General features: G+C 47.1%; 2 protein-coding genes across 2 annotated transcripts in view; both read right to left on the bottom strand.

Moving 5' to 3' along the window:
- Positions 1-20,473: 20,473 nt before the first annotated feature.
- On the bottom strand, positions 20,474-31,013 carry LOC542759 (pyruvate, orthophosphate dikinase 1). Its single transcript, NM_001112268.2, has 19 exons — positions 30,588-31,013; positions 25,708-25,764; positions 25,226-25,597; positions 24,284-24,446; positions 23,945-24,180; positions 23,714-23,842; positions 23,386-23,565; positions 23,157-23,294; positions 22,904-23,068; positions 22,664-22,825; positions 22,476-22,565; positions 22,211-22,349; positions 21,953-22,130; positions 21,729-21,858; positions 21,459-21,587; positions 21,193-21,330; positions 21,011-21,088; positions 20,833-20,924; positions 20,474-20,726 (listed from the first exon to the last, which is right to left on the bottom strand). The coding sequence occupies exons 1-19, from the start codon at positions 30,810-30,812 to the stop codon at positions 20,684-20,686; spliced, it is 2,844 nt and encodes a 947-aa protein (NP_001105738.2). The 5' UTR covers positions 30,813-31,013; the 3' UTR covers positions 20,474-20,683.
- A 35,735-nt stretch (positions 31,014-66,748) lies between these two features.
- LOC100501929 (resistance to phytophthora 1) overlaps positions 66,749-71,807 on the bottom strand; it is a 13,756-nt gene continuing 8,697 nt past the window's right edge. The window contains exons 6-9 of the mRNA XM_035959820.1: positions 71,413-71,807; positions 71,228-71,298; positions 70,969-71,119; positions 66,749-67,064 (exon numbers count right to left, since the gene is read on the bottom strand). The exon at positions 71,413-71,807 is cut by the window's right edge and continues 2,120 nt beyond it. Coding sequence (XP_035815713.1) covers positions 66,913-67,064; positions 70,969-71,119; positions 71,228-71,298; positions 71,413-71,807 — 769 coding nt within the window. The 3' untranslated portion in view covers positions 66,749-66,912. The remainder of the gene's footprint in view (positions 67,065-70,968; positions 71,120-71,227; positions 71,299-71,412) is intronic.

Raw genomic sequence — 71,807 nt, 5'->3', positions numbered from 1 at the left:
GAGAGGCTCTCTAGGTCGGCGATGAGGGCCTCGGATTCGACGAGGGCCTCAGCGTACTCCATGCACTCCACGTCGCATTCGTACGCGTGTCGGTACGTGGGGCCGACGGTGATGACCCCGTTGGGGCCCGACATCTTGAGCTTGAGGTAGGTGTAGTTGGGGACGGCCATGAACTTGGCGTAGCATGGCCTCCCCAACACTGCATGGTAGGTTCCTCGGAACCCGACCACCTCGAACGTGAGGGTTTCCCTTCGGAAGTTGGAGGGAGTCCCGAAGCAGACGGGTAGATCGAGTCGTTTAAGGGCTGGACGCGTTTCCCGGGGATGATCCCGTGGAAAGGCGCCGCGCCAGCCCGGACCGAGGACAGATCGATCCGCAGGAGCCCGAGGGTCTCGGCGTAGATAATGTTGAGGCTGCTGCCTCTGTCCATGAGGACCTTGGTGAGCCTGACGTTGCCGATGACGGGGTCAACAACGAGCGGGTACTTCCCTAGGCTCGGCACGCGGTCGGGGTGGTCGCCCTGGTCGAAGGTGATGGGCTTGTTAGACCAGTCTAGGTAGACTGGTGCCGCCACCTTTACCGGGCAGACCTCCCGACGCTCTTGCTTGCGGTGCCGAGCCGAGGCGTTCGCCACTTGCCCACCATAGATCATGAAGCAGTCGTGGACCTCGGGGAACTCTCCTGCCTTGTGATCCTCCTTCTTATCGTCGTCGCGGGCCCTGCCACCCTCCGCAGGTGGCCCGGCCTTGTGAAAGTGGCGCCGAAGCATGGCGCACTCCTCAAGGGTGTGCTTGACGGGCCCCTGATGATAGGGGCATGGCTCCTTGAGCATCTTGTCGAAGAGATTGGCGCCTCCGGGAGGTTTCCGAGGGTTCTTGTACTCAGCGGCGGCGACAAGGTCCGCGTCGGCGGCGTCGCGTTTTGCATGCGACTTCTTCTTGCCTTTCTTCTTGGTGCCACGCTGAGTGGACGCCTCGGGGACATCTTCCGGCTGGCGGCCCTGGGGCTGCTTGTCCTTCCGGCAGATGGCCTCAACTGCCTCCTGGCCAGAGGCGAACTTGGTGGCGATGTCCATCAGCTCGCTCGCCCTGGTGGAGGTCTTGCGACCCAGCTTGCTCACTAGGTCGCGGCAGGTGGTGCCGGCGAGGAACGCGCCGATGACATCCGAGTCGGTGACGTTGGGCAGCTCGGTGCGCTGCTTCGAGAATCGCCGGTTGTAGTCCCGGAGAGACTCTCCCGGCTGCTGGCGGCAGCTTCGGAGATCCCAAGAGTTCCCAGGGTGCACGTACGTGCCCTGGAAGTTGCCGGCGAAGGCTTGGACCAGGTCGTCCCAGTTGGAGATCTGCCCCGGAGGCAAATGCTCCAGCCAGGCTCGAGCGGTGTCGGAGAGGAACAGGGGGAGGTTGCGGATGATGAGGTTGTCATCGTCCGTTCCACCCAGGTGGCAGGCCAACCGGTAGTCCGCGAGCCACAGTTCCGGCCTCGTCTCCCCCGAGTACTTTGCGATAGTAGTCGGGGTTCGGAACCGGGTCAGGAACGGCGCCCGTCGTATGGCCCGGCTGAAAGCCTGCGGACCGGGTGGTTCGGGCGAGGGACTCCGATCCTCCCCGCTGTCGTAGCGTCCCCCACGCCTGGGGTGGTAGCCTCGGCGCACCTTCTCGTCGAGGTGGGCTCGGCGGTTGCGGTGATGGTGCTCGTTGCCGAGGCGACCCGGGGCCGCAGGCGCTGTGTTGCACGTGCGCCCGGTGTGGACCGAGGCTTCCCGCATGAATCGGGAAGTCGCGGCGCGATGCTCCAAGGGGTACCCCTGCCTTCGGGAGGCAGAGCTTTCGGCCCGTCGGACCGCGACATCCTCCAGGAGATTCTTGAGCTCTCCCTGAGAGCACCTAGAGGGGGGTGAATAGGTGATCCTGTAAAACTTAAACTTATAGCCACAAAAACTTGATTAAGAGTTAGCACAATAATTGCTAAGTGGCTATAGTAGAGTCTCAACAAAACACAATAACCACAAAAGATCAATCACAGAGATGGCACAGTGGTTTATCCCGTGGTTCGGCCAAGACCAACGCTTGCCTACTCCACGTTGTGGTGTCCCAACGGACGAGGTTTGCAATCAACCCCTCTCAAGCGGTCCAAAGACCCACTTGAATACCACGGTGTTTTGCTTTGCTTTTCTTAATCCCGTTTGCGAGGAATCTCCACAACTTGGAGCCTCTCGCCCTTACACTTGAAGTTCACAAAGAAGCACGGAGCAAGGGAGGGATTAGCAACTCACACAAGACACAATGATCACAGCAAATACGCACACACAAGACCCACACTTAAGCTCAAATGACTAGCACACTAGAACGGAGCTCAAATCACTAGAATGTCGAACAAGTGCGCAAGAATGATCTGTGAGTGATCAACAATGCTCAAAGGATGCTTGGTGTTCTCCTCCATGCGCCTAGGGGACCCTTTTATAGCCCCAAGGCAGCTAGGAGCCGTTGAGAGCATTCCAGGAAGGCAATTCTTGCCTTCTGTCGTCTGGCGCACCGGACAGTCCGGTGCACACCGGACACTGTCCGGTGCCCGATTTCCTTCCTTAAATGGCAAAGCCGACCGTTGCAGATTTGGGAGCCATTGGCGCACCGGACATGTCCGGTGCACACCGGACAGTCCGGTGCCCCCTTCTAGCCGTTGGCTCGGCCACGTGTCCCGCGCAGATCGCGCGGCCGACCGTTGGCCCACTGGACAGTCCGGTGCACACCGGACAGTCCGGTGAATTATAGACGTACGTCGCCGACGAATTCCCGAGAGCGGCCAGTTCGCCCGAGCCAGCCTGGCGCACCGGACACTGTCCGGTGCACCACCGGACAGTCCGGTGCACCACCGGACAGTCCGGTGCTCCCAGACTGAGCAGAGTCTTGGCTGCTCGAGCCAAGACATTTCCAATTGGATTTTTCCTGTTTCCAGCACTTAGACACAATACATTAGTCCATAAAACAATGTACTACGTCTGAGAAACATACCTTTATCCTTGGTTTGTACTTTGTGCACCATTTTACACTTAGACACTTGTGTTGGACACTAAATCACCAAAACACTTAGAAATGGCCCAAAGGCACATTTTCCTTTCAATCTCACCCTTTTTGGTGATTTATGCCAACACAACATAAAGCAAGCAGAGCAAGTACATAATCAATTCAAATTAGAATTCAAATTTGCTTTGGATCAAATTTGGCATATATGAATCATTCTTTGCCACCACCTGGTTTGTTTTTGCAAATCAAACTCAAATTTCTATCTCTAAGTCAAACACACAAGTTGAAACATAAAGAGAGTCATTACAAGAGAAATTGATTCAAGATTTCAAAAACTCCCCCTTTTCCCATAATCAACATTTCTCCCCACAAGACAATAAAGAGTTTTGACAAACCAAAAGCTCTATTCTACATTTTCAAAATCTCTCAAGTGGTAGCTGATCCATTTATCGCTTTGGCCTGGCTTCCATCTTCGGGTCGCGGCAGTGGGAGTTCTTCATGACTTGGTCGATGACGAGCTGCGAGTCACCGCGAGCGTCGAGGCGTCGGACCCCTAGCTCGATGGTGATGCGCAACCTGTTGACCAGAGCCTCGTACTCAGCCACATTGTTGGACGCCGAGAAGTGGAGGCGTAGCACGTAGCGTAGGTGCTTCCCGAGGGGCGAGATGAAGAGCAGGCCCGCGCCTGCCCCTGTCTTCATCAGCGACCCGTCGAAAAACATGGTCCAGAGTTCTGGTTGGATCGGAGCTGTGGGAGCTGGGTATCGACCCATTCAGCCACAAAGTCCGCCAAGACTTGGGACTTGATGGCCTTCCGAGGGGCGAACGAGATTGTCTCGCCCATGATTTCCACTGCCCACTTTGCAATCCTACCCGAGGCTTCTCGGCACTGGATGATCTCCCCCAGGGGGGAAGGATGACACCACAGTTACCGGATGAGACTCGACATAGTGTCGCAACTTCCGCCGCGTCAGGATCACCGCGTACAGCAGCTTCTGAATTTGTGGGTAGCGGATCTTGGTCTCGGACAGTACCTCACTAATGAAGTAGACTGACCTCTGGATGGGCAATACATGCCCCTCTTTTCGTCTCTCAACCACGATCGCGACGCTGACCACCTGAGTGGTAGCGGCGACGTAGATCAAGAGGGCTTCTCCGGTTGCGGGGGGCACAAAGATGGGCGCGTTCGTGAGGAGCGCCTTCAGGTTCCCGAGGGCTTCCTCGGCCTCAGGGGTCCAAGTGAAGCACTCGACCTTTCTTAAGAGGCGGTACAAAGGCAGGCCTCTTTCGCCGAGGCGCGAGATGAAACGGCTCAGAGCCGCAAGGCATCCCGTGACCCTCTGTACGCCTTTCAAGTCCTTGATGGGCCCCATGTTGGTGATGGCCGCGATTTTCTCCGGGTTGGCCTCGATGCCCCGCTCGGAGACGATGAACCCCAAGAGCATGCCTCGGGGGACCCCGAAAACGCACTTCTCGGGATTGAGCTTTACGCCTTTCGCCTTGAGACACCGGAATGTCGTTTCAAGGTCGGAAAGGAGGTCGGAGGCTTTCCTCGTCTTGACTACGATGTCATCGACGTAGGCCTCGACCGTTTGACCAATGTGTTGGCCGAACATGTGGTTCATGCACCTTTGGTATGTCGCACCCGCATTCCTCAAACCAAACGGCATGGTAACGTAGCAGTACATGCCGAAAGGTGTGATGAAAGAAGTCGCGAGCTAGTCGGACTCTTTCATCCTGATTTGGTGATACCCTGAGTAGGCATCGAGGAAAGACAGGGTTTCACACCCAGCAGTGGAATCCACGATTTGATCGATGCGAGACAGAGGGTAGGGAACTTTTGGACATGCTTTGTTTAGACCAGTGTAGTCTACACACATCCGCCATTTCCCTCCTTTCTTTCTCACAAGCACAGGGTTGGCAAGCCATTCGGGATGGAATACCTCTTTGATGAACCCTGCCGCCATTAGCTGGTGGATCTCCTTGCCTATGGCTCTGCGCTTTTCTTCGTCGAATCGGCGCAGAGGCTGCTTCACGGGTCAGGCTCCAGCTTGGATATCCAGCGAGTGCTCGATGACATCCCTCGGTGTGCCAGGCATGTCCGAGGGACTCCACGTGAAAACGTCGGCATTTGCGCGGAGAAAGTCGACGAGCACTGCTTCCTATTTGGGATTGAGCTCGGAGCCGATCCGGATCTGCTTGGAGGCGTCGTTGCTGGGGTCGAGAGGGACGGACTTAACCGTCTCCGCTGGCTCGAAGTTGCCGGCATGGCGCTTCACGTCTGGTGCCTCCTTGGAGAGGCTCTCCAGGTCGGCGATGAGGGCCTCGGATTCGACGAGGGCCTCGGCGTACTCCATGCACTCCACGTCGCATTCGTACGCGTGTCGGTACGTGGGGCCGACGGTGATGACCCCGTTGGGGCCCGACATCTTGAGCTTGAGGTAGGTGTAGTTGGGGACGACCATGAACTTGGCGTAGCATGGCCTCCCCAACACTGCATGGTAGGTTCCTCGGAACCCGACCACCTCGAACGTGAGGGTTTCCCTTCGGAAGTTGGAGGGAGTCCCGAAGCAGACGGGTAGATCGAGTCGTTTAAGGGCTGGACGCGTTTCCCGGGGATGATCCCGTGGAAAGGCGCCGCGCCAGCCCGGACCGAGGACAGATCGATCCGCAGGAGCCCGAGGGTCTCGACGTAGATAATGTTGAGGCTGCTGCCTCCGTCCATGAGGACCTTGGTGAGCCTGACGTTGCCGATGACGGGGTCAACAACGAGCGGCTACTTCCCTAGGCTCGGCACGCGGTCGGGGTGGTCGCCCTGGTCGAAGGTGATGAGCTTGTTAGACCAGTCTAGGTAGACTGGTGCCGCCACCTTTACCGAGCAGACCTCCCGACGCTCTTGCTTGCGGTGCCGAGCCGAGGCGTTCGCCACTTGCCCACCATAGATCATGAAGCAGTCGTGGACCTCGGGGAACTCTCCTGCCTTGTGATCCTCCTTCTTATCGTCGTCGCGGGCCCTGCCACCCTCCGCAGGTGGCCCGGCCTTGTGAAAGTGGCGCCGAAGCATGGCGCACTCCTCAAGGGTGTGCTTGACGGGCCCCTGATGATAGGGGCATGGCTCCTTGAGCATCTTGTCGAAGAGATTGGCGCCTCCGGGAGGTTTCCGAGGGTTCTTGTACTCAGCGGCGGCGACAAGGTCCGCGTCGGCGGCGTCGCGTTTCGCATGCGACTTCTTCTTGCCTTTCTTCTTGGTGCCACGCTGAGTGGACGCCTCGGGGACATCTTCCGGCTGGCGGCCCTGGGGCTGCTTGTCCTTCCGGCAGATGGCCTCAACTGCCTCCTGGCCAGAGGCGAACTTGGTGGCGATGTCCATCAGCTCGCTCGCCCTGGTGGAGGTCTTGCGACCCAGCTTGCTCACTAGGTCGCGGCAGGTGGTGCCGGCGAGGAACGCGCCGATGACATCCGAGTCGGTGACGTTGGGCAGCTCGGTGCGCTGCTTCGAGAATCGCCGGTTGTAGTCCCGGAGAGACTCTCCCGGCTGCTGGCGGCAGCTTCGGAGATCCCAAGAGTTCCCAGGGCGCACGTACGTGCCCTGGAAGTTGCCGGCGAAGGCTTGGACCAGGTCGTCCCAGTTGGAGATCTGCCCCGGAGGCAAATGCTCCAGCCAGGCTCGAGCGGTGTCGGAGAGGAACAGGGGGAGGTTGCGGATGATGAGGTTGTCATCGTCCGTTCCACCCAGGTGGCAGGCCAACCGGTAGTCCGCGAGCCACAGTTCCGGCCTTGTCTCCCCCGAGTACTTTGCGATAGTAGTCGGGGTTCGGAACCGGGTCAGGAACGGCGCCCGTCGTATGGCCCGGCTGAAAGCCTGCGGACCGGGTGGTTCGGGCGAGGGACTCCGATCCTCCCCGATGTCGTAGCGTCCCCCACGCCTGGGGTGGTAGCCTCGGCGCACCTTCTCGTCGAGGTGGGCTCGGCGGTTGCGGTGATGGTGCTCGTTGCCGAGGCGACCCGGGGCCGCAGGCGCTGTGTTGCGCGTGCGCCCGGTGTGGACCGAGGCTTCCCGCATGAATCGGGAAGTCGCGGCGCGATACTCCAAGGGGTACCCCTGCCTTCGGGAGGCAGAGCTTTCGGCCCGTCGGACCGCGACATCCTCCAGGAGATTCTTGAGCTCTCCCTGAGAGCACCTAGAGGGGGGTGAATAGGTGATCCTGTAAAACTTAAACTTATAGCCACAAAAACTTGATTAAGAGTTAGCACAATAATTGCTAAGTGGCTATAGTAGAGTCTCAACAAAACACAATAACCACAAAAGATCAATCACAGAGATGGCACAGTGGTTTATCCCGTGGTTCGGCCAAGACCAACGCTTGCCTACTCCACGTTGTGGTGTCCCAACGGACGAGGTTTGCAATCAACCCCTCTCAAGCGGTCCAAAGACCCACTTGAATACCACGGTGTTTTGCTTTGCTTTTCTTAATCCCGTTTGCGAGGAATCTCCACAACTTGGAGCCTCTCGCCCTTACACTTGAAGTTCACAAAGAAGCACGGAGCAAGGGAGGGATTAGCAACTCACACAAGACACAATGATCACAGCAAATACGCACACACAAGACCCACACTTAAGCTCAAATGACTAGCACACTAGAACGGAGCTCAAATCACTAGAATGTCGAACAAGTGCGCAAGAATGATCTGTGAGTGATCAACAATGCTCAAAGGATGCTTGGTGTTCTCCTCCATGCGTCTAGGGGGCCCTTTTATAGCCCCAAGGCAGCTAGGAGCCGTTGAGAGCATTCCAGGAAGGCAATTCTTGCCTTCTGTCGTCTGGCGCACCGGACAGTCCGGTGCACACCGGACACTGTCCGGTGCCCGATTTCCTTCCTTAAATGGCGAAGCCGACCGTTGCAGATTTGGGAGCCATTGGCGCACCGGACATGTCCGGTGCACACCGGACAGTCCGGTGCCCCCTTCTAGCCGTTGGCTCGGCCACGTGTCCCGCGCAGATCGCGCGGCCGACCGTTGGCCCGGCCGACCGTTGGCTCACCGGACAGTCCGGTGCACACCGGACAGTCCGGTGAATTATAGTCGTACGTCGCCGACGAATTCCCGAGAGCGGCCAGTTCGCCCGAGCCAGCCTGGCGCACCGGACACTGTCCGGTGCACCACCGGACAGTCCGGTGCTCCCAGACTGAGCAGAGTCTTGGCTGCTCGAGCCAAGACATTTCCAATTGGATTTTTCCTGTTTCCAGCACTTAGACACAATACATTAGTCCATAAAACAATGTACTACGTCTGAGAAACATACCTTTATCCTTGGTTTGTACTTTGTGCACCATTTTACACTTAGACACTTGTGTTGGACACTAAATCACCAAAACACTTAGAAATGGCCCAAAGGCACATTTTCCTTTCAATCTCACCCTTTTTGGTGATTTATGCCAACACAACATAAAGCAAGCAGAGCAAGTACATAATCAATTCAAATTAGAATTCAAATTTGCTTTGGATCAAATTTGGCATATATGAATCATTCTTTGCCACCACCTGGTTTGTTTTTGCAAATCAAACTCAAATTTCTATCTCTAAGTCAAACACACATGTTGAAACATAAAGAGAGTCATTACAAGAGAAATTGATTCAAGATTTCAAAAACTCCCCCTTTTCCCATAATCAACATTTCTCCCCACAAGACAATAAAGAGTTTTGACAAACCAAAAGCTCTATTCTACATTTTCAAAATCTCTCAAGTGGTAGCTGATCCATTTATCGCTTTGGCCTTTATTTTCTCCCCCTTTGGCATCAAGCACCAAAACGGGATCAATCTTGGCCCCTTAATCCCATTGCCTCACCAAAATCTTCAACTAAGAGCATAAAGGCAATAAGAGTACAAAGATGAACTTGGAAAAGTTACTCTTTCATCGGAGTGCAGTGGAAGTCTTGCATGGTCCAAGTCCACCTTTTCCCTTTCAATTCTCCTTTGAGACTAAATCAAACAAACTCAAGCACATAGTTAGTCTCAAAGGATCAAGTTGTAACACATCTCCCCCTAAATACGTGTATCACTTGCACAAGGACTTGTGAGGTCCGAGGAGTGCTTTTACAACTTGAGCACCATACATAAGCAACAAAATGCATAAGGAACATGATCAAAGGCATAAATACATGTATGCTACAATTCAATCCAAGTTCTGCGAATCTAGGACATTTAGCTCACTACGCAGCCTGCAAAAGGTCTTCTCATCTAGAGGCTTGGTAAAGATATCGGCTAGCTGGTTCTCGGAGCTAACATGAAACACTTCGATATCTCCCTTTTGCTGGTGGTCTCTCAAAAAGTGATGCCGGATGTCAATGTGCTTTGTGCGGTTGTGCTCAACAGGATTTTCCGCCATGCGGATAGCACTCTCATTATCACATAGGAGTGGGACTTTGCTCAGATTGTAGCCAAAGTCCCTGAGGGTTTGCCTCATCCAAAGTAGTTGCGCGCAACACTGTCCTGCGGCAACATACTCGGCCTCAGCGGTGGATAGGGCAACGGAGGTTTGTTTCTTAGAGTTCCATGACACCAGGGATCTTCCTAAGAATTGGCACGTCCCCGATGTACTCTTCCTATCGACCTTACATCCAGCATAGTCGGAGTCTGAATATCCAATCAAGTCAAAGGTAGACCCCTTTGGATACCAGATCCCGAAGCAAGGCGTAGCAACTAAATATCTAAGAATTCGCTTCACCGCCACTAAGTGACATTCCTTAGGATCGGATTGAAATCTAGCACACATGCATACGCTAAGCATAATATCCGGTCTACTAGCACATAAATAAAGTAAAGACCCTATCATTGACCGGTATGTCTTTTGATCAACAGACTTACCTCATTTGTTGAGGTCGGTGTGTCCGTCGGTCCCCATCGGAGTCTTTGCGGGCTTGGCGTCCTTCATCCCAAACCGCTTTAGCAAGTCTTGCGTGTACTTCGTTTGGGAGATGAAGGTGCCGTCCTTGAGTTGCTTCACTTGGAACCCAAGGAAGTAGTTCAACTCGCCCATCATCGACATCTCGAATTTCTGCGTCATCACCCTGCTAAACTCTTCACAAGACTTTTGGTTAGTAGAACCAAATATTATGTCATCGACATAAATTTGGCACACAAACAAATCACCATCACATGTCTTAGTGAAGAGAGTTGGATCGGCTTTCCCAACCTTGAAAGCATTAGCAATTAAGAAATCTCTAAGGCATTCATACCATGCTCTTGGGGCTTGCTTAAGTCCATAGAGCGCCTTAGAGAGCTTACACACGTGTTCGGGGTACCGTTCATCCTCGAAGCCAGGGGGTTGCTCCACGTACACCTCCTCCTTGATTGGCCCGTTGAGGAAAGCGCTCTTCACATCCATTTGGAACAACCTGAAAGAATGGTGAGCGGCATATGCTAGCAAAATACGAATGGACTCTAGCCTAGCCACAGGAGCAAAAGTCTCCTCAAATTCCAAACCTGCGACTTGGGCATAACCTTTTGCCACAAGTCGAGCTTTGTTCCTTGTCACCACCCCGTGCTCGTCTTGTTTGTTGCGGAACACCCACTTGGTTCCCACAACATTTTGCTTCGGACGAGGCACCAGCGTCCAAACTTCATTCCTCTTGAAGTTGTTGAGCTCCTCTTGCATGGCCAACACCCAGTCCGGATCTAGCAAGGCCTCTTCTACCCTGAAAGGCTCAATAGAAGAAACAAAGGAGTAATGCTCACAAAAATTAACTAATCGAGATCGAGTAGTTACTCCCTTGCTAATATCACCCAGAATTTGGTCGACGGGATGATCCCTTTGAATCATCGCTCGAACTTGGGTTGGAGGTGCCGGTTGCGCTTCTTCCTCCATCACATGATCATCTTGTGCTCCCCCTTGATCACACGCCTCCTGTTGATGAACCTGTTCATCGTCTTGAGTTGGGGGATGCACCATAGTTGAGGACGAAGGTTGATCTTGCTTATTTTGTTCCTGTGGCCGCACTTCTCCAATCGCCATGGTGCGTATTGCGGCCGTTGGAACGTCTTCTTCATCTACATCATCAAGATCAACAACTTGCTCTCTTGGAGAGCCATTAGTCTCATCAAATACAACGTCGCTAGAGACTTCAACCAAACCTGATGATTTGTTGAAGACTCTATACGCCTTTGTATTTGAGTCATAACCTAACAAAAATCCTTCTACAGCTTTGGGAGCGAACTTGGAATTTCTACCCTTCTTCACTAGAATGTAGCACTTGCTCCCAAATACACGAAAGTAAGATACATTGGGTTTGTTACCGGTTAGAAGCTCATACGAAGTCTTCTTGAGGAGGCGATGAAGGTAGACCCTGTTGATGGCGTGGCAAGCCGTGTTCACGGCTTCCGACCAAAAGCACTCGGGGGTCTTGAACTCTCCTAGCATCGTCCTCGCCATATCGATGAGTGTCCTGTTCTTCCTCTCTACCACACCATTTTGTTGTGGTGTGTAGGGAGCGGAGAACTCGTGTTTGATCCCTTCCTCTTCAAGGAACTCCTCCACTTGAAGGTTCTTGAACTCGGACCCATTGTCGCTCCTTATCTTCTTCACCTTGAGCTCAAACTCATTTTGAGCTCTCCTTAGGAAGCGCTTGAGGGTCCCTTGGGTTTCAGACTTATCCTGCAGAAAGAACACCCAAGTGAAGCGGAAAAAGTCATCAACAATAACTAGACCGTACTTACTTCCTCCTATGCTTAGATAGGCGACGGGTCCGAAGAGGTCCATATGTAGCAGCTCCAGAGGTCTTGAAGTGGTCATCACATTCTTGCTGTGATGCGCTCCTCCCACTTGTTTACCTGCTTGACAAGCTGCACAAGGTCTATCTTTTTTGAATTGCACGTTAGTCAAACCTATTACGTGTTCTCCCTTTAGAAGCTTGTGAAGGTTCTTCATCCCCACATGTGCTAAGCAGCGATGCCACAGCAAGCCCATGCTAGTCTTAGCAATTAAGCATGCATCTAGACCGGCCTCTTCTTTTGCAAAATCAACTAAATAAAGTTTGTCGTCTAATACACCCTTAAAAGCTAGTGAACCATCACTTCTTCTAAAGACAGACACATCTTCATTTGTAAATAGACAATTATATCCCATATTGCATAATTGACTAACAGATAGCAAGTTATATCCAAGAGACTCAACTAAAAACACATTAGAGATAGAGTGCTCATTTGAAATAGCAATTTTCCCTAATCCTTTTACCTTGCCTTGATTCCCATCACCGAATATTATTGAATCTTGGGAATCCTTGTTTTTGACGTAGGAGGTGAACATCTTCTTCTCCCCCGTCATATGGTTTGTGCATCCGCTGTCGATAATCCAGCTTGAACCCCCGGATGCATAAACCTGCAAGGCAAATTTAGGCTTGGGACTTAGGTACCCAACTCTTGTTGGGTCCTACAAGGTTAGTCATAATTGTCTTAGGGACCCAAATGCAGGTTTTATCACCCTTGCATTTTGCCCCTAATTTACTAGCAACTATCTTCCTATCCTTTCTAAAATAGCAAAGGAAGCATTTAAAGCATGATAAATTGTAGAGGGTTCATTCATAACTCTCCTAGGAACATGAACAATATTCTTTCTAGGCACATGATGAATATTTTTCCTAGGCATATCTCTACCATGCATATAAGAAGAACTAGAAGCAAACATAGCATAAGAATCATAGGCATGTGCATCAAAAGCATTATAAGCATTACAACTCCTATGAGACTGTCTTCTATCATTGTACATAAAAGCATGGTTCTTTTTAGTACTACTTGCCATAGGGGCCTTCCCTTTCTCCTTGGCGGAGATGGGAGCCTTACGGCTTGTCAAGTTCTTGGCTTCCCTATTGAAACCAAGCCCATCCTTAATTGAGGGGTGTCTACCAACCGTGTAGGCATCCCTAGCAAATTTTAGTTTATCAAATTCACTTTTGCTAGTCTTAAGTTGGGCATTAAGACTAGCCACTTCATCATTTAATTTGGAAATTGAAACTAGGTGTTTATTACAAGCATCAATGTCAAAATCTTTACACCTATTACACGTTGCAACAATTTCTACACAAGATGTTGATTTACTAGCTACTTCTATCTTAGCATTCAAATCATCATTAATGCTCCTTAAGCTAGAAATTGTCTCATGGCAAGAAGATAATTCACAAGAAAGCATTTCATTTCTTTTAATTTCTAAAGCATGAGATTTTTGTGCTTCTACAAATTTGTCATGTTCTTCATACAACAAATCCTCTTGCTTTTCTAAAAGCCTATTCTTATCATTCAAGGCATCAATCAATTCATTAATTTTATCTACCTTGGTTCTATCTAGGCCCTTAAATAAACATGAATAATCTATTTCATCCTCATCACTAGATTCGTCCTCACTTGAAGAAGCATAAGTAGAGTTTCGAGTACATACCTTCTTCTCCCTTGCCATAAGGCATGTGTGACGCTCGTTGGGGAAGAGGGATGACTTGTTGAAGGCGGTGGCGGCGAGTCCTTCATTGTCGGAGTCGGACGAGGAGCAATCCGAATCCCATTCCTTTCCAAGATGTGCCTCGCCCTTTGCCTTCTTGTAGTTTTTCTTCTTTTCCCACTTTCCACTCTTCTTTTCCTGGTCACTATCATTGTCGGGACAATTAGCTATAAAATGACCAATCTTACCACATTTGAAGCAGGAGCGCTTCCCCTTCATCTTGTTCTTGTTGGTGTGCTCCTTGCGGCCTTTTAGCGCCGTCTTGAATCTCTTAATGATGAGGGCCATCTATTCATCATTAAGTCCGGCCGCCTCAATTTGTGCCACCTTGCTAGGTAGCGTCTCCTTGCTTCTTGTTGCCTTGAGAGCAAGGGGTTGAGGCTCATTGATTGGACCATTCAATGCGTCGTCCACGTATCTTGCTTCCTTGATCATCATTCGCCCGCTCACGAACTTTCCAAGTATCTCCTCGGGCGTCATCTTGGTGTACCTAGGATTCTCACGAATATTGTTCACAAGATGAGGATGAAGGACAGTAAAAGACCTTAACATTAGGTGGACGATGTCGTGGTCCGTCCATCGCGTGCTTCCATAGCTTCTTATCTTGTTGACAAGGGTCTTGAGCCGGTTGTACGTTTGGGTTGGCTCTTCTCCCCTTATCATCGTGAATCTCCCGAGTTCGCCCTCCACCAACTCCATCTTGGTGAGCATTGTGACGTCGTTCCCCTCATGAGAGATTTTGAGGGTGTCCCAAATTTGCTTGGCGTTATCCAAGCCGCTCACTTTGTGATATTCATCCCTGCACAATGAAGCTAGAAGAACAGTAGTAGCTTGTGCATTCTTATGAATTTGCTCATTAATGAACATGGGACTATCCGTACTATCAAAGTGCATTCCATTCTCTACAATCTCCCATATACTAGGACGGAGAGAGAGCAAGTGACTACGCATTTTGTGACTCCAAAATCCGTAGTCCTCTCCATCAAAATGGGGAGGTTTACCAAGTGGAATAGATAATAAATGAGCATTTGTACTTTGAGGAATACGAGAGTAAAGAAAAGTTCGAATTGACCGTTTTCTTTTTCTCGTAGTCGTCGTCGTCCTTTTGGGAAGAGGAAGATTCGTCGCTGTCGTAGTAGACGATCTCCTTGATGCGCCTTGTCTTCTTCTTCTTCCCGTCTCTTCTTTTGTGGCTCGAGCCCGAGTCCGTAGGCTTGTCATCTTTCGGCTCATTGAAGATAGACTCCTTCTCGTTGTTGTTGACCACCATCCCCTTTCCCTTAGAATCCATCTCTTCGGGCGATTAGTCCCTTCTTGAAGAGAACGCCTTTGATACCAATTGAGAGCACCTAGAGGGGGGGTGAATAGGTGATCCTGTAAAACTTAAACTTATAGCCACAAAAACTTGATTAAGAGTTAGCACAATAATTGCCAAGTGGCTATAGTAGAGTCTCAACAAAACACAATAACCACAAAAGATCAATCACAGAGATGGCACATTGGTTTATCCCGTGGTTCGGCCAAGACCAACGCTTGCCTACTCCACGTTGTGGTGTCCCAACGGACGAGGGTTGCAATCAACCCCTCTCAAGCGGTCCAAAGACCCACTTGAATACCATGGTGTTTTGCTTTGCTTTTCTTAATCCCGTTTGCGAGGAATCTCCACAACTTGGAACCTCTCGCCCTTACACTTGAAGTTCACAAAGAAGCACAGAGCAAGGGAGGGATTAGCAACTCACACAAGACACAATGATCACATCAAATATGCACACACAAGACCCAGACTTAAGCTCAAATGACTAGCACACTAGAACGGAGCTCAAATCACTAGAATGTCGAACAAGTGCGCAAGAATGATGTGTGAGTGATCAACAATGCTCAAAGGATGCTTGGTGTTCTCCTCCATGCGCCTAGGGGACCCTTTTATAGCCCCAAGGCAGCTAGGAGCCGTTGAGAGCATTCCCGGAAGGCAATTCTTGCCTTCTGTCGTCTGGCGCACCGGACAGTCCGGTGCACACCGGACACTGTCCGGTGCCTGATTTCCTTCCTTAAATGGCGAATCCGACCGTTGCAGATTTGGGAGCCGTTGGCGCACCGGACAGTCCGGTGCCCCCTTCTAGCCATTGGCTCGGCCACGTGTCCCGCGCAGATCGCGCGGCCGACCGTTGGCCCGGCCGACCGTTGGCTCACCTGACAGTCCGGTGAATTATAGCCGTACGTCGCCGACGAATTCCCGAGAGCGGCCAGTTCGCCCGAGCCAGCCTGGTGCACCGGACACTGTCCGGTGCACCACCAGACAGTCTGGTGCTCCCAGACTGAGCAGAGTCTTGGCTGCTCGAGCGAAGACATTTCCAATTGGATTTTTCCTGTTTCCAGCACTTAGACACAATACATTAGTCCATAAAACAATGTACTACGTCTGAGAAACATACCTTTATCCTTGGTTTGTACTTTGTCCACCATTTTACACTTAGACACTTGTGTTGGACACTAAATCACCAAAACACTTAGAAATGGCCCAAAGGCACATTTTCCTTTCACTCCCTGGATACGCCGCCCCTCGGTGGTTGATGGTTCCGGCATCGCGCGGAGAAGTATTGTCGCTGCAGCCAGGTTCTGGCCGACCCCGCTGGAAGCCGGTGGTGGCCTTGCCCTGACATCGTCGGTGATGCGGTGCTGGATGCCCTGGGGTAGATGACGCGCTTCTCCGGCCGGAGGTTGGCCTGCCCATTCCTGCCCGATGTCCCGGCGGAACGGCTCAAGTGTTCCTGCTCCCTCGTCGAGCCTGGCCTGCATCTCGCGGATTTGCTCGAGCTGTGAGTTCCAACCCCCCGCAGGGACTGGGACCACAGCTAGCTCCCGTAGGATGTCAACGCGAGGCGCAGGCCTAGGGGGATCACAGTTCTCCAGTATACCAAGATGGTTACCTTCGCCGGGACCCCCTAGATCGACGTGGAAACATTCACGACTTGGGCCGCAGTCCTCGTCGTCGAGGCTGCGGCTGCCGTCGAAACAGTCGGAAAGGCAATAGTCGCATGCGGTCATGAAGTCCCGCATAGCACTGGGGTTACCAAGTCCGGAGAAATCCCAACAAAAGTCGGGCTCGTCATCTTCCTCGGAACCCGAGGGCCCGTAGGTCGAGACGGCCGTCAGTCGGTCCCAGGGTGACCGCATACGATACCCCGGAGGGTTTGGACTCGCTTCTATGAAAGCGTCCACCAAAGCGAGGTCGCTTGGTGGGTCGAGGCTGAATCCAAAAGGCACGAGATGGGAATCGGTCGGTACCTCTTGGTCGACGGGCGGTGACGAAGTCACGTCAGGGGTAGACTGCACCGTCGTCTCAGGTACGAGGGTGACGCCCAGCAAGTCCTTTGCGAGCGCGCTGGCGTCGTCCGTCCGCTTGGAGTTGGCGTGTTGCGGGGAAACGGTGCTCGTCTTCGTCTCAGACGCGAAGTCGATGCCCGACGTGTCCCCCGTTGGGGCACCGGCGCCGTCGACTCGCTCGACAGCCGACGAGGTGCCGCCTCCTGCTTGGCCTTGGTTGCCCCGCCTCCTCCTCCGTCGGTGGGGGAGGCGACGGGACAAACCCGAATGTTGTTCTTCCGCCACGTGGGGAAGACGTCGTCGATTCCGCCGCCGGTGGGCGGGTTGTCGGCCACCATTGTCGCTGTCGCGCGGCGTGGGAAGGAGTATCATGTCGTAGCTGCCGTCGAGGGACATGAACTCAAGACTCCCGAAACGGAGCACCATCCCGGGCTGGAAAGGTTGCTGGAGACTACCCATCTGGAGCTTGACGGGAAGCTGTTCGTCAACACGCAGCAGGCCCCTACCTGGCGCGCCAACTGTCGGCGTTTCGACCCCGGGGGGTCCCTGGACCGACGAGTAAATTGTCACCGCGTGCCCCAGCCCAGATGGGTCGGCGCGAGACGGAGCGCGAAGGGGGGAAAAGTCGGAGGGAGACAGGCGTAAAAGGGGAAACCCACGGCCTTCGTGTTTGTCCCGCGCCCAGGTCGGGTGCGCTTGCAGTAGGGGGTTACAAGCGTCCGCGCGGGAGGGAGCGAGAGGCTTACGCGCGCGCCGTCCCGTCCTTCCCCGCGCGGCCCACCCTCTGTAAGAGGGCCCTGGACCTTCCTTTTATAGACGTAAGGAGAGGGTCCAGGTGTACAATGGAAGGTGTAGCAGTGTGCTGACGTGTCTAGCATAGAAGAGCTAGTGCCCTAAGTACATGCCGTCGTGGCAGCCGGAGAGGTTTTGGCACCCTGTTCGTGTGATGTCGTGGCCGTCGGAGGAGCGCTGGAGCCTTGCGGAAGGACAGCTGTCGGGGCTGTCGAGTCCTTGCTGACGTTTCCTTGCTTCCGTAAGGGGACTGAGAGCCGCCGTCGTCATGGAGCACGCGGGGCGCCATCATTATTTGTTTTACCGGCGCGAGCCAGATGAGATGCCGGTCTTGTTCCCCGTAGCCAGAGCTAGCTAGGGGTAGGGTAATGATGGCCCCTCCTGTGACGTGGTCGGTCCGAGCCCTGGGTAGGGCGAGACGGAGGCTCCTCCGAGGTCGAGGTCGAGTCCGTCTTCTGAGGTCGAGGTCGAGTCCGAGCCCTTGGGTCGGGCGAGACGGAGACCGTTGGCTGGGGCCGAGGTCGAGTCCGAGCCCTGGGGTCGGGCGAGGCGGAGTTCGTCGTCTTCCGGGGCCGAGCCCGAGTCTGAGCCCTGGGTCGGGCGAGGCGGAGTTCGTCGTCTTCCGGGGCCGAGCCCGAGTCCGAGCCCTGGGTCTGGCGAGGCGGAGTTCGTCGTCTTCCGGGGCCGAGCCCGAGTCCGAGCCCTAGGTCGGGCGAGGCGGAGTTCGTCGTCTTCCGGGGCCGAGCCCGAGTCCGAGCCCTGAGTCGGGCGAGGCGGAGCTTCCTATGGCGCCCGAGGCCGGACTTGGCCGCTGTCAGCCTCACTCTGTCGAGTGGCACTGCAGTCGGAGCGATGCGGGCGGCGCTGTCTTTTGTCAGACTGGTCAGTGGAGCGGCGAAGTGACTGCGGTCACTTCGACTCAGTCGACTGAAGGGCGTGCGTCAGGATAAGGTGTCAGGCCACCTTTGCATTAAATGCTCCTGCGATACGGTCGGTTGTCGTGGCGATCTGGTCAAAGTTGCTTCTCGTTGAAGACTGGGCCTCGGGCGAGCCGAAGGTGTGTCCGTCGCTTGAGGGGGTCCTCGGGCGAGACGTGAATCCTCCGGGGTCGGCTGCCCTTGCCCGAGGCTGGGCTCGGGCGAGGCGAGATCATGTCCCTCGAGTGGACCGAGCCTTGACTTAATCGTACTCATCAGGCCTTTGCAACTTTGTGCTGATGGGGTTACCAGCTGAGATTTAGGAGTCTTGGGCTGATGCGGTTACCAGCTGAGATTTAGGAGTCTTGGGGATACCCCTAATTATGGTCCCCGACACATATAATCTTATGTTGTCATTAATCACTAAAACCAACAAGGGACCTAGATACTTTTAGTAAGCAAGGAGGAAGAAAAAAGATAAGCAATTACTTACATAGTTGTATATAGTTAGTTTGGCCAAGTGGAGATAATGTTTGGTTACATTATTGTATAAGATAAATTAAGTAAATAAACATGACCACCAGGTTTATTATTTATAGCCATTTTATTGCTCATAATTTATCTTGTTATTTGTTAATAGTGTTTGAAATATATTAATCAATTAATAAATAAACTAATTACGGACTAACAATTTTATTGTTTGGTAATTGCTCGTATCTAGCGGCCCATCTCGAGAGCCATGCTGAAGGGCGCTTTTTGCATGAGCAGAGTCAGGCCAAGAGAGCCAATATAAGCAACCAATCATTTACCGTAGCAAGATTAATAATATACTCTTAGTTTATAGTGGGCTTTATGACATTATCATACCACATATAGACCAATAAAGTCTAGTTATATCATAACTCTCTCATGACACAAGTTATACGTTTAATATTTAATTCATCTCTTACTCTCATAAAGTGTCTTAGAGTTCGTATTTAGTTGCATACTAGTGAACAGTTTGTTTCTCTTCTCTAATTCTCCTTTTTCATATCACCATAAATTTGATGTGGCATTTTATTATACTTGCTCTTATTAGAAGTATAATAATAGACTATAGACATGCTAAATGATGATGAGTCAATCAGTGGTTTGGATTAATCACCATAAATTCATCATCGCAGTTTGGTACTACTATTACCATAAAACCATCCATTAAGGCTAAGGCTTCGTTTCACCGTCATCCCCGAAAAAAATGAGTCAATCAGTGGTTTGGATTAATCATGGCGTGGGACACTGCGCAACAAAACGGCATAACTTCTTTATCCTGACAAATGTCTATAATTTGTGTGTCGTAACTCACCGATATTGTAATAAGCTATCCTTTCCTGTACTCATGTACAGTATCACATAGTATGCCATGTGCCAGGTTGCATACTGCATACTGCAGATGGTGCTTTTCACCTGCTCCTTATTTTGATGATGTACTGTCTCTTATGTACTAGGTTCTTATCAACTGCCGGAACAAGAAGACGATGTGTGGGCCTTTGATCGGCAATGGTCCTCGAGAATGTTAGGTAGATGTGCGGGCACAGGTATGTCGAACGATCTCTTGGTTTCTGTACAGTACAGTTTCCCTGGCTTGAAAACTGCTGTGTTCCTGAACCATCTTTTAACATTTTTTTTACCTGTGTTACAGGTGCCAAAGAGTGGCCGTAAAGGCATGAATGCAAGAAGAGCCTCAGAAGCAAACCAGTCAATTGCATATTGACCAGACTCCAGAGTTCTAAAAAAATAGTACCAGCTTTTTCGAGGCTTAAAGTTTGAGGTGGTCTGTGCAGCAAGGGCCTCAACAGCGACATGCACACCTCACACACACACCAAGAAAACCAAAAAAACACATGCCAGAAAGAAAAGAAAAAAGCAAACAAAGAAAAAACCTTGCCACGTATATAATCGATAATTGATGATGTATTGAAGAACAGAGTTTTGAACCATGGAGCAGTTTGGAAGTTTTACATGACTGGAAAAAAAAGGGAGATGGGATTGTAGCTTTTATGAGCACTGCTACTAGTAATGTTCACATAGCATGGCTCTGTAATAATACTGTTGATCACCACATCCACCAGCAGCAGGCAATCCGGTTGCCAACGAGGAGGCAGCCTCAGACAAGCACCTGAGCTGCAGCTAGCCTAGCAATCGGAACCCTGCAGAAAGCATTCAAAGAAAACAGTGAACATTTTTGCTACCGTTAACATAAGAGGATACGCTTATTGGATATTCGATCACGAGTTTATCAGTGACTCAACCGACCTGAAAGGGGAGCAAGAAACGTAATCCAGCCCAGCCTTCGCGAAGAAGGCCACAGACGAAGGCTCTCCACCGTGTTCTCCACAAATGCCCACCTGTTTGCACACCAACACCAAACAACAATCAAACCGTGGTTTTCTAAGGAGTAAGGAGACGTACGAAGCAGTGTCCCAAAACCAACCTTCAAGTTAGGCCTAGCTTTGCGGCCCCTCTCTGTAGCAAACTTCACCAGCTCGCCCACTCCCCTCTGGTCCAGGACCTGGTAGGTTTACGGGCAACCAAAAGAAAGGTGATCGCGACATGAGATGCTCAGTCACATCAGATGCGACATGCGAGGGTGGCAGGCAGAGTTGCAACAGTTACCTCGAAGGGGTCATGTTGGAGGATGCCCTGAGCAAGATAGACGGGAATGAACTTTCCCACATCATCCCTGCTGTACCCAAAGGTCATCTGCGTCAGGTCGTTCGTTCCGAAGGAGAAGAATTCAGCCTGCTCCGCTATCTGCCAGGTTGACGAAACCAAAAAAACAACAACAACAGCCACAGATTTCAGACCAGCGTAGGAATGCACAGATAAACAAACTTGTTCGCAAAGTTCTGGGCGATTCTGAACTTGGTGGTTTTCCCTACCTCATCAGCCACCAGAGCTGCCCTGGGGATCTCAATCATTGTTCCAACTTTGTACCCGATAGTCTTGCCCACATTGGCGAACACTTTCTCAGCAACTTGGCGGATAAGAGTCACTTGATGCCCCAGTTCCTGGAAATACCAAACGTCAGCTATTATAATTAGCTGTTTGTTTGTGCGGTTTTGGCATCAAATGGATTTGGTCACTTTTTTTGAACTGTAGAGACAGTATGTGTACATACATTGATATATAAAAAGTAAAAAGACACATGCCTGTGGTGTTCCAACAAGAGGAACCATTATCTCTGGGAACACTTGAACACCCTGGTTGGTCATTGCTATAGCAGCTTCAAAAATGGCCCGGGCTTGCATCTCTGTCAATTCAGGGTACGATATACCAAGCCTGGAAATTTCGGCAGTTCCAAAATTAGTCAATCAGGCATCACCAGTGATTTTTTTTCTTTTTTTTGCTGTGAATATAGTAGCAGAATTCCAACCTGCACCCACGGAAGCCAAGCATCGGGTTTACTTCTGAAAGCTTTTCAATTCGCGCGAGGGCATCCTCCTGGTTGGCTCCCGTCTCAGCACATAATTCACTTACAATGTCCTCGATGTTCCCTTCTGGAAGGAACTCGTGGAGGGGAGGGTCCAGGAGTCGGATGGTCACCGGGAGTCCTGAAACGCAAGATACCAAGAGAATGTTCAGGCCATGCAGTCCTGCATGTAACATGTATGCATTGTGGTTTTTCACTTACCATCCATAGCACGGAAAATGCCTTCGAAGTCAGACCTCTGATACGGCAAGAGACGGTCGAGCGCCTGCTGCCTCAGCTCAAGCGTGGGAGCCATAATCATCTGCCTGACAGCCTTAATCCTCTCGTCTGAAGCAAAGAACTGCCCCAAGTACAGGGGGGAGAAAAAAACATGAAACTGTTTTTCTTGTCTAGGACAAAGAAACTAAAGGAAGAGTAAAATGTCCAAGTATCCCTAGCCTGCTAAACTATGTCGGATCGGACGTACCATGTGCTCTGTCCGGCATAATCCAATTCCTTGTGCCCCATTGTTTCGCGCAGTCAATGCATCATCAGGGGTATCGGCGTTAGCCAGGACCTAGAAGAACATATGCACAAATAATTATTTAGTCATTGCCGATGGAAACTTGTTTGAACTTGAAAAAAGAAAGTTTGGAATATGTCTGGGATTTTTACCTTGAGCTTTCTAACATCATCCACCCAGGCCATGAAAGTTCCCAGATCACCACTAAGGGCTGGTGGGGAAAGCGGCTGCTTCCCAAGGATCACCTCACCAGTCGACCCATTCAGCGACAGCCACTCACCTTCGCGCAGCACATGGCCTCCGATCGTCACGAGCTAATTCATATAAATAAACAGCAAGGTAAATCACGAGACATGCTGGAGCTTCCTGCGTAACAGAGGATTTAAATTCACCTTCTCCGCATCGTTTACGCGAATGCCTGAGCATCCCGAGACGCAGCATTTCCCCCACCCACGTGCGACCACAGCAGCGTGGGAAGTCATGCCACCCCTCTCTGTAAGAATCCCCACAGCAGCGTGCATGCCACCAACGTCCTCAGGGCTGGTCTCCGCCCTTACCTACATACAGTATATATATATATATTTACAAAAATGTTGTATGCAAAAGCAGTCCAAATGGAAGTGTTTAATTTGCGATGAATATTACCAGAATAGCAGCTTTCCCTTGGGAATGCCATGCTTCAGCATCCTCAGCAGTGAACACAACCTGGCCCACAGCAGCCCCAGGTGAGGCTGGCAGACCAGTGGCAATGACTTGATCCTTGTACGCCGACGGGTTCTCAAACTGTGGGTTTCCATAACGGCGGCATTAGTAGGGATTGATTTGGTAAGCCCTTAGTACGTACGTCCATGGTTCTTGATCGATAATAGATTACCTGAGGATGGAGAAGCTGGTCCAGGTGGCCTGGCTCTACCATCTTGATCGCTGAGCGGGGCTCAACAAGGCCCTCGTTAACCATGTCCACGGCGATCTTCACGGCACTTTTGCCCGTACGTTTCCCTGTCCTGCACTGCAACATCCACAGCCTGTTTTCCTGGACAGTGAACTCGATATCCTGCATGATCACACACGCCAAAGAAAAACCAAGTCTCAGCCTGAGCTCACATCATCTGGAGAAGAAACATCAGGATCCAGAGAGAGAGAGAGAGAGAGAGAGACGGTGGTGTGGTGTTTAAATTAGAAGGTGAAAATTTAAACTGTACCTGCATTTCCTTATAGTGGCTCTCCAGGATGTTGCAGTTCTCAACAAGCTCGTCGTAGGCCTGTGGCATGAGGTTCTTCATGGCGTCAAGGTCCTCTGGGGTTCTTATTCCGGCAACCACATCCTCACCCTGAGCAGGAAACGAATTGTTGCATGCATGGCGTCAAGTAACGTACGTAAGTGTATCCATGCACGAACAGGCGCGCAATGGAAGCCTGAGGCCGACTCATACCTGAGCGTTCACCAGGAACTCGCCATACAGCTTCTTCTCTCCGGTGTTGGGGTTCCTGGTGAAGAGCACGCCGGTGCCAGAAGTGTTCCCCATGTTGCCGAACACCATGCACTGCACGTTCACGGCGGTGCCCCTGAGGCCAGTGATCTGGTTGATGCTCCTGTACTTCTTGGCCCTGGGGCTCTCCCACGAGTTGAACACAGCCAGCACTGCCAGCTCCAGCTGCTTCTTGGGGTCTGCAAGGCAGGCAAGCACATGATTTCGGTGCACAGGGAAAGCTACCGCTAGCTCCATCGATCAGTAGAGCTGAGGACGATCGATCGACGGGCCGGTATGTACCTGAGGGGAATGGCTCTCCCTTGGCTGAGAGGTAGACCTCCTTGTACTGACCCACGAGCTCTTTGAGGTCAGAGGCCGTGAGGTCGGTGTCGTTCTTCAGCCCCTTGGATTCCTTCATGTGCTCAAGCTTCTCTTCGAACAGTGAGCGGGGGATGTCCATGACCTGGTAAACACAAACAATGAAACAAAATCTGAGAGCAGTTTGAGTCATCGTTCTTTCGTTTCTCGAGTCCGACAAGCCAAGTTTACATGCCGATGCCGTACGTATATGGTCTGTTTAGTTCGTAGCGTGACCTTCATCATTTTTTTTTGCACTTTTAACCCAAAGCAACGGCTGGCCTGGCAAACAGACAAAAGCTCCATCCAGCCTTGGTTGCGGCCACGGCAGCGCGGTGGAGGATGGGTCGTCGTCGACGCGACGCGATGCGCGCAAAACTAGGCACCTACTGCACCTAGCTAGTGGGACAAGCTAGCAGTAACAACAACCGGCGGACGGGAATGGAAGCGAGGAGCTGAGTCAGGGCGCGGAATCGAAGCAGCTAGCTACGGGCGGGGGTATAGATGGACAAAAAGCACGAGGCCCGTGAGCCCGGCACGAAGCCCGCTTTTTGGGTCTGGTCCGAGCCCGGCACGGTAGAATAAGCGGGCGGGCTTGGACAGGAAACTAGGCACGACGGGCTAGCCCGGCACGGCCCGTTTACCTCTAAGCCCGTTAAACCCGTTTTTTTACACTAAAACGTGCTTACCGGCCCGTTTAGCCCGCTTTTCGGCCCGTTTTTTCGTGCTAAACGGGCCGGCCCGGCCCGTTTAAGCCCGCTGCGGGCCGGGCTTGGACAGAAAATTAAGCCCGCTGGCTCAGCAGGCCCGGCCCGGTTTTGGCCGGGCTTCACCGGGCCCGGGCCGGGCCGGCCCGTTTGGCCATCTCTAGGCGGGGGTACTCACGACGTTGCCGAACATGTCGAGGAAGCGGCGGAAGGAGTCGTAGGCGAAGCGCTCCCCGCTCTTGGCCGCCAGCCCGGCGGCCACTTCGTCGTTGAGCCCCAGGTTGAGCACCGTGTCCATCATGCCGGGCATGGACACGGCGGCGCCGGAGCGGACGGAGAGCAGGAGCGGGCGCTGCGGATCGCCCAGGGTGGCGCCCATGTACTCCTCCACCCACTGCAGGCCGTCGACGATCTCGGCCCAGAGGCCCGCGGGGAGGGCGCACCCGGCGTCCTGGTACTGCTGGCACGCCTCCGTCGACACCGTGAACCCCGGCGGCACCGACAGCCCGATGCTCGCCATCTCCGCCAGGTTCGCGCCCTTGCCGCCCAGCTGCATGCGTCATCATTCATCGACAGCATCGTTATTACTTCATTAGTAGGAGTATGTATGCATGCATGCATGCAGATTAAGCGAGAATACAGAAAGAAGAAACCTCTCACCAGTTCCTTCATGGTCTTGTTGCCCTCGCTCTTGCCCTTGCCGAAGTGGAACACCCTCTGCGAACGCGCACATTGAACGGGCGCCATTAGCACAGGGAAACAGCGCTAGCTAGCTAGGCTGAACAACGATCAGTGACAAATAAATGCAGCCGTGGCTGGTGATGAATTAAGCAGGGCCTGCCCCGGGCTCTATTTATAGCAGCGGCGGCCGCGAGTGATGTGCGTGTGCAGCAGCCCGGCCGACTCTCTCTTTTTTTCTTTCTTTCTTCACAAACAGGCAGCAATAAACAGTCCGGATGAGCTTTACACGTCACGTAGTCTGGTGCTGGTTGTTTTTTTTGTTTGCAAAGTTAGAAACGGTCTCAAGCAAGTGAACACACGCATGCCCCAGCTAACTGGCCGGTAGCAGCATACATATCCGGACGCCCGCGGCCACCTCAGATCAACACGTACGGGCTTGCTTCCCTACGTGCCAACTACACACTTTGTTAGATTAATTAAACAGTAGAGCTACTACTTGTTTGATAGAGTACCTGGTAATAAAAATTGATCATCGGTAAATAGCCTGCCAACTACACTTGTGCTAGTACTCCCTCCATCTTAAATCATACAGATCCCAAATGCAATGCAAGAACGACCACCACTGGCCGTGCATGTCACACCCTCTTGTTCCATGCGTGATGCATATCCAGCCAGAAAAAAAAGAAACGCTGAAAAACTGAACTGATCGTGTTGCTAGCGTCCAAGCGCCGCTTCTGTGTGACTCACACTGCCGTGTCAGCACGCATGCAGACACGGTGCAGCTATAGCTATATAGCGCGCGCTTTCTGTTTCACAAGGACGCACTGACGAACGTACGTTGCTCGCTTTGCTTGTGTGTGCGTGCGTGTGTGTGTTTTAGGCTTTACTAGCGTTGTTGTAGTTGAGAGCATGAGACTAGCTAGTGTGTCTTGCTTGTGAGCGAGCGAGTGGCGTCCCGATCGGACGCTGGAGTTAGTTCTTCTCTCTCCTACTGACCACCGGCATTTGTGTTCGTGAGATGAACTACTGGGCAGACATTTGCACAGTGCAAAATAGCCAAGTCATGGCCATGCATGCGCGCGGATAGCGTTGTTAATTCGTCGCGTCAGCTGGATGGGTCGCCTGTTAGACGATGGGATAGATCGCAGCACGGCCGGCGACACGCACGCTTCCGCAAATCCGCGGGCGCGCGGCCGTCCGTCTCCGCCTGGTATCCCGTTCAAGCTAGCTAGTACCCGGTCACGGCGTTCCCGGGAGAGGCAGAGCACCGTCCACCGTGCGTCCATGTGGCGCGGGGCCGCGGGCGGGTGGCAGCTGCTGCAGCCTGCAGAAGCCACAAGGAGAGCGCACGGATGGCTGTCTTTTTTTGCACGCACTCCGAGCCGCTCTGCCGCAGCTTGGTGCTTATAAGGTAGGGGTGAACTACAGTGCCCATATCCATGTGTTGCAGTATTTACAATTATGGTTATAAACTTTTTGGGATTGGGATTTATCCAAGTTCTCCTATATATGTAAACACGGTGGAGCAAATTCATGCCATTTTTGTACGTACGTATGCGGCACGCCGTTGGGAGAGAGCTTCCTAGCTACAACTACAAGTGAATGAGGTGGACCGCTACGCCTACGTATGACGACGGGAAAACGGAGTGGAAGATCCGAAAACCTGATCGCTACGCAATCTTACCCAGAGAAAAACTATATGCAGAACGTGTTCCATGTTCTAACCAAATGGAGGCAAACTCATAATGAGCTTCCTAATCCTGGTTGACAAAATTGCGTTTTTAAACATTATCCGCTACCTTAGGAAGTAAAACTATATGCAGAACGTCGTTGGAAATGCATTGCCACACCATAACAAATTCTATCTTATTAATGGTGGATAAACTAGATTGTGGATATACAACCCTGAGCCTCTAGCTAGCCCGGTTTTTTCTAGTACAGGAGATAGCAAACAGACGACATCATACAATGATATATCTTTAAAATCAGTCATATCATAAATTTAGGGTCTCATGTTGTGTCTTTAAAAAGGCCACCTTTTGTGTATCTAAAGTTTGCAGAATTTAACATTCATAATGGTGTATGCCTTTGAACATGTGTCAACATTATGATAATCTACAACATCTCTAAGATCCACTCTTAAACTAACTTTCGGAACCATTGTTTTAAAAACTATTTGGATAAAAATCGCTCTATTGTCCTTTTCACAATTTAATAGATTTTTCATATCTTATGCGCACAGCACACTCTCTAGAGAGTCACTCCTACTCTCTGTCTTTGGCTAGTGAGAAATTTAAATTAGAGGATGTTAGTAGAAAGTGTTGAGGAGTAATTTTTTTATTACTAATATCTTTATTTATATTAAAATTATTAATTGAACGATATAAAGTCATAAAAGGCTCTTGTAGTGTGATCCTATATGCATATGAGGCCATGACCTTAGGATCCCCAGTTGAAACACGCAAGTCTTGGGAGACAAACACTGGACATTATTGAGACAAGACAAGCGTAGAAAATTGATACGAGCATGTCTGCCGCCTGCCACCACTGTTGCTAGTAATTAATTACTAAATGGCTGCTACTATTTGAAGCCAGCATTTTTACCCCTGATTATTGTCGGTAGAATTTGTGGGGGAAGTGACGATGCCATTGGAACCAACGGCCAAAGAAAATAAAAATGCGGCACCGTATAACATGTCCCTAGCTAGCCACTCGATTGTGTGCCAAGTGAAGCGAACCTTTTGCTGGACAAAAAGTCCCCGTGATTTCTTGGATTTAGCCGCATTGGAAAAAAGAAAAGGTACTTTCGATGCTTGTTTTCTAGCTGCGTCGGCCACTTGCCGGATGGCCGCCGAGCGATCCTACCGTAATAATCAAGTTGCTAGCTAGGTTGCCAAGGTGCACCTGACGCGCGGCCTGTCTATCCGTGCGTGGATTCCATGCTCGATTCCGTTCACATTCTCGACGTACGTGTGCGGATGTACCGAGCCACGGGAAAATCCTTTTACGTGACCAGAGCAGTTGCGTGGTTGTAGCGTGATAGGCTGGTAGCAGTAGCACTGTGCTCGACTGGTTTTTGGCGAAAACCATGGGCATGGACTGCTCTCTGCACACCAGTTTGTCTGGTTCTTAAAATCTTACATATATAGGGTAGTAGTAATTAGTATCGCTACAAAATAGACGGCGTCACTCTGTATTGATAGTCGTGCGGCAGTTTGTCTTGTTATAGTAATAAAGGTTTCAAGGCATGGAACTAACGCTTCGGCAGTTTTGATTTGATTGAAGACAAGATAATATCGATCACCGGCCAGCAGGATCAACTTTTTTTTCTTTTGAAAAAAAGGATTATATTTACATGTTCCAAAGAGATATTATGTATTGATGCAACCCTAAACCCAAGTCCACTAACGTCCACAATCAATTAATACCTCAGGTCTAACCCAATAAAAAAATATTGCAAGTGATCAGGGTATATTTGAAAATAGTCCAGAATTATTAATGCACAACCATCTTCTATTATTTAGGAGGTAGATATGAGCATGTGTCACTCGACCCAACCAACCTGACCCGATCTGACTAATACAACGGGCGGGCAAGGGCTATAGATTTTGACCCGCTATAATCCACGTGTCAGACGCGGGCCATGATTTTTATCGAAAAACCGACCCAACACATCCAACCAAGAAACACAGGTAACCTGGCCCGATACTAGACACGAATCGGGCGCGAGTCGTACCAAATAACCCAAGGTCCGATATTGATCTGATCCGATATGTCTACTTTTAGGTATTGAGGGAAGTTATTAATTCACTACTTTTTATGATAATTATTGGAGATGCTCTTGCGTCGAGAGAAAAAAACCTCACTTCACATTTGATATGATTGAGCCCTCTATTTGAACCAGGTTTGGGCTGGGCTATGCATTCATGGGATGGGCCTAATTTGTCTGATGCCCGTTTTCCTTACCCAAACACCTCCAATAGCTTGAATGGGCCTACCTTATGGGTCTTTTCGGGCCATATCAATTGCCTGCCAAGCCCGAAATGCTCTAGTCTAGTTAGTCCCACTTCCCAAGTTTGGAGTAAAAAAAGGAAGGACTTATTCTTATGAAAATTTGAATGTTTTGAACAAAAACAAGAACTTGTTTGGGAATTCTTACTTCTACTACTACTATTCTCGATGTCCTCTGCGTAAATGATTTTCATAATTAGGTTTAAATTTAAGCGAAGGTGGTCACAAGGACCACAGGTGTTGTAACGCAAACGTTGGTGGTACGGGCAGCGTCGGTCGTGGAGACACCACCTTGCTCGTCGGGTTGGAACTGTCCATATGGTGGTGAGCTCGGACATGAGCATTTCAGAAAACACTTGTTCATCTCCACGCTTGCGAGGACACCTTGACACGCCTTGGTGGGAAGACATGAGCTCGCGCTCGACGGCGGGATCAACTTATGTGTGGTGGCGTGTGTATCCTGTCCTGTGTTCTGTATTTGTGAGAACTCCTTTCGTATTTGCGGAATCATATTCATGATATACGTAATCTATACGTAATTCTGTGTACTTGTGTTATATTAATATATCTATTAATCACCAAATATTACGTATATTATAATACGTTAACGCACGACATGCGGATTAGACCGGTTTTTATGTGTATATTACTGAGTGACTTTATATATACATGTATACTTCGGGGTTTTTTTTGACTTTTTTTTGTCTTTATTTATGTGTTTCCTGTCCGTTAATTTTCATCTCAGCAGTCACAGCAACATACATGTATCCGGCCAATCAAAAAATGCTCTCTCGGCTATATTGGCTGGCTGCCTCGCGAATTCAGTTTCTAAGAGCTGCAAGGGATACCTTTTTGGTCGTCTGTATCGGCGCGGCGTCAACGACGGCCCTCAGCGGCGAGCAATGCTGGCCCCGTCCCGCGCCGGAGTCGGAGCGGATGACGCCGGCGGCTTTGGCGTGCGGGGGCCTCGGCGCTGCGACCGATCGGCGGGCGAAGGAGGTCGCTTCCCTGTCCCTGGTGCATTTTGAGCCCGGCTTCTGAACGCAGATGGCCCTGGAAACCGACGCCGCCATCCTTCCGATCCCCTCCTGCGCCGACCCAGGGAAGGCAGTCCACGCGCGTAGCTCGATGGGTTGCACGATCATATGGAGCAAGGGGAGAGGGAGCCGAGAGCTGCTTACTACGTGACCGCCCCGCGCCTGCTGCTGTCCGGAGCTCCAACGGAGCTGGAGAGGGGGTGTGTGTGGCGAGTGAGTACAGCGAAAAGGTGAGAGGCGAACGGGTGAATCCTGCACGCGGAATGCCTTTATTCTTATACCATCCGTGGGGCGCGACGGGGTTCACACGCGCCCCTATCGCAGCGGCTGCTCACCTTATCCCGGACGTCTCCACGCCTGTGGCTCCGGACGACGAGCCTCCTGCCTCCAGGCAATTCGTGAACACCCAGACCCTCATCCTTCCAGCTCCGGCCTCTTGGGCTCTTGCGGCGAGTGGCTATAGTGCCGCGACGCCTTCCACCTCCGGCCTCTTGGGCTCTAGCGCTTGGGCTGTAGCGTACGAGTGGCTACAGGCACACGCGGCACGACTCCACTAGTATTTCTACGTACTTCAGCTCGTCGTAGTTAAGCACAAAAAAAATTATATAATCGTCTCAAACTAGACATCAAAGATAGAGCACGGTTTTAAGGAAAAATAATTAAGATCAGTTTCATAATTTTTGAAGACAAAACTATATTCAACTGAATTTTTTAATACTAAACTAAATTTTATTATTTTCCATGTAAAAATATTTGGATATTTAAAAAACAGTTTATGAATTTTTGAGAGCCTGATTTATCACTCTGAGCTTTTAACTAGTTCATTTTACCTCTATCTAACATGGCGCCACATTAGCAAAATCACCATTAAAATTATCTAGTCTAGGGTAAAGAAAGAGACAATTTGAAAAGTTAAGGAGTGTTTAAAAAACCAGTTGTATAAACGAGAGAGGTAAATCAGATGACTACAAAAGAAAGACAATGAAAGCTAAGAGCATCTTCTCTATCTACGTCAGGCCTTCCACCTCCATGTCTTTAGATTGCTTTCAGTACTTTAGCCAACGCCTCCATGGGGTTCAACTCATCTTCCAAGAACTTTACAACACCCACTCTCAATCTTAAAGTTGAAGATTTTGTAGAAAATTGGATGACTTTGGGAACTTCTTTTCTATCCATATTTTATTCGGAACATTCTAAATTCTCCTAAAGAATAATGGCGAAGATGAAAATTTTGACATGATATTTACTATTGTTTATAGGTAGACACTCTTCAAAAAGATCTTGCAAACTTTATGGCATTCTTAGGCCTCCTTAAAAGAGTCCCAAATGGTTCTTCCCATGATGCACCCAAAGAAAATGTGATCTTCATTTTCCAATTCCTCGCAAAGACACTTCACATTTCCCTACTACTTCCTTTTTAGATCAACACCTGTTTGCAACTTGCCCTATGACTAACCACATAAAAACCTAAATTTTCATTGGAGCTTTGTTCTTTTAGAGTTTACTCATCCTCTTGTTCACAATACCCCTAAAAGTTTACCTGTAGTACGTGGATCTTGTTGTATACTGTCTAGATTTCTCTAACGACGAAGATAACATATATTCTCGTTTAGTAATTATCACTCCTTCCAAAATGTCCAGCAACCTTTCCCACTCTTTCATGTCCTCCACCCCAGGGAAAATCTAAATTTAACTTTCTATCCACCTCCTTCCTAACAACCACTGACCAAACAATGATTATTTTGACAAACAACAAAAAATGGGAATTCTAATATTAGTGGCATGTCCAAAACCCATACCTCCTCCCAAAATAGTACATTTTCTCATTGTTAATCGTTGTTGATAATCCCCATTTACCAAGTTCCTTGCATATAGTATTCCCTTCCAAAATTGAGAGCAAAATTTACCTTTAGTATTATACTTAACCTTGATTAAAGCAAAGCATGGATCATCCTCTCGGACTTTCAAAATATTCTGAACCCATTTACCTGGTAAGTCTTCATTCATAACCCTTGCGACCATAACCCCAAAATCTCCACAATCCTTAGGTATACAAACGTTCTCCCACTTCATCATATGATATTTAGAATTTTCGCTAGAGCCTTGCCAAAATAAATTTGCCCTGACTAAGTCTAACTACTGATGAATCCCATCTTTCAATTTATACATTCTATCATTATGTAACAACACCAATGTACCAAGGGTACTAGAAAGAGAGAGAGAGAGAGAGTTCAGGTTGGTGGTCATGTTAGACCTAGGCATGACTGGAAGCTACCATGCAAATAGTTGGACAGTTCTCTATGTTGCAGTTTGGTATATTCAATCGACACTGGATTGAGTATTACTATGGTACGCAGTTTTAGTCTTCCCGTGGGGCTGTGTTGAAGTCTAAGATCAAAGTCCCGGTGTTGTTCTCAGGAGAGAATTTTTAGAGGCTCCCATTCACCCCTCTAGTCGCCTCACTAATCCTTCAATTGGTATTAGAGCCGACTAAGGATTTCCTTACCCTAATCGGTCTGAAATTCACGAAGGCGACATGGAACGAGGTGTTGGCAAACCTCCGTTCTTTGATAGGACAAACTAACCATACTGGAAGATACGCACATCGACATATCTTTAGAATATTGGGTATCACGTCTCGAAGATTTACCTCGATGCTATGTTCAAGCTCAGGGTGCTAAAATCACTCCTCTTCAGATGGAGTGCCATGATTCGAATAACAAAGCTCGAAACACTTTGTTCTTATGTCTCTTGCTTGCTGAGTTTAAGCGAGTTGGACATTTTGGTACAACTCACGAGATCATATCCACCCTCGAGAAATTTCATGAGGGCAATGATGATGTAAAGACCAGATTTTTTGAGACATATCAGCGAGAGTACGAGAACTTTGTTCAGTTGACTGGAGAGATGATCGACACAATGTTCTATCAATTCCAATCGATTGTGAACAAGATACGTGCAAACAAGGCATAGCTTCCCTATGATGATCATGAGATAGCATTGAAGTTGCTACATGATCTAGATTAGAGGGTTTGGGAGGTGAAAGTCTCAGTGATCATCGAGTCACCAAATTATGAGATTCTCACCGTGGACGAGCGGTTCAGCAAGCTCAGTCCACCAAGGTTGACCACCAAACCTAGGCCAAGATTGAGAACCCTGGTCCACCCACCATAGCCCTGGTCTCTAGAGGTGGTTCTTCTTCTAACCCCTCACCTGCTTTGTTTGCTCTATCTTCCTTGTCTATCACAGAGGAGCAGGTGGAGAGCCTTGGAGATGAAGAGTTGGCGCTTGTGGCTAGCCAGTTTGTGCGGTTCCACAACAACCACCAAAATCGGTGGTGTGGTGGGTCGAAGGACGGATGCTACAGCTATGGCGACCCCGACCACTTCATCACCAGTTGTCCTAAGAAGGGCAAGAAAGGAGGCTGGCCCCGCACGACCACTCTAGTCAACGAAGGGCAAGCGGGAACACACCTTTGGAAAGCATAAGTCTAGGGGGAGGTTCAATAAAGAGGCACTCGAGAATAAGTACCTCTACGGGAAGGTCAAGGAGCGCGCCTTCCTCGCCTCCCTGAGCGACCTCGACCATGACTCTAACAAGTCAGCCTCGTCCTTGAGCGGCGAGGAGCCCGAGAGGCGTGTTGAGGACAAGCTCAATGAGCTATGCTTCATCACCAACACTACAAGAGGCCTTTGCACCATGGCCCTTAGTCATGAGACAGTGGGCGACGACGACAAGGACATCGACGACGACTCTACTTCTGAGGTATCACATTTCATTGATGATCTCGTCGCTGAGGTAGAAGAGCTAAACACTGCTTTGGTGAATCAGGACAAGTTGCTTAGGCTTGCTACTCGTGAGAGGAAAGAGTCTAAATCCTAGTATGAGAGCACACCTAGGGAGCTTGAGTCTGCTAGAGCTTTAGTTGTGTTCTCTGATGAGACTAAATGTGATGGGTGTGCCCTTCACATGTTGAACATCACCACTTTGCAGACCAAGTATGCCACCCTGCTAGATGAGTGCGATGAGCTTCAATATAGGTCTAGCTTGTTGGGTGCATGTCAGACTTGTCTTGGCTTGCAGACTGAGATAACGGAGGAGAACACTATGATAGCCTCGCTTGAGAAGGCAAGCTCAGTGAGTGCATCTGCACCTGCGCAATGTGCACCCTATAAGGGTTTGTAGTCTGCTCTTGAGTCCTGCAGACATGACAAGACTTATATCAAGGAAGAAAACACATATCTTTGATCAAGATTGAGCTGAGTATCGTGCAGTGAGCCCTAGTTGGGCATGATGGTTAGTCAGTTCAAGAGGGGAACTAGCGAACGGGGTTTAGGCTTTTCTGCTAAGGATGGGAGTGTCGTTTGTTTTGGTAAGGTCGGTGAGTGCAGTGGCCTGAAACCCTCAAAGAAACCTTTAGCCACCCACAAACTTGTCAAGCTCACTCCACCTAAATTGGCAACCCCTGCTATAACCCCCCTCAGAAACAAGTGTATTGTCCAAAACCTAACCATCTCAGGAACTAACTTGACACCCTTTCTGACATCTCTAGTGTTCCCCCTCCAAGAGCTCCTCAGCCACCCAACAATACCCACTCCCACAAATAGATTCCGCCTAAGGGAGAGGTGAGGTTCCATTGTGAGTATTTTGAGAGGGAGGGGCATTTGGCTGCTTTCTGCTTTAGGAGGAAGAGAGATGAGAAGTGGGTTTCTAAGTAGAGCAGAAGGAACATGAACCACCCTTCTCATGGTGTTCATGATCTTCCTATTCAGAGACGTCTTGCGAGGCCTAAAGGTGCTTTGCCTCATGCTGCTAGGCCTCAGGCAGTGAGACCACATGGTGGTTATACCCGATGGAGTGCTAGTCGTGTGCCATATGGCCAAGAACCCTGTGGTAGAGGCCTTGGTTCTCACTTCCCTAGCAGACCATAGTTTCCTTCTCGTGGTGATCGCTATCCCCCTTTGGGACTAGGGATGTTTGGTGTTTTTCCTAACACTTTTCATGGGAAAATGTTGTAGCACCAGTATCCTTCATAGTTTACTAACCTCAGTGTTGTGCCATTTGCTCACCTCGTGTCTTTTTATTGATGCAGGACAGAGGCTTGTAGAACACGTGGCTCATGGATTTTGGCTGTTCGCACGACATGACTGAAAGCTCTAGATGGTTCTCCAGCCTCAACCCTATGATCGGTAAGGAATACATCACATTCGGGGGTAAGTCGAGAGGAAAGGTGGTCTCTCATGGCACCATTCGTGTGAACGAGAGCTTTGTCTTCAAGGATGTTGCTTTGGTTTTGAATTTTCACTTCAATTTGCTTTCTGTTTTGCAACTCCCTGAGGATGACTATGAAGTGCGCTTTAAGAGGGGTCTTTCTCGTGTTTTGGATGCCTAGGGGGATCTTGTTTGTTGGATCTCCTCGTTGGTCAAGTTTTTGAGCTGATTTTTCTCATTCGCCCGACCCCTCTCGATGTCCTTTTGTAGGATCTTCGTCTTTGATTTGGATGTGGCATAGGAGGCTAGGTCATTTGAGCTTCGATCTTTTGTGTAGCTTGAGCTCACTTGACCTCATCAAAGGATTGCCCAACTGAAATTTGAGAAAGGTCTTGTCTGTCACCTTGTTCATCATGGAAAAATGGTTGCTACTTCCCATACGCCGATCACCAAGGTGATGACCTTGCAGCCCGACGAGTTGCTTCATATGGACACTAATGGCCTAGCTTGGGTATGCTCTTTTGAGGGGAAGTGGTATGTGCTTGTGGTTGTCGATGACTTTTCTCGCTATTCTTGGGTGTTCTTTATGGTGGCGAAGAATGGTGCTTTTACTCATGCTCGGGATTTGATTCTTAGGTTGCAAAATGAGTTTCCTAAGAATGTCATGAGAGTGATTCACAGTGACAATGGCACATAATTCAAAAACTCATTTTTAAACCTTTTGTGCTTCTTTGGGACTCAAGCATCAGTTTTCCTCTCCATATGTGCCCCAGCAGAATGGTATTGTTGAATCAAGAATTGGACTCTTATCGAGATGGCCAGGATGAGGCTCGATGAGCATAGAATTCCTAGGTGATTTTGGACTGAAGCAATCAACATTGCCTGCCATGTGTCCAATTGCATCTTTCTTTGTGCTTTTTCTAAACAAGACTTCTTATGAGATATGATTTGGACAGCCACCCAAGGTTAGCCATTTTAGGGTGTTTGGCTACATCCTACATGTGCTTTGTTTTGAAGCAAGGTAATTTGGACAAGTTTGAGTCACGGTCTTCTGATAGTGTTTTTGTTCGTTATGCATTACACTCCCGTGCTTATCGTATTCTTAACCTTGAGACTAATCGTATCATGGAGATTTGTGAGGTGACCTTTGATGAGACTTCGCCTAGTCCATCCCCTGTCTTTGAGTCTACAGGTCTAGATCAGATAACCTTTGTGGAGGAGGAGCACGACAACGCCGACTGGGGTGATCTCGAGCGGACTCTACCGGCTGTCCCGATTGTGCCTACATCGATGACCTCGAACGACAGACCCAACATGTCTATTTCCACCACTTAGGGTCCACTCGATCCAGAGGGTGTTGAGCCTAGAGTTCAGGCTATTGTCTACCTCTGCGAGTGGGGCTCCATGCCACATCCAGCGCGATCCTCCTCACCAGATGATTGGTGAGCTTCATGAGTGAGTCACTCGCTCTAGGTATGATGAGATGTCTCACTTTGCTCACTCATCTTTTGTTGCTTCTTTTGAGCCCCAAGATGTTAGAAATGCCTTTTCTCATTCTAACTATGTCAATTCTATGCATGAGGAGCTTGATTTTTTTTGAGAAACTAGGTTTAGGTTTTGATGCCACTTCCTTCGAACTGCCATCCCATCGATACAAAATGGGTTTTCAAAACACAAGCAAAGTGAGGATGGGTTGGTAGTGAGAAACAAGGCGAGGTTTGTTGCCCAAGGGTTTCGCCAGTTAGAGGGTCTTGATTATGAGGAAACCTTTACCCCTGTAGCCCGTTTAGAAGCCATTAGAATACTTCTTGCTTTTGCTACTTCAAAGGGTTTTAAACTTTTTCAAATGGATGTCAAAAGTGCTTTCTTAAATGAGTATATAGAGGAAGAGGTTTATGTGAGGTAGCCTCCTAGTTTTGAGAGTTCCATGTTTCCAAACTATGTTTTAAACTTCAAAAAGCTTTGTATGGTTTGAAACAAGCCCCTAGAGTCTGGTATGAACGTTTGAAATCTTTCTTGCTTGCAAAGGGTTTTAAAAATGGGCTCTATGGATAACTCTTTTTCTCCTAAAGCATGGTAATGATACCCTTTTGGTTCGGATATACGTGGATGATATCATATTTAGTGGTTCTTCTCATGCTCTTGTTTCCAAGTTTTAGATACTATGAGTAGGAAGTTTGAGAAGAGCATGATGGGAGAGCTCAACTTATTCCTTGGGCTGCAAATCAAGCAGAACCAAGACTGGACTTTTGTGCACCAAGGCAAATACACAGAGGATGTCCCAAAGAAGTTTGACATGGGTGAGGCCAAGCCTCTTTCGATGCCATGTCCATGACGATGACGCTCAATTCCAATGAGGACGATGATCCTGTGGACCATAAGGAGTACAGTATCATGATTAGCTCCCTTCTATACTTGATGGTGATGAGGCCAGACATACACTTTGCAATGTGTCTGTGCACTCAATTTCAGGCTTCCCCACGCGCTTATCATAGATGGACTGTCAAACGGATTATGAGGTACTGAAAGGGAAATGTGCCCTTGGGCCATTTCTATAAATGTTTTGGTGATTAGATGCCCAACACATTGTTTTAAGTTCATATGTGCCAAGTGATTTAGAAGTGCACATCAAGAACCAAGGTATGTTTCTAGCCCTAGTAAATTGTCTTTGGGTACTAACATGTTTATCTAAGTACTAGAGACATTGCCAAGAAAAGAGGAAAAGAAGTGGAGAAGAATTGACTATGTTCAGCCAAATCAGCACCAGCATGAGGCGCACCGGACTGTCCGGTGGTGCACTAGACAGTGTCCGGTGCCCAGGTTGGCCTGGCGGCGAACTCACTGCTCTCGAGAAAAAGCGAAGGCACCGCAACTATAATTCACCGGACTTTCCGGTGAGCCAAACGGCGCCCGCGGCCAACGGTCGTTTGCACAATCAACGAGCAACACATGGCCAAGCCAACGGTCAGATGGTCACACCGGAGTGTCCGGTGTGCACCCGACAGTGTCCGGTGCGACAACGGGACCAAAGACCCAACGGTTGGCTTCGCCAGAAAAGGGAGGAGATCGTGCACTAGATAGGAACTGTTCATGTCCGGTGGTGCACCGGACTGTCCGGTGCACCACCCGACAGAAGGCAAGAATTGCCTTCCAATTTGATCTCCAACGGCTCCTAGCTGCCTTGGGGCTATAAAAGGGACCCCTGTGCGCATGGAGCAATACACCAAGCATTCTCTAATCATTCTAAGACGCCTAGACTCCGCCGCCACGCATTCGGATCATTGTGTTAGAGATTTGAGCACCATTTGAGTTGTGAACTCCCTGCGCCGTGTTTTGTGCTCATGTCTTGACTTGTGTGCGTGTGTTTGCTACGAATTGAGTCTTGCGTGTGTTGCTTTCCATCCCTTACTCTTGTGCTTCTCTTGTGATCAAAATTGTAAGGACGAGAGGCTCCAACTTGTGGAGATTCCTTGCAAACGGGAAAAGACTGCAAAAGAAAAGGACAGTGGTATTCAAGTTGATCATTGGATCACTTGAAAGGGGTTGAGTGCAACCCTCGTCCATTGGGACGCCACAACGTGGAAGTAGGCAAGTGTCACTTGGCCGAACCACGGGATAAAAACACCATGTCTCTTGTGTTGCTTTTCTCTATGATTGATTTCTTCTCAAGAGCTCGCTCTATAGCAACTTGGTTTAATTTAACTAACATTTAATGAACCAAGTTTGGGATATTAGTGTTGAATATCCCAGGATCACCTATTCACCCCCCTCTAGGTGCTCTCAATTGGTATCAGAGCCATACTCTTCATCTAAGGGACTAACCGCCCGAATAGATGGATCCTAAGGGCAAGGGGATGGTGATCGACGACAAGGAGAAGGAGTCCTTCTTCAACGAGCCAAGAGACGACAAACCCACTGACTCAGGCTTGAGTCACAAGAAGAGGGATGGGAAGAAGAAGAGACGCATCAAGAAGATTATCTACTACGACGGTGATGCCTCCTCCTCTTCACCAAGGGATGATGACGATGATGATTCCTCGTACAAATGGAAAATGGTTAACCAAAATTACTCGTTTGATTATTCTCGCACCCCGTACAATTCAAATGCTCATTTACTGTCTATTCCACTTGGAAAACCTCCATACTTCGATGGAGAGGATTACTCATTTTGGAGCCGTAAAATGCGTAGTCATCTATTTTCCCTCCATCCTAGTATTTGGGAAATTGTAGAAAATGGAATGCACTTTGATAGTACTGATAAACCTGTGATTATTAATGAACAAATTCATAAAAATGCCCAAGCTACTACTGTGTTGCTAGCATCTCTATGCAGTGATGAATATAACAAGGTCAGCGGCTTGGACAACGACAAGAAGATTTGGGACATCCTCAAAATATCTCACGAGGGTAATGACGCCACGATGATCACCAAGATGGAACTGGTGGAAGGCGAGCTAGGAAGGTTCGCGATGATAAGGGAAGAGGAGCCAACACAGACCTACAATAGTCTCAAGACCCTGTTCAATAAAATTCGAAGCTACGGGAGTACAAGATGGACGGATCATGACGTCGTCCGACTCATGCTCAGGTCATTTACAGTTATTGACCCCCATCTTGTAAATCATATTCGCGAGAACCCTAGGTACACCAAGATGACGCCCGAGGAAATCCTCGGAAAATTCGTAAGCGGGCGCATGATGGTGAAGGATGCAAGATATGTGGACGACGCCTTGAACGGCCCACTCCCCGTCTACGAGCCACAACCTGTTGCTCTCAACGCAACCAGCAGCAGGGAGGCGCTGCCTAGCAAGGTAGCACAAGTGGAGGCTGCCGGGCTCAATGAAGATGAGATAGCGCTCATCATCAAGCGCTTCAAGACCGCACTAAAAGGACAAAAGGAGTACCCCCAATAAGAACAAGTCAAGGGGAAAACACTCCTGCTTCAAATGCGGTAAGACTGGTCATTTTATAGTTCAATGTGACGATAATGAGAATGACTAGGCACAAGAAAAGCATGGGAAGAAGGAGAAAAAGAAGAACTATAGGAAGGCGAAGGGCGAGGCGCACCTTGGAAAGGAATGGGACTCCGACTGTTCCTCATCCGACTCCAACAATGAAGGACTGGCTACCTCGGCCTTCGACAAATCTTCGCTCTTCCCCAACAAGTGCCATACATGCCTTATGGCTAAGAAAAGAAGGTTTATGCATCCGGGGGCTCAATCTAGATTATCGACAGCGGATGCACAAACCACATGACGGGGGAGAAGAAAATGTTCACCTCCTATGTCAAGAATAGGGATTCCTAGGATACTATCATCTTTGGAGATGGGAATCAAGGCAAGGTTAAAGGATTGGGCAAGATAGCCATCATGACCGAGCACTTGATATCAAATGTGTTTTTAGTAGAGTCGCTCGGGTATAATTTATTGTCTATAAGTCAATTGTGTCATATGGGCTACAATTGTTTATTTACAAATATTGATGTATCTGTCTTTAGAAGAAGTGATTGTTCATTAGCCTTTAAGGGTGCATTAGATGAAAAGCTCTATTTAGTTGATTTCTCGAAGGAGAATGTCGATCTAGATGCATGCTTAATCACTAAGACGAATATGGGTTGGCTTTGACATCGCCGTCTAGCACATGTTGGGATGAAGAACCTTCATAAACTTCTAAAGGGAGATCATGTGTTAGGACTAACCGATGTCTGTTTTGAGAAAGACATACCTTGTGCAGCGTGCTAAGCAGAGAAATAGGTGGGAAGCAATCATCACAGCAAGAATGTGATGACAACGTCAAGACCACTGGAACTCCTTCACATGGATCTCTTCGGCCCTGTTGCCTATCTCATCATCGGGGGAAGTAAGTATGGTCTTGTGATAATTGATGACTTTTTCCGCTTCACTTGGGTATTCTTTTTGCAGGACAAATCTGAAACCCAAGGAATCCTAAAGCGCTTCTTAAGGAGAGCTCAAAATGAGTTTGAGTTAAGGTGAAGAAGATAAGAAGCGACAATGGGTCCGAGTTCAAGAATTTACAAGTTGAAGAGTATCTTGAGGAGGAAGGCATCAAGCATGAGTTCTCTGCTCCCTACACACCACATCAAAACGGTGTGGTAGAGAGGAAGAACAGGACGCCAATCGACATGGCGAGAATGATGCTTGGAGAGTACAAGACGCCTGAGCGGTTTTGGTCGGAAGCTGTGAACACGGCTTGCCATGCCATAAACTGGCTCTATCTGCACCATCTCCTCAAGAAGACTTCCTACGAACTCCTAACTGGTAACAAACCCAATGTTTCTTATTTTTGTGTTTTTGGGTGCAAATGCTACATTCTGGTGAAGAAAGGTAGACATTCGAAATTTGCTCCCAAAACAGTAGAAGGGTCTTTACTAGGATATGACTCAAATACAAAGGTGTATAGGGTCTTCAACAAATCATCAGGATTTGTTGAAGTCTCTAGCGACGTTGTATTTGATGAGACTAATGGCTCTACAAGAGAGCAAGCTAATCTTGATGATGTAGATGAAGATGAAGTTTCGACGACCGCAATGCGAACTATGGCAATAGGTGATGTGCAACCACAGGAACTACAGGAACAAGATCAACCCTCCTCCTCTACGACGGTGCATCCCCCAACTCAAGGCAATGAACAGGTACCTCAAGAAGAGGGGCAGGATCAAGGGGGAGCACAGGAAGAACAGGTTATGGAGGAAGAAGCATCACGGGCACCTCCAACTCAAGTCCGAGCGATGATCCAAAGAAATCATCTAGTGGATCAGATTCTGGGTGACATCAGCAAGGGAGTAACAACTCGCTCATGATTAGCTAATTTCTATGAGCATTACTCTTTTTTTCTTCTATTGAGCCTTTCAGGGTAGAAGAAGCCTTGCAAGATCTAGACTGGGTGTTGGCCATGCAGGAAGAGCTCAACAACTTCAAAAGAAATGAAGTCTGGAGCCTGGTGCCACGTCCAAAGCAAAATGTTGTGGGAACCAAGTGGGTGTTCCGCAACAAACAAGACGAACACAGAGTGGTGACAAGAAACAAGACTCGACTTGTGGCAAAAGGTTATGCCCAAGTCGCAGGTTTGGACTTTGAGGAGACTTTCGCTCCTGTGACTAGGTTAGAATCAATTCGAATTTTATTAGCCTATGCCGCTCACCATCCCTTTAAGTTGTTCCAAATGGACATAAAGAGAGCGCATTCCTAAATGGACCAATCAAGGAGGAGGTATACGTGGAACAACCCCCTGGCTTTAAGGATGACAGGTGTCCCGACCACGTGTATAAGCTCTCTAAGGCGCTCTATGGACTTAAGCAAGCCCCAAGAGCATGGTATAAATGCCTTAGAGATTTTCTAATTGCTAATGCTTTCAAGGTTGGGAAAGCTGATCCCACTCTATTCACAAAGACTTGTGGTGGTGATCTTTTTGTTTGCCAAATATATGTCGATGACATAATATTTGGTTCTACTAATCAAAAGTCTTGTGAGGAGTTTAGCAGGGTAATGATGCAGAAGTTCGAGATGTCGATGATGGGCGAGTTGAACTACTTCCTTGGATTTCAAGTGAAGCAACTCAAGGAAGACACCTTCATCTCCCAAACGAAGTACACTCAAGATCTTCTCAAGAGTTTTGGGATGAAGGATGCTAAGCCCGTGAAGACACCGATGGGAACTGACGGACATCTAGACCTCAACAAAGGAGGTAAGTCCGTTGAACAAAAGGCATACCGGTCAATGATAGATTCATTACTTTATCTTTGTGCTAGTAGACCGAACATTATGCTCAGTGTATGCATGTGTGCTAGATTTCAATCCGACCCCAAGGAATGTCACCTTGTGGCCGTTAAGCGAATTCTTAGATATTTAGTTTCTACGCCTTGCTTCGGAATTTGGTATCCAAAGGGGTCTACCTTTGACTTACTTGGATACTCAGACTCCGACTTTGCTGGGTGCAAGGTTGATAGGAAGAGCACATCAGGGACGTGCCAGTTTCTAGGAAGGTCCCTAGTGTCTTGGAGCTCTAAGAAACAAACATCCATTGCCCTATCCACTGTTGAGGCCGAGTACGTTGCCGCAGGACAGTGTTGCGCACAACTACTTTGGATGAGGCAAACCCTACGGGACTTTGGCTACAATCTGAGCAAACTCCCACTCCTATGTGACAATGAGAGTGCAATCCGCTTGGTGGATAATCCTGTTGAACACAGCCGCACTAAGCACATAGACATCCGACGTCACTTCCTGAGAGATCACCAGCAAAAGGGAGATATCGATATATACCATATTAGCACCGAGAACCAGCTAGCCGATATCTTCACCAAGCCTTTAGATGAGAAAAGGTTTTGCAGGTTGCGTAGTGAGCTAAATGTCTTAGATTCGCGTAACTTGGATTGATCTATAACATACATATGTTCTATGCCTTTGATCATGTTACTTTGAGCATTTACATCAATTATTGCTTATTTGTGGTGCTCAAGTTGTACTAGTCATCCCCGGACCTCACTAGTCCTTATGCAAATGATGCACATGTTTAGAGGGAGATGTGCTACAACTTAACTCCTTTGAGACTAACCTCTTTGTTTGAGTACACTTGAAGTAGTCTCTAAGGAACATTGAAAGAGAAAGTGAACTTGGACAAGGAAAGAGCTTCCACTGCATTCCGGTAAAAATGAATCTTGTCCTAAGTTCCTTATTGTGTTCCCATTGCCTTTTTGCTCTTATTTGACATTTTGGTAAGGCAATGAGGTTAAAAGGGCCAACAGTGATCCCGTTTTGGTGCTTAATGCCAAAGGGAGAGAAATTAAGGCCAAAGCAAATGGATCAGCCAACCACTTGTGAATTTCAAAAATGTAGAAGTAGAAACTTTGTTTTTGTCCAAAATCCTCTTATTGCAAAATTTGGTCTCTTATGGGGGAGAATTTTGATTACGGGAAAAGGGGGAGTTTTTGGCACTTGATCAGTTTTACTCTTGAAATACATCTCTATTTGCCCAAACAAGTGTGTTTGACTTAGATATAAGAAAAAGAATTTGATTTGTGAAAATAAACCAAGCGGTGGCAAAAGTGATCCAAATATGCCAAATCTCAAGTAAGAAAATTTGGTCTTCAAATCTGCACTTTTGAGAATGATGTTGCACTTTTAGTTGCTTTTTAATGTGTTGGCATAAATCACCAAAAATGGAAGATTGAAAGAGAAATGTGCCCTTGGGCTATTTCTATAAATATTTTGGTGATTAGATGCCCAACACATTGTTTTAAGTTCATATGTGCCAAGTGATTTAGAAGTGCACATCAAGAACCAAGGTATGTTTCTAGCCCTAGTAAATTTTCTTTGGGTACTAACATGTTTATCTAAGTACTAGAGACATTGCCAAGAAAAGAGGAAAAAAAGTGGAGAAGAATTGGCTATGTTAAGCCAAATAAGCACCAGCCTGAGGCGCATCGGACTGTCTGGTGGTTCACTGGACAGTGTCCAGTGCCCAGGCTGGCCCAGTGGCGAACTCGCTGCTCTCTGGAAAAAGCGCAGGCGCCACAACTATAATTCACCGGACTGTCCGGTGAGCCAAACGACGCCCGCGGCCAACGGTCGTCTGCGCGATCAATGGGCGACCCGTGGCCAAGCCAATGATCGGATGGTCACACCGGACTGTGTCCGTTGCGCTAACGGGACCAAAGACCCAACGGTCGGCTTCGCCAGAAAAGGAAGGAGATCATGGACCGGACAGGAACTGTTCATGTCCGGTGGTGCACCGGACTGTCCGGTGCACCACCCGACAGAAGGCAAGAATTGCCTTCCAATTTGATCTCCAACGGCTCCTAGCTGCCTTGGGGCTATAAAAGGGACTCCTGGGCGCATGGAGCAGTACACCAAGCATTCTCTGATCATTCTAAGACGCCTAGACTCCGCCGCCATGCATTCGGATCGTTGTGTTAGAGATTTGAGCACCATTTGAGTTGTGAACTCCCTGTGCCGTGTTTTGTGCTCACGTCTTGACCTGTGTGCGTGTGTTTGCTGCGAATTGAGTCTTGCGTGTGTTGCTTTCCCTCCCTTACTCTTGTGCTTCTCTTGTGATCAAAATTGTAAGGGCGAGAGGCCCCAACTTGTGGAGATTCCTCGCAAATGGGAAAAGACTGCAAAAGAAAAGGAATTTTAGCTGGGAGTTTTTTCATGTGCCTCTGCTTTGTGATAGCACGAGTGCTATTAGCGTTGCTAAAAATCTTGTGCTACATTCTAAGACCAAGCACATCGATGATTGCTTTAATTTTCTCAGAGATCATTATGAGAAAAGGGGACATTGATCTTCACCATGTTGATACACATAGAGAACTTGCAGATATCCTCACAAAATCCCTTGATCAGTCCACTTTTGCACATTTGCGAGGGGAGTTGGGTGTGTGTTTCCCTTTTAGTTGTGCATTTTTCTCTTTGCTTTTATTTGCATTTTGTAATATATCTACATTTGCATCTCACCGTGTATATTCTAGAACTTCACTTGTATATCTGTTAGAATGTGACTATGCTCTTTGTAGTGTGTTATTTGTGTACATGATGATGATTTGATAAGCTTAAGCTCCTTTTGTTAGGAATATGTTAGGTCATTCACCCTTGTGTACATCCACATGGTGTGGGTGTGCTAATGGAGTGGGTGCTACCATCGACTGAAGAAGTGGGTGAGGACCATTGTCATTGATACCCCGGTGGTCACCAACATTTGGATCCTCTCCAACACTCTGGGAAATCCAAAGCCAGCCACGACAAGGCCTCCTATGTCCTGGTGTTTGGGACTAGAACAACAGTGGCGAAGGTGAGGCAATCCTAGACATTACTCATGACATCAATCTTGTTTCCACTACTACTTGTGCCCTAAAGGGTCTGTGGTGATGAACGGTCTGGGTTCGCCATTGCCATGTCCCTCGAAGTAGCAGCCACCATAGATGGCTCCCCCTATGGTCCATCAGAGGACAAAGAAATGGCGAAAGAGTGAAAGGGAAATGTGCGTTGAGCCATTTCTATATTGGTTTGGTTTTTTGTGACCATCACAACTTGATGAACTAACTAGTTTGCTAAGTACATGGTTACATGATTAGAAGATTGAATTTGGAAGATCAAATGCACAAAAAATAGCTCAGACTCAGTAAAAAAAGGGCATGTTGATGAAATGGGATTTGCGCCATTTCAACATTTGGATAAGTTATAAAGGTCCTAGAAACATTTTGGAACCCATTGAAATAGGTGGAAAGTTCATATTCAGAATTTGGAGTTTCAGGGGCCATTTGAAGCAAAGTATGGAAGAGAAAGGGCAAATGAATTTAGAGAATCAATTGAGCCAAGACCTATGACTTAGAATGTTTATATGGACTCAAGATACATTTATAGTCATAGAACTACGCAAGGCACTAGCCAAAAGAAGCCAAGGGAAAAGGTGCCAAGTTTGAAGAAGTCAGGCTAACTATAGGCGCACCGGACCTATAGTATTTGGTCCGGTGTGGACTAGACCGGTCACCAGGAAGGGGTTATAAGAGAGCATGTTTTTGGGACCTTCAGAGTTTGGTGCACCTGATCGGCCTAGGTGAGCACCGAACTTCCCTCTAGACTAGGTCGCAGAGAGGTTGTTTTTTGGACACAAGTTAGTTGGTGCACTGGACCAGGTCCGATGTGCACCAGACTAATAGTGCACCCAAGGGTCAGCGATAAAGATCTAATGTTCTGATGATGAAACATCGATGTGGCAGGTCCAGTGCACACTGATAGGCTGACACCTTTATCCAACGGTCACTGATGTGACAGAGCATAGTAAGAGGTTCGGTGCACGAGTCTTGCTACAGAGAGAGGTCTGGTGCACTTGTTTTTGAGCAGATTCGGGAGTGGATCTCGAGCGGCTACTATAAATATGTAGCACCCCAAAAATTCAAATCTTGAAATTTCCTCAAACTCGCTCTAAATTCAAAATGAATTTTAAATTTTGTTTCGAAATGTTTGTTTGCGAGTTGATATCAACAAATAAAATATAGTGGTCTATATTCTCTCCAAATTCATCCTCAGAATATCCTACAAATATTTCTCTAGTGATCCCCTCTAATTCTTTCCAGCAATACTGCCCAACTAGTCCACCGATATTTCTCCAAATATTTCCCTCCTGAGAAATACCTTCAGAATCATTTTTAAAGTCCCGATAAATATTATCTCCATAATTTTCCTCATGCTCATACGTATACGTATGCCTCCGGTGTCATACAGTGAGCTCTACAAGCTAATTTCACTTATACAAGACTAATACATGCTTATCTCCCACTAATCCTCGCATCCTCCCACAGTCCCACTAATCCTCACCTCCTCCCCCTAATCCCCCACCTAGCCTATAAATAGAGGGGCAAGGGCCTCCTCTCAAGCCACCCAAGCCATTTCATGGCAACTCTCTCCCTCCCCCCACACGCCCATTCCAAGTCCCACACAAGCACACACTAGCATAAGGATCGTTCGGTCGTTATTCGATCGTTCGTCCACCTATTCTTAGTTTGTTCATTCGTTCGCCCGATCGTTCGTCCATGGTTCGTTCGTCTGTTCGTTCGATCGTTTGTCCAAATAATCTTTGTTCAGCCGTTATGCTACCGAAATTTCGATCGTTCGTTCGTCCGATCATTCGATCGTTCGTCCGTTCGTTCATAGTTCCTATTCATCGTTCGTTCATAGTCCCTATTCATCATTCATAGTCCCTATTCATCATTCATCGTTCGTTCATACGAACTATTCATCGTTCATCGTTCGTTAATAGTCCCTATTCATCATTCATCGTTCGTTCATAGTCCCTATTCATCGTTCATCGTTCGTTCATAGTCCCTATTCATCGTTCATCATCACTATTCATCGTTCATCGTTCGTTCATACGAACTATTTACCATTACTATTCACCATTACTATTCACTGTTATTATTCACCATTACTATTCACCATTTCTATTCATCGATCATCTGATCACCCCAAATTTCAACTACTCATCCATCATGCTGTCCAGCTCACCTAAGACCTGCCAAACCAATATTCCAGCCATACGAACTCTGGTGACTGTGTTTTTACTTCCAGTAAGAACTTCCCATCTGGACACCCATCCCAGATTTCTCCAAGTTGAGCACGCTTAAGTTTGAGATTCTTTCGATCCAGGCTTCTAAACTCAGATTCCAATAATTCTTGTTTCTAAATTATTATCAAATTATTCCCTATCCAACCATGTCATCCCTTAAGCATGGTTCATATTTCAGAAAACTCCCAAAATACTCGTGTCCCATATTCTGCCTATAATTTCCCTGTTCAGACTAAGTCAGATGATTCACTCGTCACTATTCTCGCCAACAGTGAACTCTAATGTACTACACCACATACACCCAGCTACCCTCTCCCTCTGCACACACTCAACAGCCTCAGCCAAGGCAAACACCCCACCCAATCAGTTACCCCGCTCTGCCGGCTACACACATAGTGTCGCTTCGCCTCCAACCCACCCTCCTGGTAAGCACCTCCACTCCACCACCAGTAATATCACAACACTACATGACACAGATTCTGCTCAAGACTCTACCCATCCATATATATCGCCATTCTGACCACTATACTAAATATTTTTTGATATACTTGCTGGTTTGTATGTTTGCTTGTTCATGATGCATAGTTATCGGAGCGTTCGTGTCGTCTCGTGAAGGCTAGATCTGCAAGCCTACGCCAGACAGTGGAGCCAGAAGCCAGTTTCGCAAGCTCTCACCCTTTCGCCGGTTAAGCACGACAAGCTCACTGGATCCCTTTGATTCATAAATTACCTATGCTTTTTCAACCACAACCCTCAGCCTGTTATTTTATGCATGATATGATTTTGAGACAAGTTATTATGGCCACCCATCCTTAGAACTTTGCCACAATTAATCTTTATACTCCTTGACATATTTGTTACAAATGATTTGAGAAAAGGTGTGAGTTTTCAAAAGAAAATGTTTTTCAAAATGGATATGATGAAGGGTTGTCACCCCTATCACCCTTGAGCGGGATGATCAGGGACTCCTTGGTTTAGGGGAGGGCCTAAGGTGATGGCTCAACTGGTTTAGGTGTGAGCATGAAGGATTGTCCCTCTCGCCTAAGGACCGGTTTGTCATCACTCCTTACCTATACTATTGTCAAGTACAACCACTCGATACTATATGGGCAATCGCTTGATCTGAACTTGTACGGTCCGAACCCCGGGATTATGACGGTTGGGGAGCACCAGGAGGATAAGGAAGGGGATTTTTTGTCCGGTTTGGGCATGGTGGTGGCCTTGTTCTTTCCGGTATAATCGCTAAGGTAAGGACGTGCAAGGAAGGAAAGAGTTTCGGTATTCAGATCTCACGACGGTGAGATTGCATAAATAGGACTAGTGGGTAAAGTGTACACCTCTACACAGAGTTTAAAAACCTATTCGAATAGTCCGTGTCCACGGATATGGATGAGTCATGGCATGGATTTGACAATTAGTGTTTTGTTTTCCAAAAATGCTTTTGAAAAGTGGTCTTAAAAGGTCCAACGGTTGAACCGTGAGCTATGGTGGACGGGAAGTCCAGTAGCAGTTTTTGAAAGCAAAAACCAGTGGGAAACTGCTGAGATACCTAGATGGTTTAGTCCAGGGGATTTTGTTCTATATTGAAAAACTTCCTGCTCCTTTGGGAGAGGATGCGCTTTGAAAAATATAAATTTTTTTACAAAATAACCCTGCATCAAATATTGCTCTTTCTGCAAAATATCCTGAGCTCCATATATTCCATGCATTATTTCTGATTTCCCCATTCCGCGGGTGAAGGTGGGCTGCTGAGTACGTAAGTACTCACCCTTGCTTATTTGTTGTTTTTTCAGAGAAGGAGATCGCTGATCGGGTAAGAGTTACGCCTGTTCCCAACCTTGCCTGTGGCTGTTGGACCGCTGATTTGCTTCGCTGCGTATATCGGGCTGCTTCAGCCCCACTCTGATGATATGTCCTAGGTTGTGGACCAACTCTTAAAGTTGATCGCCACTTTTATAGGTTTGTCTCGTTTAAGCAGATCTGGAATCATCTGATATATAAATGTATTTACTAACCTCCTAGGACTAGTAATTGTATCACATTTGAGTCCCAGAGGATTAAGATGCTTCAAAATACGACCTAACCAATGTGTTGAGCATCCAAGAGTTAGGCAACAAGTCACATACACTATAGAAACACTCCCAAGCATCAAAATGATCTAAGTTCCAAAAAGTCAAGTGGTGAGCTTAGAGATATCCTTTAGTTGAGTATTTAGTGAAAGAGCACTTGTGTGTGCAACATTTGTGGGTTTTTGTTGTGATCTTGGATCCTTGGAGCAAAGATCCCATTGAATTTGTTAAGCAGGCAAGAGCCTCCAAGTTGTAGAAAGCCTTGTGAAGAGTTGACCTCACTTGAGAAAATAAAATGGGAACTTAAGTTCCATCTTGGTAATCACTGAGTGAGGAAAGGGTTGAGAGAGACCCAGTCATTAGTGGACTTCTCAACAAATACATAGGTTTTGTTTGGAAACCAAACTCTGGTAAACAAATTACCATGTCTTTAGTATTTTATTTTGTAATTTATTTTCTACCTTTCTTCCCTAAGTTAACACTTGGCTTATTCTTCATATTGTTGCTTGGATCACATTCCACACCTCCTTATTGGCAATAACTTTAAACTATTGAACTTATACTCACCCTAGACTAAGCATCTTGTTCTAACACTTAAAGAACAAATATCTCATATCAAGTTTTTGGGTTGTTTGACTTCAATTTCAGGTTTCTCCTATTCATCCCCTCTAGTCAACTTTTATAGAGTGATAAACTTGTATGCACTGCGACAAACATTTTGTAGAAGTGAACAAAGGTGGCTAGGAGGAGGATGGAGTTAGGAGAGAGGTGTGTTAGTTTGATCCTTTAGAACTCTAGAACCATGAATGGGAATGTCGAGGCTACGAACCCCAACCTCGCTAGCAAGTACACGCCAAAGACGTTGTGCTTCCCCGGCTTTGGCCTTGGCTCCATCGGCCATGTAGCTGGCATTTGGTTGCCACACATTTCCAAGGATATCCACCCAAGCAAGTTGTGGTACATCCCTAGCACTTAGTCATTAGACGCCCTTGACTTATGCATCACTAGCCTCCTACCCCTTGGAACCATCGTCGATGGCAAGAAGGATGATGGTGAAGGGCGGTTGGAGCGCTCAAACAAAAGGTGAATAGTCAGGAGGCTAAGGGATTGCATGTATGAAGATAGCAAGGGCTCAGGCACTTGGTAATTACATGCACCAAACCCGACACTACATGTATTTCCCACTCACCGTACAGGCCCCAAGGGCATCGCACACGTGTCCAAAACTATTGTGCATGATCTGAGGCCGGTGCATGGAGGCCCAGGTGGATGATGTGCACCGGTGCCATTCCTGACGGTTGGAAAATGTGACGGTTCCACTCTCAATAGTTTCTCTTCCACATGTTTACTGTTTGATGTACTTGGGCCCACTCACAAACTCTATGACTGCACTAGGATTAGGGGCCACTATCAGCGCCCCTTGGTAAGAGTACCATAGGAACTACAACCAAACTAGGCCTACGAGGAGAGGGCAAGCTACGGTGCCTGCTTTCAAGGTGAGTCAGGTCGACAAGACTCCTTTAAAGAGACATGAATAATACATGGTCGAGACCCCCACCACGCGTCATCGCAAGGGGGCCTTGCCATGTATACCTTCATCATGCCTCCTTTTGCGATGGCCCTCACCAACTCGTTGGCAGGATCTGGTTGCGCCATGTGGCCTAGCCGGGTCTCTGACTACTAGTGGAGATTGATGCTGCCACCAGGCCCGTCCATAGCACGGTGCAAGTGGAGCGATAGCACATGGCCCCTATTTTTATGGGTCCCCAAATTCATCATATATATATATATATATATATATATATATATATATATATATATATATATATATATATATATATATATATATATATATAAAGGATCTAAACGGTGCAAACGTTGTCAGAACTCGAACCGTAGAACGACCAACACACCGCATCGAACCGTCGTCGAGTCTCGCTCATCCCGTTGTGGCGTCGTCCGCGGAGCGCTAGGGCCAGATCGTGGCGTTGCACTCGTTCTGGCTCCATCGTGATCGAGTTGAACCTTGAAGCCGAGACTAGAGGTCTGGAGCGAGCAGTGCGCCGGAGAGAAGCCCATCACCATCAGACATCAGGTGATCAGTCTAGGAGTGACGAACGATGTCTCAGGTATTCAGGTATGGCTATACATTGGTTCTGAAGCAATCTGCAAATTATATGGTTGATAATTAATATTTAGTTTATTTTATGTATATTGTGTAATAGGTGTGAACGTGATCAACGAATCATTTTTAGTTTACTAGAAGTTAAAAATATCAGTAAGCTATCATACACCTTTTATTTTTTAGCGTTCATGATCGCTGTTGATCAACTTGCTGTTCCAAATATTGAGATGAACATAGTGAAATAAAATTTATATTATTGTTATGTCTATTTAGTATATATTATATTATTATAGGGCCTATTTTTGTGTTTTGCACCGGCACCGAAAAAACTCAGAGACGGTTTTTTTTGAAACAAGCAGGCAGGAGTTCTGCCTTATATATTGATAAGAAGAGAAATGCCCTAAGGCAAAAGAGTCAATACACAGGCGATGTCAAGCACAACAGATACTCTCTAAGCATCCCTTAGCAACTAAAAAAGACACACAACAAGCAACCTAGCTAAGTTGACGAGGATAAGAGGGTAGCTAATTGCCTAGCCCCGGCTGCAATCCAGGCTGCCGCGTCGCATTTAATCAGAGTTATGATCTGCTGACTGGTCGAAAACCTGCAATCAAAAGTCCTCGCATTCCTTTCCCGCCATATTATCCAATTAACAAGGATCAGCAATGATCTGAGCCCCTTTCTGCTACACCCCGATATCATAGCCAAGTTCTCCCACCAATGCATCAGCGTGTGAGATAGCTCCCAGTTAGACGGCTTCAAATCCTCAATGGCAACCCAAACAGCAATCTCCTCCCAAATCCGTTTAGTGAATCGGCATTCCACAAATAGATGCAGACCTGATTCCAGAACATCTTAACAAAGAACACAAGTCGGGGAATGGGGCCAATTTCTGGTAGCTAAACGGTTGGCAGTCCAAATGCGATTTTGAATCGCTAGCCAGCTGAAAAACTTGCACTTTGGGGGCGCCCAATTCTTCCAAATGATGAGGTCTAAGTTAGTGCGAACTGAGCCTAAAAACTGCGCCAAATATGCTGATTTCACTGAGCAGCGATGGTCTGCAGTGAATTTCCAGGTGATGATATCCTGAGCCCCTGGGTCAAGCTGGATCTTTTGAACCTCGGACCAAAGGATAAAGAACTCATGAAGGTGGTGGGTCGTAATTACACTGCCTAGCAGTGCGAGATCTATGATCCACGCATTGTCCCTAACCGCCCCTGCCAGTGATTTGCCCTTATGTCTTGATATGGAGAATAGACTAGGTGCCAAGTCTTTCGGCCTCCTTCCCCCTGCCCAAGCGCTGTCCCAAAATGATATCTTGGAGCCATCTCCAATCTTAATTTCTGTTGATGCCGCAAAAAGCAGACAATCAACATTAGTGCAAGGCGTTTCCAAATTTCCCCAGGCATTATAAGGAGATGTGCAAATTTGCCATAACCACCTTAAGCGCAAGGCACGCGCAAAAGCACCCAAATGCAAGACCCCCAAGCCCCCGAGGGCTTTTGGCCTCGCCACACGCTTCCAATTAACTTTGCATTTTCCTCCAGTTAGCCTGTCTGAACCCGCCCAAAGGAACTGTCTTCTTTTGGAGTCAAGGAGATTTATAATTTCCTTGGGCGCGTTAAGGGCGGATAACATGTAGATTGCTTGCGAGGTGATCACCGTTTTAACAAGAGTGAAAGGGAATTAGGCTTACACCTAGTTCCTATATAATTTTGGTGGTTGAATTGCCCAACACAAATCTTTGGACTAACTAGTTTGCCCAAGTGTATAGATTATACAGGTGTAAAAGGTTCACACTCAGCCAATAAAAAGACCAAGTTTTGGATTCAATAAAGGAGCAAAGGGGCAACCGAGGGCACCTCTGGTCTGGCGCACCGGACTGTCCGGTGTGCCACCGGACAGTGAACAGTACCTGTCCGGTGCACCAGGGGACTCAGACTCCAACTCTTCACTCTCGGGAATTCTCGGAAGCCGGCGCGCTATAATTCACCGGACTGTCCGGTGTGCACCGGACTGTCCGGTGTGCCAGCGGAGCAACGGCTCCCTGCGGCGCCAACGGCTCCCTGCGGTGCATTAAATGCGCGCGCAGCGCGCGCAGAAGTCAGAATCGCCCATACCGGTGCACCGGACATCAAACAGTACATGTCCGGTGTGCACCGGACACCCAGGCGGGCCCACAAGTCAGAAGCTCCAACGGTCGGAATCCAACGGCAATGGTGACGTGGCAGAGGCACCGGACTGTCCGGTGTGCACCGGACTGTCCGGTGCGCCATCGAACAGAGGCTGCCAGCAACGGTCACTTTTGGTGGTTGGGGCTATAAATACCCCAACCACCCCACCATTCATAGCATCCAAGTTTTCCAACTTCTAACCACTTACAAGAGCTAGGCATTCAATTCTAGACACATACAAAGAGATCAAATCCTCTCCAATTCCACTCAAGCCTTTAGTGACTAGCGAGAGAGATTTGCCGTGTTCTTTTGAGCTCTTGCGCTTGGATCGCATTCTTTCTTTCTCTTTTGCTCTTGTGATCAACACTCAATTGTAACCGAGGCAAGAGGCACCGATTGTGTGGTGGCCCTTGCGGGGAAGTTTTGTTCCCGGTTGATTGAGAAGAAGGAAAGCTCACTCGGTCCGAGGGACAGTTTGAGAGAGGGAAGGGTTGAAAGAGACCCGGCCTTTGTGGCCTCCTCAACGGGGAGTAGGTTTGCAAGAACCGAACCTCGGTAAAACAAATCCGCGTGTCACTCTCCTTATTTGCTTGCGATTTGTTTTGCGCCCTCTCTTGCGGACTCATTTATTATTACTAACGCTAACCCCGGCTTGTAGTTGTGTTTATATTTGTAAATTTCAGTTTCGCCCTATTCACCCCCCCCTCTAGGCGACTATCAATTGGTATCAGAGCACGGTGCTTCATTAGAGCCTAACCGCTCGAAGTGATGTCGGGAGATCACGCCAAGAAGGAGATGGAGACCGGCGAAAAGCCCACTACAAGCTACGGGAGCACTTCATCGGAAGAGTCCCGCACCAAAAGGAGGGAGAAGAAGAAGAGCTCCTCCAACAAAGGGAAGGAGAAGAAATCTTCTTCTCACCACAAAGAGAAGAAGGAAAAATCTTCTTCCCACAAGCCGCATCGGAAAGGCGATAAGCACAAGAGGATGAGGAAGGTGGTCTACTACGAGACCGACACTTCATCGACATCTACCTCCGGCTCCGACGCGGCGTCCGTCACTTCTAAACGCCAAGAGCGTAAGAAGTATAGTAAGATTCCCCTACGCTATCCTCGTGTTCCTAAACATACACCTCTACTTTCCGTCCCATTAGGTAAACCACCAACTTTTAATGGTGAAGATTATGCTATGTGGAGTAATTTAATGCGATTTCATCTAACCTCTCTCCACAAGAGTATATGGGATGTTGTTGAGTATGGTGTACAGGTACCATCTATAGGGGATGAGGACTATGACACAGACGAAGTGGCCCAAATCGAGCACTTCAACTCCCAAGCCGCAACCATCCTCCTTGCCTCCCTAAGCAAGGAGGAATACAACAAAGTACAAGGGTTGAAGAACGCCAAAGAGATTTGGGATCTTCTCAAGACGGCGCACGAAGGTGATGAACTCACCAAGATCACCAAGCGGGAAACGATCGAGGGGGAGCTCGGTCGCTTCCGTCTTCGCCAAGGGGAGGAGCCACAAGACATGTACAACCGGCTCAAGACCTTGGTGAACCAAGTGCGCAACCTCGGGAGTACAAAGTGGGATGACCACGAAGTGGTTAAGGTTATTCTAAGAGCTCTTATTTTCCTTAACCCCACACAAGTTCAATTAATTCGTGGTAATCCAAGATATCCACTAATGACCCCCGAGGAAGTCATCGGGAATTTTGTTAGTTTTGAATGCATGATTAAGGGCTCCAAGAAGATCAACGAGCTTGACGAGCCCTCCACATCCGAGGCGCAACCGGTGGCCTTTAAGGCAACGGAGGAGAAGAAGGAGGAGTCTACATCAAGTAGACAACCAATTGACGCCTCCAAGCTCGACAATGAGGAGATGGCCCTAATCATCAAAAGCTTTAGGCAAATCCTCAAGCAACGGAAGGGGAAGGACTACAAACCTCGTTCCAAGAAGGTTTGCTACAAGTGTGGTAAGCCCGGTCACTTTATTGCAAAATGTCCTATGTCTAGTGACAGTGACAGGGGCGACGACAAGAAGGGAAGAAGAAAGGAGAAGAAGAAGTATTACAAGAAGAAGGGCGGCGATGCCCATGTTTGTCGGGAGTGGGACTCCGACGAAAGCTCAAGCGACTCCTCCGACGACGAGGACGCCGCCAACATCGCCGTCACCAAAGGCCTTCTCTTCCCCAACGTCGGCCACAAGTGTCTCATGGCCAAGGACGGCAAAAAGAAGGTAAAATCAAGGTCCTCCACTAAATATGAAACATCTAGTGATGAGGATGATGACAAAAATGAGGAGGATAACTTGCGCATTCTTTTTGCTAACCTTAACATGGAACAAAAGGAAAAATTAAATGATCTAATTAGTGCCATCCATGAAAAGGATGATCTCTTGGACTCCCAAGAGGACTTCCTAATCAAGGAGAATAAGAAACATGTTAAGGTTAAAAATGCTTATGCTCTAGAAGTAGAAAAATGTAACAAATTATCTAGTGAGCTAAGCATGTGCCATGACACTATTGCCAACCTTAGAAGTGAAAATGCTAAATTAATTGCTAAGGTAGATTCTCATGTTTGCATTGATCCTAGAAATGATAATGTTGATTTACTTGCTAGGATTGATGAGTTAAATGTTTCCATTGCTAGCCTTAGAAATGAGAATGAGAAACTAATTGCTAAGGCTAAGGATTTTGATGTTTGCAATGCTACTATTTCCGACCTTAGAACTAAAAATGATATGTTGCATGCTAAGGTTGTTGAACTAAAATCTTGCAAACCCTCTACATCTAATGTTGAGCATATTTCCATTTGTACTAGATGTAGAGATATTAATGTTGATGCTATCCATGATCACCTAGCCTTAATTAAAAAACAAAATGATCACATAGCTCAACTAAATGCTAAGATTAGAGAGCATGACTTAGAAAATGAAAAATTTAAATTGGCTAGAAGCATGCTCTATAATGGGAGACGTCCTGGCATCAAGGATGGCATTGGCTTCCAAAGGGAAGACAATGTCAAACTTAATGCCCCACCTAAAAATTTGTCTAACTTTGTTAAGGGCAAGGCTCCCATGCCTCAGGATAACGAGGGTTACATTTTGTACCCTGTCGGTTATCCCGAGAGCAAAATTAGGAGAATTCACTCTAGGAAGTCTCACTCTGGCCCTAACCATGCTTTTATGTATAAGGGTGAGACATCTAGCTCTAGGCAACCAACCCGTACCAAGTTGCCTAGAAAGAAAACTCCTAATGCATCAAATGATCATGCCATTTCATTTAAAACTTTTGATGCATCTTATGTGCTTACTAGCAAATCCGGCAAGGTAGTTGCCAAATTTGTTGGGGGCAAGCACAAGGGTTCCAAGACTTGTGTTTGGGTACCCAAAGTTCTCATTTCTAATGCCAAAGGACCCAAAACCGTTTGGGTACCTAAAACAAAGAACTAAACTTGTTTTGTAGGTTTATGCATCCGGGGGCTCAAGTTGGATACTCGACAGTGGGTGCACAAACCATATGACAGGGGAGAAAAAGATGTTCTCCTCATATGAGAAAAACCAAGATCCCCAACGAGCTATCACATTCGGGGATGGAAATCAAGGTTTGGTCAAAGGTTTGGGTAAAATTGCTATATCACCTGACCATACTATTTCCAATGTTTTTCTTGTAGATTCTTTAGATTACAATTTGCTTTCCGTATCCCAATTATGTAAAATGGGCTACAACTGTCTTTTTACTGATACTGGTGTTACTGTCTTTAGAAGAAGTGACGATTCAATAGCTTTTAAGGGAGTGTTAGAGGGTCAGCTATACTTGGTAGATTTTGAAAGAGCTGAACTCGACACTTGCTTAGTTGCTAAGACTAACTTGGGTTGGCTTTGGCACCGCCGACTAGCCCATGTTGGAATGAAGAATCTTCACAAGCTTCTAAAGGGAGAACACATTTTGGGACTAACCAATATTCATTTTGAGAAAGACAGGATTTGTAGCGCATGCCAAGCTCGGAAGCAAGTTGGCATCCATCATCCACACAAAAATGTCATGACTACCGACAGGCCGCTGGAGCTACTACACATGGACTTATTCGGCCCGATCGCTTACATAAGCATCGGCGGTAGTAAGTATTGCCTTGTAATTGTGGATGATTATTCTCGCTTCACTTGGGTATTCTTTTTACAGGAAAAATCTCAAACCCAAGAGACCTTAAAGGGATTCTTGAGACGAGCTCAAAATGAGTTCGGCTTAAGGATCAAGAAAATAAGAAGCGACAACGGGACGGAGTTCAAGAACTCTCAAATTGAAGGCTTCCTTGAGGAGGAGGGCATCAAGCATGAGTTCTCCTCTCCCTACACGCCCCAACAAAATGGTGTAGTAGAGAGGAAGAATCGAACTCTATTGGACATGGCAAGAACCATGCTTGATGAGTACAAGACACCGGACCGGTTTTGGGCCGAAGCCGTCAACACCGCCTGCTACGCCATCAACCGGTTATATCTTCACCGAATCCTCAAGAAGACATCATATGAACTCCTAACCGGTAAAAAGCCCAACATTTCATATTTTAGAGTTTTTGGTAGCAAATGCTTCATTCTTATTAAAAGAGGTAGAAAATCTAAATTTGCTCCTAAAACTGTAGAAGGCTTTTTACTTGGTTATGACTCAAACACAAGGGCATATAGGGTCTTTAACAAGTCCACTGGACTAGTTGAAGTCTCTTGTGACGTTGTGTTTGATGAAACTAACGGCTCTCAAGTAGAGCAAGTTGATCTTGATGAGATAGGTGAAGAACAGGCTCCATGCATCGCGCTAAGGAACATGTCCATCGGGGATGTGTGTCCTAAGGAATCCGAAGAGCCTCCAAGTACACAAGATCAACCATCCTCCTCCATGCAAGCATCTCCACCAACTCAAAATGAGGATGAGGCTCAAAATGATGAAGAGCAAAATCAAGAAGACGAGCCACCTCAAGATGATAGCAATGATCAAGGGGGAGATACAAATGATCAAGAAAAGGAGGATGAGGAAGAACCAAGACCGCCACACCCAAGAGTCCACCAAGCAATCCAACGAGATCACCCCGTCGACACCATCCTCGGCGACATTCATAAGGGGGTAACTACTCGATCTCGGGTTGCTCATTTTTGTGAACATTACTCTTTTGTTTCCTCTATTGAGCCACACAGGGTAGAGGAAGCTCTCCAAGATTCGGATTGGGTGGTGGCGATGCAAGAGGAGCTCAACAATTTCACGAGGAATGAGGTATGGCATTTAGTTCCACGTCCTAACCAAAATGTTGTAGGAACCAAATGGGTCTTCCGCAACAAGCAAGATGAGCATGGTGTGGTGACAAGGAACAAAGCTCGACTCGTGGCCAAAGGGTATTCACAAGTCGAAGGTTTGGATTTTGGTGAAACCTATGCACCCGTAGCTAGGCTTGAGTCAATTCGCATATTATTGGCCTATGCTACTTACCATGGCTTTAAGCTCTATCAAATGGACGTGAAAAGTGCCTTCCTCAACGGACCAATCAAGGAAGAGGTCTATGTTGAGCAACCTCCCGGCTTTGAAGACAGTGAGTACCCTAACCATGTCTATAGGCTCTCTAAGGCGCTTTATGGGCTCAAGCAAGCCCCAAGAGCATGGTATGAATGCCTAAGAGATTTCCTTATTGCTAATGGCTTCAAAGTTGGCAAGGCCGATCCTACACTCTTTACTAAAACTCTTGAAAATGACTTGTTTGTATGCCAAATTTATGTTGATGATATTATATTTGGGTCTACTAACGAGTCTACATGTGAAGAGTTTAGTAGGATCATGACACAGAAATTCGAGATGTCGATGTTGGGGGAGTTGAAGTATTTTCTAGGATTCCAAGTCAAGCAACTCCAAGAGGGCACCTTCATTAGCCAAACGAAGTACACTCAAGACATTCTTGCTAAGTTTGGGATGAAGGATGCCAAACCCATCAAGACACCCATGGGAACTAATGGGCATCTCGACCTCGACACGGGAGGTAAGTCCGTGGATCAAAAGGTATACCGGTCGATGATTGGTTCATTGCTTTATTTATGTGCATCTCGACCGGACATTATGCTTTCCGTTTGCATGTGTGCAAGATTCCAATCCGACCCTAAGGAATCCCACCTTACGGCCGTAAAACGAATCTTGAGATATTTGGCTTATACCCCTAAGTTTGGGCTTTGGTACCCTCGGGGATCCACATTTGATTTAATTGGTTATTCGGATGCCGATTGGGCGGGGTGCAAAATCAATAGGAAGAGCACATCGGGGACTTGCCAGTTCTTGGGAAGATCCTTGGTGTCTTGGGCTTCAAAGAAGCAAAATTCGGTCGCTCTTTCCACCGCCGAAGCCGAGTACATTGCCGCAGGACATTGTTGCGCGCAATTGCTTTGGATGAGGCAAACTCTGCGGGACTACGGTTACAAATTAACCAAAGTCCCTTTGCTATGTGATAATGAGAGTGCAATTAAAATGGCCGACAATCCCGTCGAGCATAGCCGCACTAAGCACATAGCCATTCGGTATCATTTTCTTAGGGATCACCAACAAAAGGGGGATATCGAGATTTCTTACATTAATACTAAAGATCAATTAGCCGATATCTTTACCAAGCCACTTGATGAAGAATCTTTTACCAGACTTAGGCATGAGCTCAATATTCTTGATTCTAGAAATTTCTTTTGCTAAGCTTGCACACATAGCTCATTTGAATACCTTTGATCATATCTCTTCTATATGCTATGACTAATGTGTTTTCAAGTCTATTTCAAACCAAGTCATAGGTATATTGAAAGGGAATTAGAGTCTTCGGCGAAGACAAAGGCTTCCACTCCGTAACTCATGCTTCGCCATCACTCCGAGCAACTCTCTATTCCTTGGGAGAAATGAGCATCAAAAAAAAAACGGACTCTATTCTTGGGGGAGAGAGTAAAAGCTCAAAAGCAAAAGGACCGGACCTCGTCTTTGGTATAATCTTAACTCATTTACTTATGACCAAAGGGGAGGAACTTACTTCAAGGGCTCTAATGATTCCGTTTTTGGCGATTCATGCCAAAAAGGGGGAGAAATGAGCCCAAAGCAAAAGGACCGCACCACCACCACCAAATTCAAAAACTTAGTGCTTTCCAAAAGTCTTTATCATTTGGTATCCTATTGTGTTCAAAAGGGGGAGAAAGTAGTATTTCAAAAATGGTATATCAAAACCCTCTTGAACACTAAGAGGTGGATCTCTTTTAGGGGGAGTTTTGTTTAGTCAAAGGAAAAGCATTTGAAACAGGGGGAGGAAATTTCAAATCTTGAAAATGCTTTTGCAAACTCTTATTTATTTACCTTTGACTATTTGCAAAAGATCTATGAAATGGATTTACAAAAAGAATTTGCAAAAACAAAACATGTGGTGCAAACGTGGTCCAAAATGTTAAATAAGAAAGAAACATTCCATGCATATCTTGTAAGTAGTTTTATTGGCTCAATTCCAAGCAACCTTTACACTTACATTATGCAAACTAGTTCAATTATGCACTTCTATATTTGCTTTGGTTTGTGTTGGCATCAATCACCAAAAAGGGGGAGATTGAAAGGGAATTAGGCTTACACCTAGTTCCTATATAATTTTGGTGGTTGAATTGCCCAACACAAATCTTTGGACTAACTAGTTTGCCCAAGTGTATAGATTATACAGGTGTAAAAGGTTCACACTCAGCCAATAAAAAGACCAAGTTTTGGATTCAATAAAGGAGCAAAGGGGCAACCGAGGGCACCCCTGGTCTGGCGCACCGGACTGTCCGGTGTGCCACCGGACAGTGAACAGTACCTGTCCGGTGCACCAGGGGACTCAGACTCCAACTCTTCACTCTCGGGAATTCTCGGAAGCCGGCGCGCTATAATTCACCGGACTGTCCGGTGTGCACCGGACTGTCCGGTGTGCCAGCGGAGCAACGGCTCCCTGCGGCGCCAACGGCTCCCTGCGGTGCATTAAATGCGCGCGCAGCGCGCGCAGAAGTCAGAATCGCCCATACCGGTGCACCGGACATCAAACAGTACATGTCCGGTGTGCACCGGACACCCAGGCGGGCCCACAAGTCAGAAGCTCCAACGGTCGGAATCCAACGGCAATGGTGACGTGGCAGAGGCACCGGACTGTCCGGTGTGCACCGGACTGTCCGGTGCGCCATCGAACAGAGGCTGCCAGCAACGGTCACTTTTGGTGGTTGGGGCTATAAATACCCCAACCACCCCACCATTCATTGCATCCAAGTTTTCCAACTTCTAACCACTTACAAGAGCTAGGCATTCAATTCTAGACACATACAAAGAGATCAAATCCTCTCCAATTCCACTCAAGCCTTTAGTGACTAGCGAGAGAGATTTGCCGTGTTCTTTTGAGCTCTTGCGCTTGGATCGCATTCTTTCTTTCTCTTTTGCTCTTGTGATCAACACTCAATTGTAACCGAGGCAAGAGGCACCGATTGTGTGGTGGCCCTTGCGGGGAAGTTTTGTTCCCGGTTGATTGAGAAGAAGGAAAGCTCACTCGGTCCGAGGGACAGTTTGAGAGAGGGAAGGGTTGAAAGAGACCCGGCCTTTGTGGCCTCCTCAACGGGGAGTAGGTTTGCAAGAACCGAACCTCGGTAAAACAAATCCGCGTGTCACTCTCCTTATTTGCTTGCGATTTGTTTTGCGCCCTCTCTTGTGGACTCATTTATTATTACTAACGCTAACCCCGGCTTGTAGTTGTGTTTATATTTGTAAATTTCAGTTTCGCCCTATTCACCCCCCCCTCTAGGCGACTATCAAAGAGTCAAACGGCCCGCCAACGAGAAATTCCTCATATTCCAACTACTCAGCTTGCCCAAGACCTTGTCTACCAAAAACTGAAGGTCCCGTTTCCATAGCCTAGCCGAAGTGAGAGGCAGACCCAAGTATCGGATCGGGAAGGTTGCTCTTCCAGCAGGGAGGCCGTCAAGAATGTCGTCAAGCGGTAGTCCCTGGCAACAAATGGGCACAATTGTGGACTTTCGAAAATTGGTCATCAGACCAGAAGCCTCTCCAAATAAGGTCAGCAAACTGACAATTGTCTCAATTTCCTCTTTTTTTGGCTTAACAAACAGAGCCGCGTCATCGGCATACAACGAAATCCTGAGGGTAGGCGAGCGGTTCCCCAGCTTGCTCAAAGCTCCAGACTCAGCAGCAATCTTCAGGATTTTTTTGCAACGGGTCGATCGCCAATACAAAAAGAAGGGGGGAGAGAGGGTCGCCCTGCCTAAGGCCTCTGCCATGGCGAATAGGAGGATTAGGCACCCCATTAACGGTTACTCTTGAGGATGAAGTATAAAGGATTGTAGCAATCCAGTCAATCCACCTCACAGGAAAACCTAAGCTGTCCAGTAAGGATATCAAGTAGTCCCATCGCACAGAGTCAAATGCCTTTGCAATGTCCAGCTTGATGAATAGAGTTGGTGAGTTGTTACGCTGGAAACGCCTAATCGTGCTTCTCACTAGGGGTGAGCGTTCGGGTTACCCGAAAATTTCGGGTCGGGTAATTCGGGTTTTTAGAATTTCGGGTTTTGAGAATCGATACCCGAAATTACAACGGGTTTTGCAATACCCAAAAATTCGGGTACCCGAAATTTCGGGTTCGGGTATTCCCGAACTACCCGAACTATTGTGTCGGCTTCATAAAAACACATACACCCTATTAAATTAGTATAAAAATATTGTTTGAATAATGGTATATATGGACATATAAAACACAAGTAATCTACATTCACAAGTTATGCACACTTACACATAATTATAGATGTACAAATTAATAATTAAGCATGACATGAGTACATGACACATGAAAGTTCGGGTATTTCGGGTACCCGATTGTGATACCCGAATTACCCGAAATAAATTCGGGTTTTGAAAGTTGCTACCCGAAATTCCCGAACAAAATTTGGGTTTCGGGTATTTCGGGTTCGGGTTCGGGTATTCCGGGTTCGGGTTTCGGGTTACGGGTTTTTTGCCCAGCCCTACTTCTCACAGCAAGGAAGTTCTCATGGATGCTCCGTGATTTAATAAAGGCGCTTTGAAAAGGCGAGATAATCTCATTCATTCTCGGAGCCAACCGAAGAGCAAGTGTTTTGGTAATAATCTTAATAAATGAATGAATTAGGCTTATCGGCCTGAAGTCCCCGACTGTTTCTGCTCCATCTTTTTTAGGAATTAGGATGATGCTGGCCGAATTTATTAGATGAAGGTTGCAACAGCGAAGGTTGTAGAAAGCATTCACCGCTGCCATGAAATCGTATTTTATAGTGGCCCAACAAGATTTGAGGAAAGAGCCGGTGAAGCCGTCGGGTCCCGGTGCCTTATCGGCAGGCATAAGATCGATGCTTGCTTTAATTTCAACCTCTGAAAAAGGCGTGTCTAAGCTGGAGAGATTATGTTGCCTATTAGAAATAATCTCCCAGTTAAGGTCAACATTCCTAGGCGGTGGTTGTTTCATCGCATTTTGGAAGAAGTTTTGGATTTCGTGGGCCTTGTCTTCATGAGAGAGGGCCCATCCATTGCCGACCTTTAGTCGTTGAATGAAATTTTTTCGCCTCCTGGAGCTAGCTTTTCGGTGAAAGAATTTGGTGTTGGCATCACCGAATCTAAGGCTTAACATACGGGAATTAAGCCTTTTCCGTGCCCTTTCAATAACAGCATAGCCAAGGATACGCATCTTCAGTCTGCTTCGGAGACTTGACTCGAAGTCCGACAACCGCCTATTTTCTTGTGCTAGGTCTAGCCTAAGGAGAACTTCCATGGCCATATGCATGGACAGCTTAGAATCAGGAACAAGCCTGGAGCTCCATCCCCTAAGCGTCCGAGCTGTGCTCTGGAGTTTATAATACAGTCTATGGAAAGGTTTATGATGTTGGGTCGGCTTCGACCAAACGTGCTCGCCACATGTTTCTAGGGACCTGCTAGGGGCCCTAGACCGCACTAGAGGGCTCTAGACCCACGAGGAGTCTTCTTTGCTTGACAGTCCGATCTATTCCTGAAGTCCAACTCGGGGCCATGAACCCTCCTCGATGGTCTCCGGAGCCTGAGGGCGGGTTTCTTCAGATAACGGCTCCATCAACCACCGAGTGGAGCCCAAGAGCCTAATGTATCCAGGATTTAGGATGCCTTAGCCTTACAGGACCCGAATGCACCACATGTCCCAAAAGGCCTTGCGAAGATCCTAGTCAACAGGAGGGCTACGAACATGCCACGTGGCCAGCCACCCACGCCGTGGTCAGTTGAGGAGTTGGAGCCAAAAGACATTTTTTTTTTTTGATTATGGAAACAAGAGTTCCGGCTTTAGCATACAAATGCGTACAGCCATTACATAACGATTATTGGACCATAGAGCAATTGCTTGAATAATTAAACTAACTCAAAGAAAACAAAATGCCATGACTATAGAAAACACTAGCCATCTTCAATTCTTGCATTCGAGCGCCATCCATGCATTGCAAAAACTTCCATCGCCACCACCTCCAAAGCTCGACAGACATCGAGAATTTGTTGGTGCTTTTCCTCCTTCTGTAGAAGTCTCCAGAATCTGAACCAGTGAGTAACCCTGAAAATAACCTGCACAATTGATGGTATTGGTTTATGATTAAACACCACCTCATTCCGACAGAGCCAGATGGACCAAAATAAAGCGGATATTCCAGTCAGTAATAATGTTTTGTATGCCAGAGCATTATTAGATTCCCAAGACCCGATAATATGATTAATGCTAATGGGCATGTCTATTTTTAAAGCAAAGTAAATGATTCTCCATATACTTTTGGCAATGTAACAATCAAAAAAGAGATGATGTATACTCTCATTGTTGTTGCAAAAGCTACAGGTCAAGCTACCATTCCAACGCCTTCTAGCTAAATTATCTTTAGTGAGGATCGCTCCCCGACATAAATTCCACAGGAAAACTTTTATTTTCAGAGGGAGCTTAAGTCTCCAAAGCATCTTACTCCGATTGCTGTTAGAATTATTCATCAAAAGATGGTACATCGATTGGACAGAGAAAATTCCATTCTTATGACCATCCCAAACAAAATTGTCCCTAGCCGGATTCAGAGTAACCGTAGTTAGCAAGTTTAACAAGTTGTGCCATTCCACCATTTTAATTCCCCTAATTGTTCGGCGAAAAGATAAATTAAGATTTGAATCTGAAAAGACGTCTACAACCAAGGCCGATTTGTTACGCACTATATTAAAAAGGTTCGGGAATTGCTCACTAAGAGGTCGACTGGTTAACCAAATATCCTTCCAGAATCTGGTAGCATGACCATTCCTCACTTGAAAGTGACCCCATCTAAGAAATTGATCCTTAATATTCATTAGACCTGACCAAAAGTGTGAATCGTCCGGTCTTCTAGATATTTGAGTAAGAGATTTATGTCCTAAGTATTTGTTTTTAAGTAGCTGTTGCCACCTCCCCTCCTCATTGAGTAATTTAAATAGCCATTTGCTGAGTAAGCTAATATTTTTTAAAGCCAGATTAGAGACACCTAAGCCTCCTAACGCTTTGGGTTGACAAACAATATGCCACTTGGCCAGCCTATATCTCTTTTTACTGCTTCCTCCCTGCCAAAAGAATCTGGATCGAATAGCATTAAGTTTCTTCAGGACGCCTACCGGAATCTCAAAGAAAGACATCATAAAGATAGGCAGACTACTTAACACTGAATTAAGTAAGACCAATCGTCCCCCTGAAGATAGGAATTTGGCCTTCCATGTACTAAGCCTCTTTTCAAATCGGTCTATAACACCCTGCCAGTCACTATTTCTCAATCTTCTATGAGTCATAGGAATTCCAAGGTATTTGAAAGGTATTGATCCAATTCCACATCCAAATATAAGTGAGTAATGCAAATCATATTCCTTAGCCGACCCATAACAGAATAACTCACTTTTATGGAAATTTATTTTTAAACCAGACATTTGCTCAAAAAGAGTTAAAAGAAGTTTGATGTTCCGAGCATGCTCCAGATTATGATCTAAGAAAACCATCGTATCATCGGCATACTGAAGGATAGATAAACCCCCCGGAATCAAATGCGGAACAATACCTTTGAATTGATTATCCTCTGTCGCTCTTGTGAATAGAATTGCCAACATATCAGCAACAATATTAAATAATATTGGCGACAAAGGATCCCCCTGACGAAGGCCCTTGTAAGTACCAAAAAAAGGACATACGCCATCATTTACTTTAACTCTAACATGACCTCCAGAAACTATTGTTTGGATCCAGGCGCACCAAGATGGAGAGAAACCCTTCATACGCATCGCTTGCTGTAGAAACTTCCATTTCACTTTATCGTAAGCTTTCTCGAAGTCTAATTTAAGAATAACTCCATCTAACTTTTTCCTCTGTAGTTCATGAATAGATTCGTGAAGAATAATAACCCCTTCAAGAATATTTCGACCGGGCATAAAAGCTGTCTGAGAGGGGCTGACAATTCTGTCTGCTACTAGACCTATTCGATTTGTAAGAACTTTAGTAATGATTTTGAATGAAACATTAAGTAAGCAAATAGGTCTGTAGTCCTGGATTTTAGTTGCGTTGTCTTTCTTTGGAATTAGAGTAATAACTCCAAAATTTAAGCTGTGAACCGGTAAAGAATTTTTATGAAAGTCCTCAAACAACGCAAACAAATCATACTTAATAACTTCCCAGAAAACTTGATAAAATTCAGCTGGAAAGCCATCAGGGCCAGGAGCCTTATTATGTTCCATATTGAATACTGCCATTTTAACTTCATCCATAGTAAAATTAGCAGTTAAAATTTCATTCTCTGAATCCGAAACTTGAGGTATGTCATGGATAATAGATTCATCAAGTTCGATTGGTGATGCATTTGGCTTCCCAAAGAGACTTTTGTAGTAATTTGTTATGTGATTTTTAAGCTCTTCCTCATCAACAATACATGTGCCGTCATCATTCTCCAAAGAATAAATCCTTTGTCTCCGGTGCTTGCCGTTAGCCACTAAATGGAAATATTTTGTGTTATCGTCCCCTTCAAGGAGGTGTTTGACTTTAGCCCGCTGGAAGTGACGAATTTCTTCCTCTCTCAAAATACTGGCAAGTCTATCATTAGCAAAAGCTTTAGTATTCAACTCATTAGGCGATAAGCAAGTAAATTCCGCTTTTTTATCGAGATCATTAATCAGCTCTGAAAGTTGTTGCTTCTCTTTTTTTATTGACCCTACAGAATTCTTTGCCCACCCCCTTAGATATTGCCGAAGGGCCCTAATCTTGTTCTGCCATATCTGTATAGCGGTTTCTCCTTTATTTTCTTTTTGCCAAATCGAAGTAACCATGTCATGAAATCCCTCTCTAATAAGCCATCCTAATTCAAATTTAAACTCATAGTAATTTCCCAGGCTCGTGGAGACTTTGCCATTCAATAATAATGGCGTGTGATCAGACCGAGATCTGTCAAGCGCACGAACTGTAACATTAGGGAATTTAAGTTCCCACTCCGGACTCATTAAAACCCTATCTAGCTTTTCAAACGTGGGTGGAACCAAACCGTTTGCCCAAGTAAAATGTCGTCCCACCATTTCTATTTCCCGCAATTCTAAGTTTGCTATGATAGCATTAAATAAATTAGGCCACCGGTAGCTGAAATTATCATTACTTTTTTCTTCTGCTCTTCGCATGATATTAAAATCCCCCCCCCCTATAATAAAAGGATGTGTTTCAGCACCGCACACACCAGCAACTTCAGCTAAGAAATCATTCTTTAAATCTTCTTGAGCTGGACCATACACAGCAAAGAGGGCCCATATGAATCCATCTTCCTTATTTCGAAGTCGAAACTTACAATAGAAATCCCCTTCGTCAATAGCTCCGATGTCATAGACACCCGGATGCACACCTAACACCATCCCTCCTGATCTCCCTCTAGGTGGCATATGGTGCCAGAGAAAATCGACACCCCCGCTAAAATGTCGCAGAGCAGATTCTGAGAACGAGCTACGCCCCGTCTCCATGAGAGCAATAAAGTCAAGTCTGTGTTCTCTAGAAAGTTGGGATAAGTAATTATGTTTAGCCAAATCCCCCATACCTCTACAATTCCAAAAAATACCCTTCATTTTAAACTAATTTTAGAGGGTGTAATAGGCTTTTTGGAAGGACGATTAACCTTTCCATTTAAAAAAGCTCTATTTGCTTTCTTTCTACGTGGCGCGACAGTAAGCTCACAACATCGATCTAAAGCACCCAACCCAGCTTCATCATCCCAGTTTTCAGAAATTTGGGATAACTCAGCATCTACCTCGGTTTCCTCGTCATTATTAAAAGAATTTACCCTATTAAGCGGTGGTAATTTTGCAGCAACCGTGAGCCTATCAATCTCAATATTTTTAATAGAAACCACAGAATGCAGCACCTCATTTTCAGTATTGCCAAGAGAAATCCCAATCTTTTCACATTTTGAAGTAATTATTTTCGGATCAAAAGAAATGAAGGAAGACTCACTGATTTCTAAATTACGCTTTGCTGCCAGACGCTGAGCTTTGGACAATATATCTTCATCTGTGTTAGTCCTCCTGGCACTTAACATGACACCCCCTTGATTAAGTTTTTCAGTCTTTACTCTCTTAGTAAGAGAATTAGACTTAAGTGCCTCCTGCAATGCCATCAGAATTTGATTATCAGATTGAGCCCTAAAGGATAGTGCTTGTCTCATTTCAGTATTTTTTGTATTGGCTTTAATATTAAATTCTTTACATAATACCTGGAGGACAGAACGGGGTACATCAGTAAAATAATTAACATGTCCCAGGTGAATGGTGCTCTCACGTGTCTCTGTTTCAAATGATGTATTTTCAGTAAAATCAGACACATGACATGGTATGTTGAGTACTGAAGGAGATGCCGCTAAAACCTTTGGGTAATTAAGTAAATCAGCAGCAGACTTACTATGTTTTTCGATGAGCAAGCTGTCAGCCGCAGAAGGAATATTAATATCATCAAAAGCCAAGTTGATCTCTCTCCCAGCAAATGGCCCTGTTGCTTCCAGAGATGGAATACTTACTTTGGACACAGACAGCCCCTCTTCACTGATTGATCCACTAGCAAGAACCGAGCAGTCTGGAGCCAAATCAATCAAGCTGCTGAGATTTCCATCAACACCAACCCTTCCTGTTGACAATTCCAGGCCATCTGAAGCATGATCGGCAATACAAATCACCGAATCCAGTCCATATTCCTCAGGAGCTGGCTGTAAATGCTGATCAGCGCAAGTAGAGGTCATTAAATTCAAAACTGTTGGCTCAACCGAAGTCAAAACTTCTGACTCCAATGTCACTGAGTCA

The sequence above is a fragment of the Zea mays genome, chromosome 6 (genome assembly GCF_902167145.1).
Source record: "Zea mays cultivar B73 chromosome 6, Zm-B73-REFERENCE-NAM-5.0, whole genome shotgun sequence".
In the NCBI taxonomy this organism is placed as follows: domain Eukaryota; kingdom Viridiplantae; phylum Streptophyta; class Magnoliopsida; order Poales; family Poaceae; genus Zea; species Zea mays.
Note: the sequence above shows the minus strand (reverse complement) of the source record. Positions and strands in the feature narration are given on the sequence as shown.

Coding starts and splice junctions, on each gene's coding strand:
- LOC542759 (NM_001112268.2), bottom strand. CDS start 30,812: ATGGCGGCGTCGGTTTCCAGGGCCATCTGCGTTCAGAAGCCGGGCTCA. Junction 22,826..22,903: donor GCGTAAACGATGCGGAGAAG/GTGAATTTAAAT, acceptor TATATGAATTAG/CTCGTGACGATCGGAGGCCA. Junction 21,089..21,192: donor TCCAACATGACCCCTTCGAG/GTAACTGTTGCA, acceptor TAAACCTACCAG/GTCCTGGACCAGAGGGGAGT.